This window comes from Humulus lupulus, chromosome X (assembly GCF_963169125.1).
Source record: "Humulus lupulus chromosome X, drHumLupu1.1, whole genome shotgun sequence".
Taxonomy (NCBI): Eukaryota; Viridiplantae; Streptophyta; class Magnoliopsida; order Rosales; family Cannabaceae; genus Humulus; species Humulus lupulus.
In genome coordinates, this window is record NC_084802.1 from 192,096,171 (window position 1) to 192,168,259 (window position 72,089).

At 39.6% G+C, this 72,089-nt stretch overlaps 2 protein-coding genes across 2 annotated transcripts in view; one reads left to right on the forward strand and one right to left on the reverse strand.

Annotated features, from left to right (window-relative positions):
• LOC133805010 (anthocyanidin 3-O-glucosyltransferase 5-like) overlaps window positions 1–378 on the forward strand; it is a 2,070-nt gene extending 1,692 nt beyond the window's left edge. Inside the window, exon 1 of the mRNA XM_062243108.1 lies at window positions 1–378. This exon is cut by the window's left edge and continues 1,692 nt beyond it. The gene's annotated coding sequence lies outside the window, so the exon portion shown is untranslated.
• Window positions 379–35,000: 34,622 nt separating this feature from the next.
• Window positions 35,001–37,187, reverse strand: LOC133806553 (uncharacterized). The gene is made up of 4 exons (XM_062244642.1): window positions 36,912–37,187; window positions 36,080–36,761; window positions 35,600–35,946; window positions 35,001–35,528 (listed from the first exon to the last, which is right to left on the reverse strand). Exons 1-4 carry the CDS (start codon window positions 37,185–37,187, stop codon window positions 35,001–35,003), a joined length of 1,833 nt encoding a protein of 610 aa, XP_062100626.1.
• Between the last annotated feature and the right edge of the window lie 34,902 nt (window positions 37,188–72,089).

Sequence of the window (72,089 nt, forward strand, 5' to 3'; positions counted from 1 at the left end):
TAATGACTTGATTAAGTGAAAATTATACTATATAGAGTTTTTTATTGTTATTTTTATATTGGTTTGGAAGTGAATGTTTCACTGTTACAAGAAGGGTATTTAGGGTTAAGATTACACACCCTCTACGGCATTGCCATAAAAAATTAACGTTTTAAGGGGGCATGTTGTATGCCCTTAAATAATGTTTTTAGGATCCACAATGCACATCTTTAAAGATCGCATTGAGTGCATTTCAATAAAAAATTTAGGACGCATGTCGTGAGTCCTAAAAGAATGTTTTTTAGGCGCGCAATGCGCTTTCTTAAAAAACCTGTTGAGTACCCTTAAAAATAATAAACAAGTAGGTGTTCAATATTATTAGGACACGCATCGAATGCCCTTAAGAGTTAATTTTTTTAAATATATATAGCTACATTTTTCATTTTGCTCTAAAAAATACATTTGAATGAGTGGCCAAAATGTTAGATATATGTTAGATTTATAAATTTTCAAAAGAAAATACTAAAAAAAAAAAATCAAAAGAAATTTAAATTTCTCATTAAAAGTAAGCTTATAACATTTTTCATTTTGTTCTAACCAATTGTAACAATGACATCGCTCATTCTTCTCGAACTTCGTAAATTTCTTAAATAGTATTTGGTTTGTCAGATGTGAATTGCAAAAAAAAAAAAAACTTTAATTAGAATTATATTAGCAATTATAATTCAAAACATATAAAAACATTATACTATATATATAAATTATGTAGTTGTATATTGTTGCCTGTTTGGACAAAAAATGTTCGTAATGAGGGGCATTTATAAGTATATTCTTCATCATCCTCATAACGTAATATCCATAGTCGATATTGTTTACGACATTACAAAGATTGATAATACATGTACAAATCTTAATATTAAATATCTTAAACATCTTTATATATACATAAACCCATATACAAATAGAAACATACTGTAGGTTGGAAATACAGTACTCCCGTTGGGTGTTTGTTGATCTTTTTACGTGCTTTAATTCTTTCCGTGAAATACATCTCATGTGCATCATGGATGGTCTCCTTGATGGTTGTCCTGCTATCTAATTTAACATTAATAGGATCAAGAAAACAAGAATAATGCCAATTGAGATATAATAAAAATAGCATCCAATGCTTCCTGTTAAAAGAACAAGTGTTACTAAGTTTTTAACTTTAGATTAATTTTTTTTTATCAATGAAAAGCATAATCATTAAACTTACTCATGGTTATAATGCATAACTATTCAATCATGCTTTTTAGACGTGCATGATAGAATCCTATCACATAAAGCTCGAGCCTGACTATTTGCGCTAGTCACGGAAGTAGAAACCTTGTTTAGATTCATAAACAACAACGCTCATCTCTTTTCCTCATCTACTAAAAGTTTCTGGTACAAAATCCTAACAACAAATATCATTAATTTAAAAAAAAAGGTTGAAAGAAAGCTAAATAGTTGAAGATACAAAATCCTTACAATAAATATTATTAACTTCATACAGAGCATACCTCATATAAAAGACAATGCATGATTGTCCAATTATCTCCTTTCTACAATATTCGAGTATGTCATCCCGAAGCAGAGGAGAGTATTCACAAGCATGACCGAACACATCAAAGTCACTGGACACATCAACGACACAATCATCTCTAGGCTAACCATTGACGATTTCATATACTTGTCTAAACTTAGGCGGCAATGGAGATGGTTGTTACACCTCTTGTGTTTTTGTGTTCGAGGTGCTAATGGTAGAAAAGCTTTTTTTCCAACTTGTTTTCTAGTTTTTTCACGACCTCCTAGTCACCCATAACATTTAATTAACAATGAAATAAGTATATAAAAAAATTAGTAGTCCTAAATAAAATAATTACCTATGTCGCTCCATTGAAGATGACTAGCAACTTGGGTCAACGTATTAAAGTCCCAATATCTTGTTTGACAATATAAATCTCACTGTTGGTAGGGATCAGGTTAACAATTAGAGCATCAGGTTGGTCAACAAACTCAATTGCACGGTGATAGTTTTCTCCTATGTCTTCTCCATGGATCTTTGTGCTCCCAATAACTAGAATGTATCCCCTACCAATCATCTTGGTGATAGACCCTAATGCAAAATTGCATTCAATCATTTTATCATGAACATATATGTAAATTTTTATGTATAAGTATGTTATACAAGTGCAAGAATTTTAGATTTTAAAAAGATAAAGTTATACCCGATTTAAGCCAGGAGTGGGGATAAACATAGGTGCATCCTCTGGCTGTGGGGGCGGTGGTGCTAGAGGTTAATGTTACGATTGGGGTGATGCCTGATGAGATGGTGTAGTTTGATCTAAGGGTGATCCATAGTCTGGCACCGACACATGAGAAGATCCTTCAAAGCCACTATATTGTCCTTTCATCTGTTCCACATATTGTCGCATCATTTGCTCTTTCTACTTGATCATTTCATGATGTTCCACAAATTTTGGAGCATCAAAATATAAGCATTGGTGATGCGTCGCCTCGAGGAGGCGACTCGTCGCTCGACCAAGAAATGGTAGATCAGGCGACGTGTCGCTTGGTGCCAGGCAACATGTGGCCTGGGCAGTCTGTACGGGTCTGTACGGATCCGTTAAGTGATGTGTTTTTGGCTCCAAAATTAAAATTAAAATGCTCTAATCTTATTAGTTGAGTCTAATGAGGTTCCTATCACTACAACAAACATGGGTTTTAGGGGCGACGCATGTCGCCCCTGATGTGTCGCCCCTGATAAAATGTGCCTAAAAGAGTACATTAGGGACGACTCAATGGGTCGCCCCAAAAATTTGAACGTTTTCCATCACTTTTGTCGATATGTCGCCCCTGATATGCCAATAGTTGCCCCTAATACTTAATTATTAGGGGCGACATGTCGCCCCTTATACCATGAGATGTCGCCTCAAATGTTTACACGTGGCATCTATATTAGTCGATGTATCGCCCCTGATATATCACTAGTCGCTCTTGATACTTGATTATTAGGGGCGACAGTGCTGCCCCTAATACTATTTTATTTATAAAAAATAATTAAATTAAATTTTAATTAATTATTAATTAAAATTTAAATAATTGAAAACAAATATATTAAAAATAAAAATATTATATTAAATATTCAAATTAGTTTATTAAAATAACAATTATCCATAGTCATAATACATTAAGATAACAAATATTCATATTGTTCATATAATTTAACAATAATTAATAATAAAATAAACCTAGTCTCCTAAATCAACTGCCTCGTCCTCCCTATTGTCTTCTTGTTGCAGTTGCAGTTGCTACGGTGGCTGCGGTTGTGGTTGCTACGGTGGCGGCATCGACCAAGGATATTGGGGAGGTAATGTGGACGATCCAGCTCCATACATGTAGGGATACGACGGCTAGGACGACAGTGGAATCGGCCACGGATAAGGTGTTGCTCTATACATATATGGAGGTACCATATTTTGAGACAGCGCTGCCCCGTACATGGAAGGATGGGTTGGACCTGGAGGTTGAGAAGACGAAGCTCCAGAAATATTGTCACTATCAGGCATAGGCGGCATCTGAACGTTTGGTGGACGAGATGATGGTAGAAAAAATTGAGATAAGAAATTAACTTGGTCAGTTAATTTCTGTAGATTATTCTCCAATTTTTCTATATATTCTCTTGAATGTTGAGGAGGAGCTTGAGACTCGTTGAAGTGAGAGTATTGGGTGGATGATGACCCTGACCCTGACCTCGACCCCGACCCCTTCAATTTGCGGCCCACTCCTCACTCATGTCCACACCTTTGGCCTAATACTTTTTGTAGTACCTCCACCTGATCAACTGTTGTTGAGCCATCATTATTGGAAGCATCAATGGATGTTTGCTGAGTTTGTAACTCAAAATCAGCCTTCAGTTTTTCCTGTTTTAAGAAAATGTTAGACACTGACATTAAATATTACTCCATTAATATTAAAAAATATAATTCAAACTTACATAATCTTGGCGAGCATCATCGTTCACGATATCATTTGTTGATTTATTCCAGTGATATGCCTTCCATGACTCAATAAGGTCTGGGTTCGCCTAAAAAATATAACCCCAATGTTAGAGAACATCTAATTTAAAAGAACATAATTTTGATAATATTTTATCTTTCACTTACTTTTTCGTAACGGATGGCTGCCAACGATTTCGTACCTTGCGTTCTAGAATACTTTTGTTTCTTCCGATTTTCCTTATTCTTTACGGAGCGCGCAATAAATTTTGGACTTGTAAATAACTGACAGATCTACTTCCACTCCTCCTTGTTAACATCCTTGGTTGGGTTGTTTAGAACCTTGTCCCAACCTTCGGTCCATTATAGTGTTTCTCAAAGTGTTTGTGTCTTATTGTTTTCCTATGACGATATCGGTCTTTCATCTCTCGATCGATACCATCTAAACACTTTAAGAAATCATCGCGGCTCGTTATTTGATAATAGTACTAAATTGAAAATTAAACATATTAATAATATATGTACTATATTAAAGACAATTTTTTTTTAAAATAAAAAATAAAAAAATTTACCTGGAATATGCCAAGGACCTGATCCTTGTATTGTTTAGGCACTGATTCCCATGAATTGAAATATCCGGGAACTTTTGTTTTAATTTGGGTGCCCACAAGGCGGACAAAAGCAGCGTGCTCGCCCCCAACAACCTTGTACGTTCGCGGGCAAAACGTTACTTCCAGTGGTTTTCCATTTTTACGCCGCCTCTCATCTAGATCTTTTCCAATAGCTGTGCCACGACCCTTTTTCTTAGTTGGGATTCATGTATTTTTTTTTATTAACAATACATAGAATATTAGTATATACATGTTAAACATATGTGAGTAAATAAAATAACAAAAAAATTACCTGACTCGCATGTAGTCGGGATCCTAGTAGGATCCGGTGGAGGATCACCGCCAACGTCTCCACCGTGGGCTCTAGCCACATCTGCTGACTTCTACTAACACGATAATAATTTAACCTACCTATTTTAATATTTAATTATTATTTATAATTAATTTGTTGAGTATTATTTTAATTGATTAGGTAATTTGAAACATGCTATTTGGAAACGAACTTTTTATTTCTCAATATGTATAATACATTTAACACTATATACAAAACTAAGTAGAATAGTCACTATCCTCACTAATTACATCAACATCTATCGGGCACACATCATCAGTATTATCATCACTAAGGTCGACATTTAATTCATCATCATCTTCTGCTTCTTCTACGCTGTCTGCCATATCATCTTCATTGTCATTAATAAATCCATCATCTTCTTGAACAACTAAAGAAGGTCGATGGTCCGTGTTGACTTGAGTCGCTGGTACATCAGATTGCTGAACAACCAACTCTCTGAGATCCATAGTCAAAACAAAATTTGATGAGTTGGTGTCATGTACAACATCAACATTAGCAATCATATCTGAAGCATCTGGAAAGTCCCAAACTTGCCGATGATTCACTTCTTGGACAACTTTCTAATCTCGTCCTCTAACGAGATCATCAATGTAGAATACTAGTTTTGCTTGACTAGCTAGTATGAACGGTTCATCTTTATACCATTTATCGCCGATGTTGATACTAGTAATATTATTTTTCAGTGATGGTTTTTTTTTTTTTTTTTCGGATCTGTATTGAACCATTTACATCGAAATAATTCCACCGAATAAGAACCACTAAAAAGCAGCTGGAGTATTTCTTCCAGTTGCCCGTAATAGTTAAAACCTTCTGTTCCAGCAACACACACTCCACTATTTTGTGTAGTTCGATTTTGATCTTGATTGTATGAAACAAATCGAACTCCGTTCACTATACATGCTTGGTAGGAGTAGGCCAATAGATCTGACCCATATGCTAAAGCTAGTAATTCATCAGCATGCTCTAATGACCCAAGTCATATATCTAATAATAAAGAAATATATTAGAATGAGAATGTAATTTGTAGTATTCAATTTTCTAAGTACGAGTTACCTTCTTATGAAACCATGAACGAAACTCTTTCTTATATATCAATTTATGATTAGCAACCAGATCTCTTTGTTGTACCTCGGTTAAGTGTTCCCTGTTAATTAATTAACAATGTCAATATTGTTAATTAAGGAGTAGATTGAACAAAGAATAAAATCAAAATTAATTTTGTACTTACTCTAAAAACACTCCAGTCTCTAGAGAATTATCCAAAATGAACCACTCATCTTTATTCCGAGTATTGTCGTTGAGGGGCACAGGAATTCCCTTACTAAGAGGACAACATTGAGATTCAAACACTGTGAGGTGTCGATTCATATACGGTGCATCTTCATTACGTTCGGACTGATTAAATTTTGTTTCCACACCTTTGAAATAAATTGAACAAAATGTCAAAACCTCATCTGCAACATATCCTTTTGCTATAGATCCTCCAGGACGAGCTTTATTCCTGACATAGTTTTTAAATTTTTTCATGTGTCTTTCAAAATGATACATCCACCTCATAAATATAGGTCCTCCCAATATTGCTTCATCAGGCAAGTGCAAAACCAGAGGGATCATTATGTTAAAGAATGCTGGAGGGAAAATCAACTCCATCTTGCATAAAATAATAATCAAATCATCCTTAGCTTTCTCCATATCAGAAACGTTGAGTGTTCTAGAGCACAATTGTTTGAAGAAATTACACAATTCAGTGATGGTAGTGGATATAGATTCTGGTAAAAACTTGCGAACACCTACTGCAAGTAATCGTTGCATTATCACATGACAATCATGGGACTTCAACCCAACAATGTTTGAGTCATTGTCAGTGACTTTTTTCTTTAGATTAGAACAAAAACCATCGGGCAACTTCACTCCTTTCAAAAATTGACAAAAATCTCACCTCTGTTCAAAAGTGAACACGTATGGAGCATGCGGTTTCATTAACCTTTTATTGGCATCCTCGTAAATCCACAACGATTTCCTAACCCCCATATTCTTTAAATCATGCCTTGCGTTAGTGGTGTCCTTAGATTTATCATTATCTAACAAAGTCCCAAGGAAACTGTCGCACACATTCTTCTCGACATGCATCACATCTAGGTTGTGTTTTAACTGGTTTGAACTCCAGTAATCAAGTTCATAGAAAATAATTTTTTTCCTCCAATTACTTTCCTCTGCACCTTGCTTGCGCTTCACCCCCCCCCCCCCCCCCCCCCAAATCTGTCATGTTTACTAGACACTTGAAGCGGTAAAGCATTGACTTGATCTAAAACTTGTTGACAAGTAAACTGTTGTGGAGGATTTCTTTTCTCAACTTCGCCATCAAATTCTTTGTCCCTTCTATACTTAAGATTACTCCTCAAGAATCTCCTATGACCGACATACGATGTCTTACCAATCACTCGGATGGAAGTTGTGTCTTCATTGCACGTTGGACATGCTTTGTACCCCTACCCGCTCCAACCAGACAAGCTACTATGAACAGGGAAATCGTTAATTGTCCACAGAAGGGTTGCACGCATCTTGAACAATTCATTCCTTGTGCCATCTCTTGTGTCGACCCCATTAATCCACAATTATTTTAACTCATCCACCAAGGGTCTTAGAAATACATCCATGTCTTTACCCGGTGATTTTGGCCCAGGAATAAGCAGAGTTAGCATAAAATACTCCTCATTCATGCATAGCCAGGGGGAGATTGTAGTTTGTCAAAAGCACAGGCCACATGCTGTATGATAAGCTCATGTTGCCAAAAGGATTAAACCCATCAGCAGCTAAGCCTAGACAAACATTTCTAGGATCTTTTGCAAAATCAGGATGTGTGGCGTCAAAGTCTTTCCATGCAAACCCGTCAACTGGATGACGCATCACCCCATCTTCTATTGATCTCCCAGTATGATGTCGTAACATGTCATTAGTTGTATGTCTTGAACTGTACATTCGCTTTAATCTGGGAGTCATCGGAAAGTAACGCATCACCTTGTGTGGAACCTTTTTCCCCTTCTTCTTTTCATTGATCCATCGACTACTCCCACACACATGACATGAATCTTTGCTTGCATGCTCATTATAAAATAAGGAACAGTCATATTTACACACATGGATTGATTAATATCCTAACCTTAACTTACTTAGCTTCTTTTTCGCCTCGTAGTGTGTTGGGGGAATTTTATTATCTTTCGGAAATGCAAATTTTAGTAACTTCAACAATTCATCGAAAGAGTTATTTGGCCACTTCCCCCTAACATTAAAATGCATCAACAACCCGGATACAACTCAGCTTCAATCTCATCGAACAACTCGTCATAATACTGTCCCATTCGACTGCCAGACACACCATTTGCTTCCTCTGCATTTGTCAGTAAGATGAAATCGTCAACGACGTCAACCATCTCATCTACATCTTCATTCTCCTCAACTACCTCATTGGCGACCCCAGCTTCCACCTCACCGTGGTAAACCCACTTTTGATAATTTGTTGAAAACCCTTGTCAAAGACATGAGCCTCCACCGTATCTATAGTTTGTAGTTTAACATTCACACGGGCATAAAACTCTCTCATCGCAGTCTACGTGTTCTTTTGCCATTCTCAAGAAGGCTTGGAGACCGTTTCAATAAGCATCACAGTTACGATTCCTTAATGTCGTCCAACTCTTATCGATTGGCATCTACGATACAAGAATAAATAACAATTAAATATTATTGACTATGTGTGTGTGTGCCCTAATCCACCTTTTCACTCCACTTCTATGAGGGTAAAGAACCTATCCCATTGAGATTTGTAGTATACATATAAGTTAATCTACACTCTTAAAATTGTTTCGTTTATGTAAAAATTTCAGCAGCACCTCCCTATGGTTCTCATAAGTGGGTAGACTAAAATTAAGTTTGCCCACTTATGAGAACAAATAAGGAGACACATATTGAAATCTCTATTAACGAAACAATAAAATGAATAATAGATCAAATTACAGGTACACAACAAATCCAAACTATCCATGCAGACACATATCGTCCTGGATAATTCGGAGAAGAATATTTAAGAGTTCTTACTGACTCAGCCTCTCCGAACAGGTCTAAGGCTTTTCGTGATTAAAAATAATTAAGAAAATATTATCACTAGGTGATAATATATAAAACTTGTATCCTATCTTTGGTGATCAAATTTTATCACCAAAGAAAAGCAACAAAAAATGAAATATTTTTAACACTAGCTTTTTTATGATGTCTTATAAAATCTTATGATATTAAATTATAATTTTGCAATTTATTTTGAAATTATTTATCTAACTTTTAATTTATTTTTAAATTACTAAATTTGTTAATATTAAATAAAATTATAATTTTTTAATTCATTTATCTAAAATTTTAATTTATTTTCAAATTACTAAATTTGTTAATATTAAATTAAATTATAATTTTTAATTTATTTTGAAATTATTTATCTAATTTTTTTATTTTTTTAAATTACAAAATTTCTTGAATTAAATTATAATTTTTTAATTTATTTTGAAATTATTTATCTAATTTTTTAATTTATTTTTAAATTACTAAATTTCTTATTATTAAATTAAATTATATTTTTTTAATTTATTTTGAAATTATTTATTTAACTTTTTAATTAAAAAATTTGCTAATATTAAATTAAATTATAATTTTTTAATTTATTATGAAATTATTTATCTAATTTTTTAATTTATTTTTAAATTACTACATTTCTTAAATTAATTTATAATTTTGTAAATTATTTATCTAACTTTTAATTTATTTTTAAATTACTAAATTTGATAATTAGTTAAATTAAATTATAATTTTTTAATTTATTTATAAATTATTTATCTAAATTTTGAATTATAATTTAAATTACTAAATTCGTTAATTTTAATTTATTTATTAAAAAACATAATTTATTCTGTAATTATTAAACTTGTTAATATTCAATTAAATTATTTATCTAATTTTTAAAATTATTAAATTTTTAATACTAAATTACATTATTTATATAATTTTTTAATTTATTTAAAAAATATTAAACTTGGTAATATTTGTTGACGCCGTTTTTCGTCAACTTAAACAGTTGAGAAATTAAGCAAATGGAAAATGGAGCGAATGAAATTAAAGAAGATAAAAAGGGTTTTACGTGGTTCAACAGTTAATTCTGCCTAGTCCACGAGTCTATATTATTAAGATTTGGAGTTTTCTGGAAATTCTTCAGAGATGAACTACCCAGAGCTTTCTCTCAAGAAGTCAGAAATCAGAGAATCAGTCCCTTACAAGTGGTGATTCCTTCTCTATTTATAGGGAAGGTTACAGAGTTCATTCTCACATATTTCAGGAAGATATTCTATATATCAATTGAAATAATGATATTAAATGCAATATCTCCTATATACATGGAAACGTCCCATGAAAATCGGGAACGGATAACAGGTTAAATTGTATCCCTTAAATATTGTGATTACACAACAATAAATATGTTCACACGTAATGGGCTATCCTAGGTGACTCATCAGATCTTCGAGATCAGCAATCGGCATTGTGATTGTCAAGACTTACGGAATTGTTACGAACTTGTCACTTAACTTCAGGCCATGCTTGGGATAGGTAGGTATTGTCGAGGCTGTCACACCCGAGCTTGCACTTCCCAAGTTCGGACTGTCTTATCTGAAGACAATCGGTAAAAGATATATCCCAGTGTCGTGCCATTTCGAACTCGGGAAATATCCCGAAGTTACACATCTTCGAGGTTGTTGTTTTACTTCAGAGATTTTATGTCTTGACCATATGATGTTTTCGTATATTTGGAGCTCACACTTGACGAGCCCAGTTTTCAGAGTCATAACCTCTTGTCTCGAAATCTGGGTGTAACATTTTGCCCCCTCAAAAGTATCAGTTCGAATCCTATGAGAAGGAAACTTTTGAATTGCTCCTCTTGGAAACTGTACCATCAAATACACTCGAGTGTGAACACGCGTCAGCCGGGCATTGACCAATCAAAGTACTTGAGTGCCTTGGAATCCTGCCCACGTTCGTTCGCCTGCCAACTTTATGGTACTATCATCTCATTGGTCCCTGACCGTCGGATCAGATACGAAATCTGGCCAATGGCCCAGATTAGTTCGACTTTTAACATTCCCAGGGGTCTATAAATACATTTCCATCATCTTCCCCATTTTACTTTCGCCTCCAAGCTTTCAGAGAGAGAAAAGGAGAAAAACCAGAAGTTTCTTTGCCCAGCTCTTGCATGTTCTCCAAGCCGAGAAGACAAAGCAACGTTGGCCTCTTCGACTACGTGAGATCGTCTTTGCAACCACTTATTTGGTCATCAATCTCTCTATTTTCTCCGACTACATTGTGTAAGTTTAAGTTCTTAGTTTTGTATGCCCGTGTACATGCATTGTTTTTATGCACGTTTATATTGTTGCACTGTTGGTTCACTTACTAGTTTTGCACACTAGAGTGTTTAGCCGATAAGTATTATTCTTAAGTTCTAATATCATGGGTTCCAAACCCAGATTCTGTGTAATAGATCAAAATACGGTTCTTTTACTAAGTTTTTGAATTTTGGATGACATATCGTGTGCACCAAGATACTGGGTACAAGATTAGGGTTTCCAAATTGCATGTTTCCCAAAAATATTACTTTTTGAGTAACTGCCAACCTTTTTCCCTGAAATATCGGGATCTTCAAAAATAAATCCACCTTCCTTCCTTTTCGTGGAATACACGCTCCGAGACTGGCCTTGTCCTTTGGATCGAGTTTTCCCCGTATCCTCGATCATTCGAGCTTAGGTCATCCTGATTTTCATTCTTGATTTCTTGTTCGCCTGGCCCTCACCCTTTTGATCTTTTGCTAGATGCCGCAGAACTTGGAGAAGTGGTGGGGGTCAAAGCTCGCAATTCCTTATTCACTGAAAACTCCGAGCCCGGAATCACCTTTCACCCGGAATCAGCGCTTGATTAAGGCGTGAGCAAGAAGATACCCGAGATCACTTTTGACGTCAAATTGACGAGGTCGAAGAGAGGAAAAGGAAGAGGCTCAGGGTCGCCATCTACCCAGATCCAGACCCCGAGCCCAGACAAATCCCCATCGAACCCACTCTTAGAGGAACAATCGCCTTCAAGCCGGGGGACCTTTAATTTTCACTGATAGGAGAACCATCAAAACCATTTTCTACCTTGTAGTCAACCTCCATTCCCACCTCGAAGGGAGAATTCTTTGAGGCCGAGCACTACTAGAGCTCGGTTTCTTCACTGGGGCAGATCTCTGAGATTTTGTCTCTCCACGAGATCAGACTGTCAGGCTCGCTGAGGTGTCGAGCCTCGACCTCCCACGAGCAAAGTTGTCGTGCTCTGGGAGATGGTCACCCTGACAACAAGTTGAAGTATGCGACCTGGAGCCAGGAGCACATGAAGGCAGGGGCTTTATTTCCCTTAAAGTCCTTTTTCAAGGATTTTTCAGACTTTGTCGGGCTCGCCCCTTTCCATCTCAACACCAATTCATACAGGGTTTTGTCGGCCCTGAGGTCACTCTTCCACGAGCTAAAGTGGGAAGGACCTTCACCAAAGGAGATTCTGTATCTCTTTTGCTTGAAAAGCAATCCCTCCCAAGCTCGGGGAGGAGACAGCTTCTACTACCTTTCGAGCTATCCCAAGGAGAATAAAATCTTTGAGGATTTACCCAACCATCTCCCCGATTTCAAGAAGGCGTTCTTTTGGACAGATGGGCTGGCTCTTTCCAGATACTATTCGTTCAGACGAATTCGTAAGTATAAACAATCTCTTCTTTTTGTGCTTGATTTTTTTGCTTAGGCTCGAATCACTCATGATATGTTTATTTCTTCAGCCAATTATGATCGGCCTTCTCCCTCCGATAAGATGAAAGAGCACAAGGAGGCCTTGCTCCAATTACCTTATGGTAGGCGCTCCCTTTCCTATCTTCTTCATGAAGATATGCTTCGAGCTTGCGGGCGTCTGGAAAAGGATCAGTCTACAAATGACTGGACCAACAAGAAATATACCAAGTGGGAGTTTGTGCCTCTCCCAACTAGCAGCCTCCCTCCGAGGCACAGTTCTAAGCCACAACCCCCAGCTCGACATCCTAGGAGTTCGCAATCAGGGAACGAGGCCAATGATGAGGCCTTGAGCTCGAGTGATAGAGGTACAGTCAACCTTAGCTCAGACTTATGGTCTCCCTCACTACTTAAGCATAAGCTAGACAGATTAGTCTTGTGTGAAGATGATAGGGACCATTTTTATGTATGGTCCTGGGTAGATGAGAGAGTACATAGGTTCGATAGTTGGCTAGGGAAATATGACACTATGTATATTCTGAACGAGGTATGGAATGGGATAGCCGTTCAATATGGGACAAATTATTATAGAGACCTTTCAAGGTTGACTTCCACATATAGGGAAGGTATCCCCCCGCCTCCTATGAAGATGGAGGAATTACGTGGTCTTCGTGACGAGCTTAGGGGAGAGTTCCAGTTAGGTTTATCTTTACTTGTCCTTTTATTCCTTGCCTGTCTGCATTGTAACGCCTTGGTTACCCCAGAACAGTTACGGTGAACTGGAAATTTGACCCACTACCCGAGTCCTTTGGTTAAAAACGTGCATCTAAGTGTTATTAAGAGGCTAAGGTGAAAAACCAATAAAAGGAAAGGATATATTTTATTAAATACATAAAAATGTTCATGGGCCCATCAAAACGTTTTACAAGTTATTTACAACTCAAAATGGTCATTACTGTTTCAAATTTACAAACCCGCCGACCTAAGCGACAAAAATAGGGTAAACCCCCTAGTTCCTCTGAGAACTCCTTGGCTGTGGTGGTCAAGCGGCCGCATATGTACACATCACCACCTAAGCTCTCCACTCAAGGTTGGGTGAGCTTTTCTTTCCCTTTACCTGCACCACATAGTACCCATGAGCCAAGGTCCAACAAGAAAACACAATATAACATGATATAATATCAACAATGATCATAATAATCATTCAGGACTTTCAGTCCAAAACAGATGGGTGACAGTCGCAAAAGTCACTAAGTTGGGTATAACTCCCTTTAGCCTTGTGACGATAGGGTCACCGGGGCTTAACAAATAAATGAACCTTTCACTAGCTTAAACAGAATAGGTGCATGATGACCAGTCACCAACATGACCTTCCTCATGACTCTAGAGGCATAACTATGGAACTCTGTTCCCTACCCATGTGACAAGCAGTTACCTAGGCCTTTGCCCTGGCTCTGAGTAACTAGTCTTAGACTAGCCAACCGCTTATAAGTTTCATCGATCTTAGGGTCGGTCCAGCATTAATGCCTTAGAGCCATTCAATGCTGATATCGATTCGATCTAATCTTCATTCGGCCCTGCGGTCAGGACGCTTATGCCGTTTCTGACTCTTAGGTCAGTGTCCCTGACTAGTCAGTGCCATATACAAGTAAATAATATTCGCTAGCATTTAATATGCAATCAATGTCCACATTTATCAACCAACATTCCTCAATAACTATCATGCATGTCACATACACAGGGTACATTTTTCTTACCTCTGATTCGAGCGATAATGAATAAAAGAATGACCCTTGAGAACGATCTGGCTTTTCGTCCTTTAGTGGTCACCTAGTCATAACCAAATATGGGACACCATCAATAAAATGATAAACAAAGGTTCCCAAACCAAGATCTAGCCTCCAGGACATCAATCCCCACTAATCCGGGTAGTAGGAACAATCCCAAGGCCTAAAACCAAGTTCCCGGGGCCAAAACACTCGAACGGGCTCAAACCTGTCCAAGGGCTGCGGCCCTAACACCTTGGGCCACAGCCCCCAGCCACTCCAGGAGCAAGGGCCGCGGCGCCCAACACCTAGGGCCGCGGTGCCCAGCAAAGGCAAAATCGCTCCATCTGCTTCTTTGACCTAGGGTCGCGGCGCCCAAGAACAGGGCCACAGCCCCCAACCCAGAGCCATCCCCAAACACATTCTCCTTCATCCCAAACCTCCCAAAAACATGCCTAAACACTTTCAAATCATCAAATCAAAGTTCCCAAGCTTCCCAATGATCCAAAACCATCAAATCTCAAGGCCCAAACGAACCAAAAACTCAACGATTCACAAAACCCAATTCTAAGCTTAGAAACTCTAAAAACTCAAAACTTAAAACTTAGATTACCTTTGATTGGTTTATTTCTCATCAAATCCTTTGTTCAAGAAGCTTCTAATCTTTCCTAGGATCGCTATGCCTCAATCCTCACTTGATTCCAACTCCTAGAACTCGAGATTTCTTCGAAAATGCTTCGAACGATAAAATGAACTAACTGGAAAGAACGAGAGGTTTTCTAACGTACGTTCTATCTGACAAGCTACTTCAAGCTTAAGTAACCTTAAATAAAACCTAGTGCTTGGGGTCCCAAAAATACCCCTGGGGACTTTATAGTCAAAATTCCCAGAATTTCTCCTGATCTCAATAACTCCCAATTTATCATCAAATAACATTCTCATAACTCAATATCCCAATAAAAGACCCCCGTTGTGACAAAACCGCTAATCCATAATATAAGACCGTCTCATGCCGAATAGCTCGAATATATCTCCATAATAATGGAATCTCATTCACAAATCACAATATGCACCCAAATATACAAATATGCCCTCAACAGGCCAAATTACCAAAATATCATAATAGTCAAATGTGGACCCACATGCATGCATATAACATCATATTATAATATAATTCACATAAACATACATATAATCATTTAATGTCATAATTAAACAGTTATGGCCCCCCCGGCCTACTAATCCAGCCATTAAACCGCATTAGGGATTTTGAGGCATTACATGCATCATGCTAACTTTTTGTCTTGTAATTTCTTATAATGCGGTGTAATTGTGCAACTGTTATGGACTCCGACCTCGATACTGTGCTCACCAGTGGAAAGGGGGCCCAGAGGAGTAAGCGTCCAAGAGGCTCGTGGAGGTCAAATCGTCCTGCCAAAGTCCTTAAGCGGACTGACAAAACTCCTCCTCCTCCAGCTCCCACTATTACAAGCTCGACTGTGGACCCTTCTTCCCAGGTTGAGGCTTCCACCACAGATGTCCCTCCTGTGCCTCCTACTATCCTGGTCCGCCCAACTCTCGACCCTCCTCCGAAGAAGCTAGTGTTGAAAGAGCGCATGTTGTCGATTTCTATTCATGTTGATGAGTATGACGTCGACAGCGCCACTGGGACTCATCGGGATACTCTCAGCTCAGACATCTTGTCTTGGGTAGACCAGAGCATCAGTAGCTTCAAGGCTCCCCATTGGCAGTTTTTGAATAATGCTTGGGACTGTAACACCCTTTATGACAAGAGTATCAAGCTCGTTGCTGCGGTAATTTCTCTCACTTTACCATTTATTGTACTTATGCTTAGCATGCGAAATAATTGGTTTTTTTTGTGTTTCAGTCTCTTGCTGTCGTTGCTCAACTTAACTATAGGTTGAGCAACGAGGTCCACTCGAGCATGTCCTATGCCCAAGAGGCTAAGAATCTTTAGCTTAAGCTTACTGACGAGTATAAGGCCGCAAAGGCGAAGATGGAAGCTGAAGCCGAGCAGATGAAGGCCAGGATAGCCGAGCTTGAAAAGATCAATGCCAAGCTTGAGGAGGAGAAAACGACCACTTTCAAGATAATGTAGAGCGAAAAGGCTCGTATCCTTGCAGAGTTTAAGGAGAAGAAGGATCGGGCGGTCGACCTGGCCATGTATAGGATCTGGGCTAGTAATGTCGATCTCGATACTAGCTTCATAGGCTCTTTTGAGGTAGAACTTGTGGCCAAATGGCAGGGTCAGCTCGACGCGAAGGATGCTGCTCGGGATGAAGCAGAGAGAGCCAAGGAGGATGCTGAGAAGGCTAAGGAGGATGCTCCTCCCTCCTAAATCTCGACTTGGGGCTGCGTCCCTTTGAGCCTTTTGTAATAGCTTTTATCTTCTGTTTTTTATGCCCCTGGGGCCAAGACAATTTATAGCTCGTGTAAGAACTATTTTTTCTTTTATTTATGACATTCGTGTTTTAATTTACTTTAATATTTTTGCTTTTCATTTCTTAAGTCGAAATATTTCAAGCAATTCATATTAAGTGTCCTTATGTCTGTTTATTCATACAAACACATGGTGGATTTAAGCTCAAGCTTCAATGCATTCATGCACAGTTTGCTCGATATATCCGTATCCGATCTCGTTATTTTTCAAGGTAGAAAATTACTTTTACCATGCACCCGAAGGTACTTATATGGCGTGTAACGTAGGTGGTTTAGTTATATCTTGCTTTTTTAGTTACTTTTCTTCATCCTCGGGTAGCTCCCCAAGGTTATGAGGTCGAAACTATCTTTTTGCAAGATATTCCAACCTCGATCTTGACTCAACTTAAAGTAGGTTTATTTATGTTCCAACTTACTATCGATTAGTTTTAGCTGGTTTGTTCCAAACCTATTCAAGTCGTGTTTTTGGTTTGTTCCAACTTACTCTCGATTAGTTTTAGCTTCTGGCAACTGCTTTCGCAGTTGACGATTTTCGAGCTCCACTATTGGGACATATCGTTCTGGATTATAATACATGTCCTCGTCGTCCCTGGGGGCCGGTGGTCCCCGAGAGTCGGATGACCCGCTCCTTTCATCAGGGTCTGAATTCACAATAGGTTGTTTTCCAGGGCGTCGGGGGTAGTCAGCTTCATCTAAAATTTCCTCCTCTAGAATGTTGGGATCATTCGCTGCCATTGTTGATTCAGGGAGGCTTTTTTACTAGAATCACACACGTATTGCTTAATGCTCTCAATGAAAGCACCAATCTGTTGATGCCATTTTTCGTCAACTTAAATAGTAGAGCAATTAAACAAATAGAAAATGGAGCGAATGAATTTAAAGAAGAAGATAAGAAGATTTTTACGTGGTTCAGCAGTTAATTCTGCCTAGTCCACGAGTCTATATTATTAAGATTTGGAGTTTTCTAGAAATTCTTCAGAGATGAACTACCCAGAGCTTTCTCTCAAGAAGTCAGAAATCAGAGAATCGGTCCCTTACAATTGGTGATTCCTTCTCTATTTATAGGGAAGGTTACAAAGTTCATTCCCACATATTTTGGGAAGATATTATGTATATCAATTGAAATAATGATATTAAATGCAATATCTCCTATATACATGGAAACATCCCATGAAAATCGGGAACGGATAACAGGTTAAATGGTATCCCTTACATATTGAGATTACACAACAATAAATATGTTCACACGTAATGGGCTATCCCAGGTGACTCATCAGGTCTTCGAGATCAGCAATCGGCATTGTGACTGTCAAGACTTACGAAACTGTTACGAACTTGTCACTCAAGTTCAGGTCATGCTCGGGATAGGTAGGTATTGTCGAGGCTGTCACACCTGAGCTTGCACATCCCAAGTTTGGACTGTCTTATCTGAAGACAATCGGTAAAAGATATATCCCAGTGTCGTGCCATTTCGAACTCAGAAAATATCCCGAAGTTACACATCTTCGAGGTCGTTGTTTTACTTCAGAGATTTTACGGCTGAACCATATGATGTTTTCGTACATTTCGAGCTCACACCTGACGAGCCCAGTTTTCGAGGTCATAATCCTTGTCTCGAAATCTGGGTGTAACAATATTAAATTAAATTATATTTTTTAGTTAATTCAAATTATTCAAAGTTTTTGGTACTATTGAATTCTCGTATCTCTATCAAAATTTCAGCAGCATAACAACTATATTCTAAGCTACCCCAAAAATAATAAAGCCTGCAATGGACATTCAAAAAATTGGTAGAACATTGACAATATATTATATATTTTTCTACACATATTGACAATAAATTTTTCTACAAATATATTAAAAACAGTCAACACATATTATTTTCTACACAAATTCACAATACATTTTTCGAATCACATACTAATAAACTTTCACAATTTATTTTTTCTAAATAATTATTAATAACATTGATATGAATATTTTTTTTAAAAATAGTTATTAAATTTGTCAATATTAAATGAAATTATAATTTTTCCATTATTTATCTAAAATTTAAAATTATTATTTTAAAAAAAAATTAAAAGAAATTATAATTTTTTAATTTTTTTTCAAATTATTTATCTATTTTTTTATTTTATTAAACTTGGTATTATTAAATTAAATTATTGGTATAATTTTTTAAATCGTTAAACTTGTTAATATTAAATTATATTATATATCAAAATTTTTAAATTTATTTTAAATTATTAAATTTGTTAATTATATATAGTTTTAATTTATTTTAAAATTATTTATGAAACTTTTTAAATTATTAAATTTGTTACTATTAAATTAAATTATATATTTTAATTTTTTAAAAACTATTTATCTAATTTTTTAATTTATTCTTTAATTAATTTTGTTGATTCAAATTATTCAAAGTTTTATCTATTATTTATTTAGTTCCTTAACTCTAAAAAAATTTCGGCAGCATAACGGCTATATTCTAAGCTATCCCAAAAATTTAAAAACATGCAAATGTCATTAAAATAATTCTCAAAGCATTGATACTATATTATTTTCTACGCATATTCACAATATTTTTTTTTTACAAATATATTAATTACCCTAAACACATATTATTTTCTAAATGCAATCACAAGAAAATTTTCTAAACACATAAACATTCACAATTTATTTTTCACATAAATAAATAATAACACTAATATTACCTAAACACATAATAATACTAATAATTATAATATTTCAAACATTTAAAAAATATATATTTTATTAAATAAAATACTTTAATTAAAAAACATAATAAAAAATACCTCTCCTCCTTTGTTGCTCTCTTTGTTTCTCCTTCAATCTATACACACAATATAATAATATTAGTAAAATATAAATATATATAAAATAAATAAATAAAAATTGATATATATATATAATAATATTAATAAAATATAAGTATGTTACACCCAGATTTCGAGATAAGGAGTCATGATCTCGAAAGCTGGGCTCGTCAGGTGTGAGCTCGAAGTACGCATGATCGTCATTTGATCGTTCAGTCAGACCGCTCTGCTGTAATTGCCGACCTCGAAAGCTCGAAGATGTGTAGCCTCGAATATGTTCTGAGCTCGCACGACATGACACTTAGATATATTTTTCACCAATTCCCTTCGGGCGAGATAGCTCGAACTCGGGAAGTACAAGCTCGGATGTAGCAGCTTCGTCAACATCTACATGTCCCGAGTATAGCACGAAGTTGGGTGGCAAGCTCGTGAATGACTCATGGTCTCGTCAGAACCAATGCTAAGGGCTGATCTCGAAGATTAGATAATTCATTTGAAATAACCCATTACGTGTGAACGTGTTTAAGGGATATCATTTAATTTGTTATCTATTCCCAATCTTCATGGGACATTTCCGTGTATATAGGAGATAATGCATTTAATATCATTATTTCAATTGATATACAGAATATCTTCCCGAAATATGTGGGAATGAATTCTGCAACCTTCGCTATAAATAGAGAAGGAATCACCACTTGTAGAGGATCGAATTCTGATTTCTGGGGAGAAAGCTCTGGGTAATTCATCTATGAGGAATTTTCAGAAAACTCCAAGTCTTAATAACATAGACTCATGGACTAGGCAGAATTAACTGCTGAGCCACGTAAAAACCTTCTTGTGTTCCTCTTTAAATTCATTTGCTCCATTTTCCATTTGCTTAATTGCTCTACTATTTAAGTTGACGAAAAACGGTGTCAACAGATTGGTGCTTTCATTGAGAGCATTAAGAAGTACGTGTGTGAGTCTAGTCAAAAAGCCTCCCTGAATCAATAATGGCAGCGAATGATCCCAACGTTTTAGAGGAGGAAATTTTAGATGAAGCTGACTACCCCCGACGCCCTAGAAAGCAGCCTATGGTGAATTCAGACCCTGATGAAAGGAGTGGGTCATCCGACTCTCGGGGACCACCGACCCCCAGGGACGACGAGGACATGTATAATAATCTAGAACGATATGTCCCAATAGTGGAGCTTGAAAATCGTCAACCGCGAAAGCAGTTGGCAGAAGCCATGAAACGTAATGAGGAGTTGGTCAGACTGGCTGCTGAGGCACAGGTGGCTCAGACCCCTCCTTCGCCAGAGGCCCAAGCTCCGCCTCCACGGGACGTTCATGTTCCACCACGCAGGCCTCGTGGGCGACCAAGCAAAAATGCTGCCACTCGGAGAACGGAGCAACCTTCGCCACCAGCAAAACAACCTACTCCCTCAAGGCCCTGGAGAAGTACCCGGGCTGGAGCTCCTGCCAACTCAACTGCGGAGGTACCAGCCGCGATAGGGAATAACCGAGCCCCCACAGAGGCTCGGACCCAAAATCCTGGTAATGCGCAAAACGTTCCTGAACTAGTTCGAGCAAACTCGGGACCTTCTAGGCCTCGTAATGGATGGCAGTCACCATCAGCCATAAAGCACCCACCATCGCCAATAAGGTATCCCTCACCAACTCGGAGAAACACGCAACCGACTCGGGGTGATAAGGAAAGGCGAGCTGTGCAAAAACATGGGAATGGGGAGACTGCTAGGGAGCATAGAGGTACCCAACCCACGAGAAGCCAAATGTCTCGGTCTCATACTATTGAGACGAGGCAACCAGCAAGGAACCCATCTCGAAACAACCGCGCAATGAGCCATGTCTTTGAAGGCTTGGGAGACACTAGATCGGTCAGTATGTATGACCAGGGACACAGAAATACTGGGAATCGAAGGGATCACCCAGATTTACGAGAACACCTAAACCATAATCGGGGTAATGATAACCCCTCAAATCCAGATCTGAGGGATCACCTCAATGGATGCAAGAATCCTATGCGGAGGCGCGAAGCTGGGGTTGTGATCAACGATAACTAGTTTCAAGTCAGACCCCCCGTGGATCAAGTCCAAGAAAGGATTGAACAACTGGAAAGAGCGTTCAGGCTCTTACAAAATGAACGAGGCCGGGATCGGGACGAAGAGTTCGACGAAGAACTCGAGCCCTTCACCCCCCATATTTCAAACACCCCCTTTCCTCAGGGATTATGAATTCCTCATGTCCCACCATTTGATGGGAATTCTGATCCATACAGTCATTTGAGTACATTCAATACAATCATGTGAGCAAGTAATGTCGGCTACGAGCTCAGATGCATGCTGTTTCCAGCCTCGCTCACAGGGCCAGCAAAAAACTGGTTTGAGAAGTATAAGAGACATTCGATCGCTTCTTGGGATCAATTGTCTAGAGATTTCAAAAATAAATTCAAAGCCATGGTCGGAATTAGGCCCGAGGCGTCTGCCTTGACCAATGTCCAACAATAGCCGAATGAAACATTGAAAAGTTACCTAACAAGGTTTAATTTGAAAGTCGCCTGAGCTCATGACGTAGACGACGGTGGCCATTTAATGGCTGTTAGAGCCGAAGTAATGCCTGGAAGTCCTCTCTGGGAGAACATGCAGAGGAAACTCGTAAGGTCCTTAACAGAGTTCAATCGACGAGCTTAGAGGTTTGTTAATGTAGAAGAGGCGAGGTTAGCATTGAATATGACCTCTCAGCCCATAACTACAACAACAAACGCAAACTCTGCTTTGACCTCAGCAGATCCTACAACCTCAAAACCCCCTGGGGACAACCCTTCTAAAAGAAAGAAGAATGAAGGGAATAATCCAGAGGCGGAAGGGGGAAAGAAGAAGAAAGGGGAAATATATTTCTCCGTATACAAAGTGTATACCAAGCTCAATGAGTCTTGGGAGAATATCTACCTGGCTAATGAAAACCAGGTCCCTTTCAGATGTCCAGACCCCATGAGAAACCAAAAAGCAAAAAGAGACTCCAACAAATACTGCAGATTCCATAGAGATATCAGACATACAATCGATGAATGCAGGCAATTAAAAGATGAGATTGAAGGCATGATATCGAGAGGATATTTTAGGCAATATATTAAAAATCAAAACCCTAGTCAGGCTTCTACCAGCCAAAGGGCAGCAGCAGCACCACCTGCCCATAACAGCAACTCTTGAGCAAGGAAGGATGAACGACCCCCTCCAATTGATGGAGAAGACGTCATAACCATCTTGGGGGGACCACATATCGCATGATCGTGCAGGAACGCCCAGAAATGATATGTTAATGAGTTGAAAACAGGTGACGGGTCTCCTTACGAACCTGAGCCTAAAGCTCCAAAACAGCAAAGGGTTGAATCTCAACCCATAACATTTACTGAGGATGATGCGTCTCATGTACAATTCCCTCACAACGACCCACTGGTCATCACCTTTCAGCTCACGAATAAGAGGGTACACATAGTCCTGATTGATAACGGGAGCTCAGTAAATATCCTTTATAAGGCTACCTTAGGAAAGATGGGACTCGCGCTTCGCGACCTAAAGGCCTGTGCAACGACGTTGTATGATTTTTCAGGTGAAGGGATTGCCTGTGTGGGATCCATTGAACTTCCAGTGACCTTGGGAGACTTCCCAGTGTCGGCAACCAAGATGATGGAGTTTGCAGTAGTGGATCTTCCATCAACTTACAACGTACTGCTTGGGAGACCCGCCCTGGTAGGGCTGGGGGCAGTATCGTCTGTTAGGCACCTGGCCATCAAGTTCCCGACTTCTAGTGGCATCAGGATGCTGAAAGGAGACCACCTCGCGAGAAGGGAATGTTACAACATTTCCGTTAGAGGAAAGAAATAGACAAGTGCACAAACACTTGTCCTAATTCAGATACGAAAAGCATAAAAGTGTTTGGAAATAACCAAATACGCGAGCTAAGATAATTTGGGCATAGCCAAAATATTAAAAAAATAAGTGTTTGGAAATAACCAAATACGAGAGCTAAGATAGTTTGGACATAACCAAATTATTAAAAAATAAGTGTTTGGAAATAACCAAATACGCGAGCTAAGATAGTTTGGACATAACCAAATTATGAAAAAATAAGTGTTTGGAAATAACCAAATACGCGAGCTAAGAAAATTTGGGCGTAACCAAATTATTAAAAAAATAAAAGTGTTTGGAAATAACCAAATGAGCGAGAAAAAATAATTTGGATAGAACCGAATGCACGATCTAGATATAACTAGATCAACAAATGTTTGTGTGTGGATTACGAACCAAAAGCACGACCTAAACAGGTTTGGAACCAAACCAACTAAAATTAATCGAGAGAAAGTTGGAATAAACCTACTTCGAGTTAAGTTGAGATTGAGGCTGGAGTATCTTGCAAAAAGATAGTTTCGACCTCATAGCTTTGGGGAGCTACCTCGAGGATGAGGAAAAGTTACTAGAAAAGCATGATATAACTAAACCACCTATATTACACGCCATATAAGTACTTTTGAGTGCATGGTAAAAGTAAGTTCCGACCTTGACAAGCAATGAGATCGGACACGGATATGTCGAGTAAAATATGCATGAATGCATCAAAGCTCGGGCTTAAAATCCACCACGTGTTTGTATGAATAAACAGGCATAAGGACTCTTTAATATAAACTGCTTGAAATGTTTCAACTTAAGAAATGTAAAGCAATATTAAAGTAAAGTAAGATACGGTATATAAATATCATAAATAAAAAAAAAAGCTCTTACACGAGCTATAAATTGTCTTGGCCCCAGGGGCATAAAAAACAGAAGATTACTATTACAAAAGGTTTAAAGGGACGCATCCCCGAGTCGGGATTTAGGAGGGAGGAGCATCCTCCTTAGCCTTCTCAGCATCCTCCTTAGCCTTCTCAACATCCTCCTTGGCCCTCTCTACCTCCTCCCAAGCAGCCTCCTCCGCGTCGAGCCGAGCCTGCCATTTGGCCACGAGTTCTACCTCGAAAGAGCCTAGGAAGCTAGTATCGAGATCAACATTACTAGTCCAGATCCTATACATGGCCAGGTCGACCGCCCGATCCAGATCCAGATCCTTCATTATAGAAAAAATTTACAAAATAAAAAATAAATATGTACATTATAAATATTGATAATTTTGTGATAGTTTAGTTATTAATATTAAAAGTTTGTAGGTAAGAATTTTTTTAATGAAAAATCAATTTAATTTATAAAACCATTAAATATTTTTTTCAAATGTCATGAAAATATATATTTTTTCAATGTCATGTTTGGTATTTTTATAAATTAAGTGGTTCAATTTCTTTAAGATTGATTCACCATTTTTTATATTTTATTTATGTATTTTGAAAGAAAAAAGAAATAAAAATAGCATTTAGGGACCTAAATGATGCGATTTGAAAAGATTAGGGACCTAACTAATATAAAATCAACTTTCGGGACCTAAGTGTTACAAAGTGTAAAGAATGAGGATTGCAACTGAAAAAAACCCTTAATTTTTAAATTATTTGTATTTAAAAGTTTAATTATCTTATTTTATTTTTATTAGAAAAATAAAATATCTTTTAGTTGGTTAAGATTTTATCTTAAGTTTAAATAATTATTTGAATTTGATTATTTAATTATTGAAATTCAACTAAATTAAAAAAGATGAAAAAAATAATTATTGAATTAAAAGTTAGTTTATTTAAATAAATTAATTGGAAAGTTAGTTTCTAATTAATTACTTGGCCTAACAAATTCCTAAAGATTAGAAAGAAAACCTAAAAGAGAGGAGAATCATTCTTGGAGTCTTGAAAACAAGTCAAAGGCTATTTTGAAATTTTATTTCTATTTTTTCAAAGGTTGTAAATTTAGAAATACCCAATAGTACTTGGTTCATCATTTATTGTATTTATTTAAATAAATGTTAATTAATGTTTGATTGATAACATGTTCATGCATTAGTCAATTACATGACATTCATGAAACACCACAAATTTTTTTTCATTAATCATGCATCTTTTAGAAACATGATTATTTAGGATTGTCCTAATTGTTTATGTGAATTGTTTTGGAGAAATCAATTGCATGTAAACTACTAAGTATTAAATTAGTTAAAACTTGGTAACTCACACAATAGTTTTTATAGGTGTTATCCCAAAAATTTGAAAAGAATGACGTGGCGGTGAAATGGACACGTGGCATGAGTTAGTAGGGTGATCTGGCTTAGTAATGGCCTAATACATTAGTTAAGGAATGGGACAGAGGGTCAAGCCAAATATGCCCAATCGAAGAGAGTATTTAGACTGGGGGTTGCTTGGCTCAGACCTCAGTTTAAAGACCCATATAATTAAATTGGTGCCAAGACCAAGAAAGTGAAAGGGAGGTATGAATTTTGGTTCAAGATATAAAAGCAGTAGGTCCGATCGGACCTAAGCTTAGGAGACCTCTTGTTAAGCTTGGTTCGAATAAGTTCAAAAAGAATAAGGCTCAAGTTTTACTCAAGGGGAAAGCCACATAGTGGCCGATCGGGTATGATATGGAAGAAGTGAACTTGGGCTTGAATGAAGTGAGGAGTAGAAATGGTGGTGTCCGAACGGACATGATGCGTGTGGATACTTTGGACCATTTTGGTCCAAAGGGATGACTATGACCGATCGAACATACACATAGGAGGTACCTTGGACCATTCAGGTCAAGGAGAAGTAGATGGTGGCTCGGACCACCTTGGTCCGAGGAGAAAAGCCTAATGCCCGATCGAGCATTTGGTTGAGCGAAGAGGTTCGAACCTTGTTGACCCAAGGAGAAGGATGTGTGCCCGATCGGACGTGGTACTTATGAGTACCTTGGACCATTTTGATCAAGGAGAGGTGGTGGCTCAGACCACCTAGGTCCGAAGAGAGAGGACCAAGGTCCGATCGGACCTTGGTTAAGCAAAGGAAGCTTGGACCATTTAGGTCCAAGGGGCATTATGCCCGATCGTGTAAGACCTCCCCCGATCGCACATGACCTCCCCCGATCGCGCAAGACACCTGCAGGAGCGCTTGGACCATGTTGGTCCGAGGATATGCTAGGAAGAAGATGGCTCGGACCATGTTGGTCCGAGGAGCAAAGTGTAAGGTCATATTGGACCTTGATTGAAGGAGTCAAATAAGGTGGTTTGAACCACCTTAAGCCAAAGAAGACAACCATTGTGTCCGATCGGACACAATGGAGGAGTATACCTCGAGTGTAGTTGGCCTTTGGTCCAAGGATAGCCATGCGTATGCCACCTTTGACCTACGTAAAGCTTGAAGAATAGCCAACATGCATGAGAAGCTACGTCAAACTGCCCAAAACTACTTCAGTGAGAATCGGTCCAAGCATCCGGGAATCACTCAATCCTCACTCGAAATTAGGGATCAGTTATATTTTGAATGTTTATTTTGTAATATAAATATTAGGTAAATAATAGAATATCCCTATGAAAAGGGGATATCAGTTGAGAACCCAGGTCTATAAATAGGGACTTGGGACGATCGTAAAAGGACTTTTTGGCAAAATCAAGAGTGAATCTGTATTCTAGAGAGAGAAAGTGTGTTGTTCTTGAGATAAACCCATTTTTGCGTTCTAGAATATCTCACACTGAAGAAACTCAGTTGACACGGTTCATCTGATCTTGAGTGCGAATACAGTAATAAAATCTCTAAGTGGATTAGGCTATTACCGATCATCGGGGCTGAACCACTATAAAAACCTCGTGTTATTTACTTTCGTTCATAAAAAACTGTCTGTTGTCGTTTATAATTCTCTTGAAGGTTGTCGTAGTTGACGTTCTCACGTCGTTGGCTAAATTCACAGTCAACATTTTGGTGCTTTCATTGAGAGCCTGAAGAGAAAACAGACAGTCCCTAAAGCGATATGGCGCCTAAGAACACCACCGCGGCCTCCAAGAGGGCAAGCACCTCCAGGGAGCATGCTAGATCGGAAAATCCTAACGTTCAAGATCGTGAGAATGAGCCTAGGGTCGTGCTTGAGGATGTAGCTCCTGAAGTTGAGGAGCTCCAGGAGACCATGAGCGCGTTCCAGGATGAGTTGGCTCAGTTCAATGCTAGGCAGGAGGCCTTTGCTGAGGAAATGGCCAAGCAGAGACAAGAGATGGACGCTAGGAGCGAGGAGATCCGTCGACAGCAGGAGGAGGCCGACAGGCGACACCGCGAAGCTGCACTTGCTCTGGAGGCAGCTGCGCAGTTGACCCGAGCCAATGCTCAAGCTATGCCTGGGGTGATACCCACTCAAGAAGCAAGGACCATAGAGGCTGGTCAAAAGAAAGCTGATAGACCAGCAAGAGGTGGTGGTAACCCGCCTGGTCATGAGGAGGAGGGAGTACGATCACGCACTGCCTCTACCCAAAGGGGGAATTCTAAGACCCCCTCAAGGAGCCATAGATCAGAGACTTCCAGGTCAGGAAGTCATAAGTCTGGCAGTAAGAAAACACCTTCTGAGCAGGGGCATAACAAAGCCCCTCGTGGCAAGGAAACTTCACACTTCAAAGATGGACATGGGCGTGATGAAGGTGACAGTTACCACACCAACCAGTCGAAAGAGAAGAATAATAACCGACGAGGGGGAGATAATCAACCAGCTCAAACGGGGAAGCCACCACGACATCCCAACCAGCGTAATGGCAAGGAGCACGCTCCACCTAATAGACCCTCCGAAAAGACTCGGAGTACGGTGTTCGACCGGTTGGGAAAGAACACTGCTCAGAAGGACCTAAGGGACATCATTGATGACAGAAGGAGGACCGCTCCGGTCGAAGGGCAGGAGCCAATCCGTCCTACTAGTCGAGTAGAAATACTTGACGTGGATACGCTGGATAGGAGTGCCCGACCTAGCGGTCTCGAAAGTGCATCCCCAGCAGTGGCCCCAGCCATCCAAGCCCAGCTTGATGCTTTGACGGCGGCAGTACAAGGTTTATCCAAACAACCAGTTATTGATCCAGTAGACCACAGAAATGGTAGCCCTTTTTGTGCTAGAATAAGAGCAGCCCAACCACCAAGGAAATACAAGGCGCCGGTATTGCCAGTTTATACAGAAAAGGCAGACCCGGTGAGACACGTTGGAAAGTTCGAAGATCAGATGGAGCTGCTTGGGGTGAGTGACGATTACCGCTGTAGAGTCTTCCCCACCACCTTGTCAGACACTGCCCAAGAGTGGTACTGGAAGTTCAAACCCGACTCCATCACCTCTTGGGAGAGCTTTAGGAAGGAGTTCTGCAGGCAGTTTAGCACTGCCCGAACCCCTCCAGTTTATGCCAACCACTTGGTGGATATTAGGCAAGGCAAAGATGAATCTCTCAAGAACTACATACAGAGGTTTATGAGAGAAGCCAATCGGGCTACCGCTGTTGGAGATGAAGGGAAGATGGTTGCGATCTCCTCGGGTATTATTTATCGAAGTCCTTTGTGGGACAGCATTCACCGCCATCCAATTTCAACTTTACAACAGTTCTTGGACCGTGCAGATAAGTACATGAAGTTGGACGATGCCATTGAGAAAGGAGAGAACGGGTTGAACAACCCAAGTGGATCGGGGGATACTCCAAAGGATAGCGGAAATGATCAAGGCGGTAGTAAGAAACGTGGGAATAACGGGTCTGACCACCGCAGTGAGAAGAAAGCTAAGTCTGGGTCGAATGACAAACCTACGAAGTATGAACCTCGATTCACCAACTACACTACTTTTTCGGCAACCCGAGCGGAGATCTATCTAGCCAGCCATCAGGAGGTCCCTTACCGAAGGCCCCCTCCAATCAAGAAGGAAATGAGTAAGAGGGATAAGAACAAGTTCTGTCGTTTCCATGGAGACTATGGTCATGACACGAACGAGTGTAACCACCTTAAGGATGAGATAGAGTTTCTCCTCCGTTCGGGGAAACTAAAAAAATATAAGGCAGAGAAAACCCAGGGAGAGGGAAGCAACAATAATCCTGGGTTCAAGCGACAACGGTCCCCACCTTTGCAACCTGAACCTGTGGACTTCACACTAGATACAATATGTGGAGGACCACATCTTGCGGGTGATAGCAGCAAGGCGAGGGAAAGATATGCTCGCACCCTTCGTCATGAGTTGGAGGCAGCGTCCACATCCGAGGTTATGACGATGGAGGAGAGACCATCAAAGAACCCAAGGTATGAAAGTGAGTCCCTCACCTTCACTGAGGAGGATGCCAAACACGTGAGGTATCCTCACAATGACCCTCTCGTAGTGACAGTTCAAATAGCTAACATGAAGGTGAAAAGATGTCTGGTTGATACGGGAAGTTCCGTAAACATTATTTATAAGTCCTCTTTTGAAAAAATGAAGCTATCCATCAATGACTTGAAACCATGCTCTCACGTCATTTACGGGTTTACTGGAGAGGGACTATCACCAGCTGGAACAATAAAGTTACCAGTCACCACGGGGGAAGCTCCCAAGCATGAAACCGTGATGACTGAATTTTTGATTGTTGACTGCCCGTCTACCTACAATGTGGTTATTGGTCGACCACTACTCACCAACTTGCATGCGGTAGTTTCAATTTGGCACCTTTCTATGAAGTTCCCGACCAGCGCTGGCGTAGGCTACGTCCAAGGAGACCAAAGGGAAGCTAGAGAGTGTTATAATGCCTCCATAGCTAAGGCAAAGAAAGGTGCCAAGGAAAACAACATGATTGTGTGTGTTGAAGGAGGGGAAGTGGATGAGATGGACGTAGACCAGAGTCTTGTCGTAGTAAACGATGAAGAGGTGTTGAAGGAGTGTGACCAGGAGAGCACTCCCAGTTTGAAAGAGCAGAAGACCCCATCAGGTGATGAAGTCACCAAATAGGGCGTTGCCCAAAGCGAGGAAAGAGATATTGATCCTCGCTTTGGGGATTATGAGAGTGATGTGGGACCGTCCGAGGAGTTAGAGGAGGTCCCTATAGATGAGAATGACCCGACAAGAGGGGTCAAGATTGGGAAGAAATTGAAAGCTGAGGTGAGAGCACAGCTGATAGAGTTCTTGCGAAGGAATCAGGATGTCTTCGCCTGGTCTCACAAGGATATGGTGGGTATCTCACCAACTGTGATCAGCCATGTGCTCAACGTAGATGAAAGGTATCCAGCGGTACAGCAGAAGAGGAGGTTACTTGACAAGGATCGAGCAAAGGCTCTTAAGGAGGAAGTAGAGCGGTTGAAGGAGAACGGGTTTATTAGAGAGGCATACTACCCAGCTTGGGTTTCAAACCCAGTCTTGGTGCCTAAACCCAATGGAAAGTGGAGGACTTGTGTAGATTTTACTGATCTAAACAAAGCATGCCCGAAGGATTGTTTCCCTTTACCGAGAATAGACCAGTTGGTGGATGCAACCTCTGGTCACGAGACCTTGTCCTTCATGGACGCATATTCGGGATACAACCAAATCAGCATGCATCCTCCTGATGAAGAACATACCAGCTTCCGAACGGATATAGGGCTCTATTGCTATAGAGTGATGCCCTTCGGGTTAAAGAATGCAGGAGCTACCTACCAGCGCCTGGTGAATGGCATGTTTCGTGACTTAATCGGCAAAAGCATGGAGGTATACGTAGATGATATGCTGGTGAAGTCGAAAGAAGCTGGGGGGCACGTGGGAGACTTAGAGGATTGCTTTGCAATCTTGAGGAAGTATAACATGAAATTAAACCCCCTCAAATGTTCGTTTGGAGTGGGTTCTGGGAAATTCCTTGGGTTTATTGTCAACTCCCGAGGAATAGAAGCAAACCCTGAAAAGATCAAGGCTCTCATAGAGATGAAGTCTCCCACAAGAATAAAGGAGGTGCAAAGCTTGACTGGGCGGATTGCGGCTCTAAGCAGGTTCGTCTCAAAATCAACGGACAAGTGCGTCCCGTTTTTTAACCTGCTTAAAGGAGGCAAGAAGTTCGAGTGGACCGCAGAGTGTGAACAAGCTTTCCAGGCAATAAAGGAACATTTGGCTCAACCTCCTGTTCTTTCTAAACCAGTTGATGGAGAGGACCTACTTGTATATCTAGCAGTCACGGAACACGCTGTTAGCGCTGCTTTAGTACGTGAGGAGGATAAGGTGCAGCACCCAGTGTATTACGTTAGCAAGCGTTTGATAGGAGCGGAGTCCCGATACCCCATGATTGAGAAGTTGGCTTACTGCTTGGTACTTGCATCACGAAAGTTGAGGCCGTATTTCCAAGCACACCCCATCAAGGTCCTCACTGACCAGCCTCTTCGCCAAGTTTTGCAAAAACTGGAGTCGTCTGGTCGGCTACTTAAATGGGCGGTCGAGCTAGGCCAATTTGAAATCAAGTACCAACCAAGGACTGCTATTAAGGGTCAAGCCTTGGCGGATTTCATCGCTGAGTGTACCGGAATCGTTGAGGTCCCTAATCAACAGGAGAGTGTTACTGGGTTAAAAGAAGAAGTTCCTGCTTGGCAACTTTTCGTTGATGGATCGTCAAACGAGCACCATTCAGGAGCTGGGATTATACTAGTCACACCAGAGAAGCACCGAATTCATTGTGCACTGAGGTTCGGATTCAATGCTTCTAATAACGAAGCAGAGTATGAGGCCCTCTTAGCAGGCTTGCGACTGGCTAGAGATGTACGTGCCCGGTCGGTGGAGATAAACAGTGATTCCCAATTGGTGGTTTATCAAGTATTAGGGGAGTACCAGGCGAGGGGCCTACGCATGGTGGCATACTTAAACAAAACTAAAGATTTACTAGCCCAGTTCGAGGAGTATACCATTAAGCTAGTACCAAGGGAGCAGAATTCCAATGCTGATGCTCTGGCAAAGCTTGCAAGTGCGAAAGATGCCGAAACACTGAATATAGTTCCAGTAGAGTACTTGGCAGAGCCAAGTATTGATAGAGAAGAGGCCATGCCGATTACGATAGTCGACACCTGGATGACTCCCATCATTGCTTACCTTGAACATGGGACGCTCCCAGATGGTCGTAATGAAGCAAGGAAAGTTATGAGGCAAGCTGCTAGGTACACCATGGTGGATGGAGTGTTATATAGGAGAGGATACTCCTTACCTCTCCTCAGGTGCATAACCCCCGACCAGTCAAAGAGCTTATTAGCTGAAGTGCATGAGGGGTTTTGTGGAGATCATGCTGGGGGGCAGAGTCTATCTAAAAAGATCTTGAGGCAAGGATTTTTCTGGCCTACTATGAACGAAGACTCTATGGAATATGTGAAAAGGTGTGACAAATGCCAAAGATTTTCTAAGGTACCCAGAGCACCACCAAATCTTTTGAGGCAAATGCAAAGTCCGTGGCCTTTTGCAGTATGGGGCATTGATTTGATCGGGAAGTTACCCAAAGGAAAGGGAGGAGTGCAATTCGCTGTGGTCGCAGTAGATTATTTTACTAAATGGACTGAGGCCGAACCATTAGCCACGATTACATCGAAGAAAGTGTTGGACTTTGTTGTTAAAAATATAATATGTCGCTATGGTCTACCTAAAAAGATAGTGTCTGACAATGGCACCCAGTTTGACAGCGACATATTTACCGATTTTTGCACTCGGCATGGCATCACCAAAAGTTTCTCCTCGGTGGCCCATCCTCAGGCCAATGGGCAGGTTGAAGCAGTGAACAAAACATTGAAGGACACTTTGAAGAAGCGCCTGGAACAAGCTAAGGGTGCTTGGGCAGATGAGTTACCAGAAGTCCTTTGGTCGTATAGGACTACCGCTCGGACGGCAACTGGCCATACCCCATTCTCTCTAGCATATGGGTATGAAGCCATGTTACCTATGGAGATAGATCCACCCTCTCATAGAAGGATCGTTTACAACCAAGAGGAGAACCATCAGTTGTTGGCAGAATCATTGGACTTCCTCGAAGAGAGAAGAGAGGAGGCAAGCCTCAGAGTAGCAGCTCATCAGCAAAAAGTGGCACGCTACTTCAATTCCAGAGTGCGAGATCGAAAGTTCCAGGTCGGAGATTTAGTCCTAAGGAAGGTGTTTGTTAGAGACCCAGCAGCTGGTGTGCTAGGACCGAACTGGGAAGGACCATATCAAATTGAACAGGTCTTACCGCCCGGCACTTACAAGCTTGCTCGATTGAATGGGGAGCTGATCAGAAACTACTGGAATGGCGAGCACTTGAGAAAATATTATCAATAAATACTACTTGCAGAGTAGTAGCTTTGTATCAAGTGCTTAACTTGTTATTTAAGTTTTTTGTTTGTGAACTGGTTATTTGCTACCCAGTCGCATTATTTTGAACAATGTTATTTTGTTTGGAACTCGTTGTTAGACACGTTTTGTCATTTATTATTACGAGTAATAAAAGAGACCACACGCATTGTGGTCGTACCTTGCTACAAACTTTGCATATGTGTTGATTATTTTTGTTGGGCAGTGTTCAACTGTCATAATAATTTAAACAAAACAGGTCTTTTAAAAACTAATGTACTGGACAGTGTTCAACTGGTCGGTATCATAATATGGAGGACCAACGTTTAGATAATATTTATGTAGTGGTCAACTACTGATATATTTTCGTATATTTCATGTGTTTCACGAGTAGTAACTACTCGAACAAATCCGATCAAGTAGTAAGTGATCAAGGATTTATCCACCCTCAATCACTTGGGGGGCACATAGGGTATACTGGTATGTATTTCAACACAGGCAATAAGAGCACGAGCAAATATGTTTGTTTTTGGGCTGACTTGTAAGTTTAGGAGTCTAAAATAGCCGTTAAGCTAACTTGTTTTACAAAGCTTAAGTAACTTAGAATTTTTCAAATTCTAAATAGCCGTTAAGCTAACTTGTTTTACAAAGCTTAAGTAACTTAGAATTTTTCAAATTCTAAGTTAAAAACTGATATTCGTGTAACAAGACATTTACGCTCATAAAAAGTTGGAGCAATAAGAGCATGAGGAAGTATATTTGGTGTGAACTTATGGAATGGTAAAAATTTCTAAGTTAAAAAACTAAATTCTCATGTGAAATTAAAGGCATCCAAAAACTTTGCTATGCACAATAAAAACTTAGAAGTTTGAAATTGTCAGCAAGGAAAGAGTAAAGTGCTAAATGTCAAAATAGCTCACTAGTTCGAGCAACAAAATACAAAGTAAAGTAGACTGTGATGAACTATGAGAGGGAGTCACAGGCGAGCTCCTCTAGAGGGTTGATCGACTCCCTCCTCTGCATCAGCTGCTCCTCTCGCTCGAAATGATATAGCAGAGCAGGTTGGGGCGAGTGCGGGAGGGTTGGCAGCTTCTTCAGCGGTTCTTGCTTCACATCTGGCAAGATCCTCTGCTTGGGCCTCCTTGGGGAAACAATCAAGATTAAGAGGCTTGTTCAGCTTCCAGACCTTATAGAAGCAGTCAAAACTGGCCTCCTCAAAGCGAATCAAGTCAAGCTCTTTTTCTTGCTTCAGCTCTTCGTTCTCGCTAATCAACCTCTCATTGTCTCGAACTAACTCTTTAATATCAAGGGATTGCTTCTCCAATTGAGTTGTCAAGGAAGCATTGTTTTGAGCCTGCTTTTTGAGAGACTCGTCCCGTTCAGCTATAGTTCTCTCTGCTTGCTCCAGCTTGGACCTGGCCTCCACCAGTTGATCGTCCTGCACCTTGATCAGCTCCTTGTAATCTACGGCTCGAAGCTGAGCATGACCAATGGTGACAAGTGACTGCATGGAAGACAAAAAGTTAATACAAGTAAAAATACTAATAACAAAGTATCTCGAGGAAAAATGCTTACCTTCATCAATTGAGCGAGTCCTCTCTTCAAGACAACTTCGACACTAAGTCGAGGGTAGGAGTCTAGGCTTTGAAGCGTCGATGCATCACGGCCAATATCCTCAAGAAGCCCCTTGCCCAGGTCGCTAACAGCACGAAAGAGCTCACTCGAACTACCCTGGTGAGTAGGAGTTAGGCTCGCAGAAGGAGGAAGGGAAGAGGGGGTCAATGGCGGAAGTGTAGTCGGTCCCCCAGGTTGCCTCCCTTGACTTGGCGGTACTACCTTCTGAATCTTCTGTGGAGGCATAGAGCCACTTCCATCACCAGTTTTCCTCTTTGAAGCAACGCAATCTCTGAACATGTCTGAATCTGCCAAGGATGAAAAAACAAGATTGTTAGAGAAATAAACATAATGAAACATATGCAAGTGTATACTACAATTGTGATACTCTCTAATTACCAATTATAAAAAATATGCCTATTTTCACTAAGCATGTGTTACCTGCGTTGAAGATCTGATCAAGGAACTCATCCTCGTCGTCCGAGGATGAGCTAAGTTCCCCTTCAACCTGGATAGCTTTTCCTTTCCCAGGTTGAGCGGGAATAGTAGATCTACGCTGAGGATCAGGCTCTCTAATGACTAAGTCGCCAGGTCTACGGGAAAGCGGAGAAGGCCCAGGAGAATGCCGATCAGTCATTTGCTCTGTGCCCTCGGTAGACTGACCAGGCGTGTCGTTCTCCCCGGTGGTACTTTCCACCACCAGATCCTGCTCACATGGCACCAGACTCACCATCTGAAGAAGGTCCAGCGTGACCAACTTTTTTACATCCTTCTCTTTAAGACTCATGTTAGCCAATTTCTTGGCCCGCCTAAACATCCCTTCAGTAGGCAATGGTCGCTCAAACGGACCCGAGCGCGTAAAAGCCAAGTTGTTGGCCTCAATATCCAATGTGAGGAAGTATTCCTTATGATATTTCCCGGCGTTTGACTTATGGGAGATGCCATTGAGATATGTAACCCCCCTATGCCTGTGATAGAAATGGAAGAAACCTGAGTTGTTGTGAGAAGGGTTGGTCCGAAGATCAAACAGGTAATGCACCTCATGAGGGGTGGGCTCGTCCCAACCATTCAGAAAATAAAGAATATACAGCGCAGAGAGTGCCTGTATCCCATTCGGCGTGATCTGAAATGGGGAGATGTTGAAGTAGTCTGCTACGGACCGGAAATAGATGTGCAGCGGGAGTGTTGCTCCAGATTGTACATGGTGCCTGGACCAGGCACAGTACCTTCCACCGGGCCTATTGGCTCTTTGATGCGAACCCGGACACGTCACGTTTGCCCCACTCAAGCCTAAAGCTTCAATGTGTTTCTGGAATAGAGCGGGATTAAGTTTTGAGGCTTCGGCAACGAACCAGGAGGGTTCTTCTTCTCCCTCATCACGTGGCTTGTGAACAGCCAAATCCTGGATCGCAGTAGCAAATTTCAGAGAAGGCTTTCTTGAAGCTGTGGTAGTGCAGGTTTGATTGCGCTTTGCCACCTTCTGTACTGCTCTGCGGGCAACCTGCGGATCGTGTTCCTGAGGGAGCCTGTTAGATTGCTTCACCCTCATCGTCGACTGAGAAGCCTGTCGAAGAAATTGTTCCTCGTGAAGAAGATATAAGGCTGAGCGAGTGAGGATCTGCTTGAAGCGGCGAAGACGATCCTCTGGAGTGTAACCAGTAGACGAGCCTGGTGAGGAATCGCTATTCAAGGGAGTCTCGATTGTTTGCGGGGCGGATGATTCGGAGTTCGTATGATTGTCACCTCCCCTATAGTCAGAGCGATTCATCTACAAAAATGAATAAAAAATGGGGAGGTGAGTAACCATACAGAAAAAATTCATCAAAAATAAGAATTATTTATATACTTGGAAAATTTTGTCCAAGTTATAAAAATATAACACATATGGAAAATATAATTTTAATGCTCAAAAGTGCCTAAAAGTACTTAAAGTATTGAACTTATTAAAGCTTATAGAAGGAGGCATTTTTGGGGTTTTCCTATAAGGCTAAGTTCCTTATGTGTGTAGTAACATACAGAGGTTGGTTATACATTTGGAAGGAAAAGAAGCCAAGGTCTAAGGAGTTAGGTGTGGTCCGATCGGACCACATTTTAGGCTCAAAGGAATGGTTTTATACCTCCGATCGGATGCCTAGAGGCACTAAGTGGACATGACCACAAAGGTGTATAAACCAAGGAAAATTGAAAATGGTCTGATCGGACCGTGTGCTTACTCTAGGGGATAACTTAGCATATTGCAGTCGATCGACTGCCAAAATGTGTTGGATACTCATTACCAAAGGGGTGTTCAGAGCAGATGGGAGGAACCATATATCCACACACGCCCAGAACAAAATAAAACTGGTCCGATCAGACACAGTCTGGCCAGGAGACGTCCTGCCTCGCCACCGCACGAGCCTCACGCGAAGTCCCTAGGACGTCCGATCGGGCGTAGCGTGCCCGAGGAGAAGATGTGCACCCAGGGTCTGAGAATCCGCCTGGTGTGCCTCGTGCCTCCAAAACTCCTAGCCACCAGCAGCAACAAGTCAGGTTCGATCGGGCATGGGTGTCTAGGGAGGTTCGGAATTGACTGTTAAAGACTTGGGCACTTAAAAGCAAAGGAAGGAGCGTGTGGTCCGATCGGACCACACACTTATCTGAAACTTTTCAAGGCCCGATCGGAAGTGGTTGTCTCATCTCGTTCAGAAGAGATACACGCCTCAAGCTTGAACCATGGTTCATCATCCCCGATCGAACATGGGTTCACCATGAGGACAAAGTGTGGTCCGATCGGACCACACGCTTATGCCCAGAATTTCTGGGCAAAAACCATGTACAAAATGGTCCCTAAATGGCATACTTTGCCTACCCCGAATCCAAACCAAATGGGCAAAGCCCTAAAAATCCCTAGTCTAAACACATTCCATCATTTACATAAACAAAAAACAAGATCAAAACATATAAATGAAAGGTTTTCTTCATGTTCTTAAAAACCCATTACACCATCAAAACCCTCAAAACCCATATTCATGTTTATGTCAAAATACCAAAAATGTCTTGAAATTCCTAAAAGCTTAAGGGAAAATTCGGGTTACCCATGCCACAAACCTCATCAAGGCAATAAGCAAACACATTGAACAAGACATATTCAAGAACTTCAAGAACATCCAAGGGACAAGCATATTCGGCCATGGCATTTTTTTTTAGAAAAGAAAATGTAGCAATCTAAGAGGCATGGAGAAGAAGACTTACCCAAGGTTGGAGAGCTTTGATTTTGCTTGGAGGATGCTTGAAGATGAGGAGCTCCCCTTGAAGATTGTAAAGTCGGCAAGAGGAGGGAGTCCTTGAGAGGGTTTCGGCCAAGGGAGAAGATGAAGGGTTTTTAGAATATATTTTTTTTTGTATGTGTGAAGAAGAGAATGTAAAGTGGGGATATTTGAAGGGAAAAAAGTGGGTTTTTCATTTACTTTTGGACCTTTGATATTCTGGGACAATTTTTCTCCCCACGATCTTGGGTGGATTTTCGCAGTGATCGTGAGTCTGCTGCATGAAGATGAACAGTTATTATTTTTCATAATGGCGTCAGCTGAAGAAAAAGTTTATTACGTGAATAAATCATATAATAAACTTGGGGGGCAAATGTTATCCCAAAAATTTGAAAAGAATGACGTGGCGGTGAAATGGACACGTGGCATGAGTTAGTAGGGTGATCTGGCTTAGTAATGGCCTAATACATTAGTTAAGGAATGGGACAGAGGGTCAAGCCAAATATGCCCAATCGAAGAGAGTATTTAGACTGGGGGTTGCTTGGCTCAGACCTCAGTTTAAAGACCCATATAATTAAATTGGTGCCAAGACCAAGAAAGTGAAAGGGAGGTATGAATTTTGGTTCAAGATATAAAAGCAGTAGGTCCGATCGGACCTAAGCTTAGGAGACCTCTTGTTAAGCTTGGTTCGAATAAGTTCAAAAAGAATAAGGCTCAAGTTTTACTCAAGGGGAAAGCCACATAGTGGCCGATCGGGTATGATATGGAAGAAGTGAACTTGGGCTTGAATGAAGTGAGGAGTAGAAATGGTGGTGTCCGAACGGACATGATGCGTGTGGATACTTTGGACCATTTTGGTCCAAAGGGATGACTATGACCGATCGAACATACACATAGGAGGTACCTTGGACCATTCAGGTCAAGGAGAAGTAGATGGTGGCTCGGACCACCTTGGTCCGAGGAGAAAAGCCTAATGCCCGATCGAGCATTTGGTTGAGCGAAGAGGTTCGAACCTTGTTGACCCAAGGAGAAGGATGTGTGCCCGATCGGACGTGGTACTTATGAGTACCTTGGACCATTTTGATCAAGGAGAGGTGGTGGCTCAGACCACCTAGGTCCGAAGAGAGAGGACCAAGGTCCGATCGGACCTTGGTTAAGCAAAGGAAGCTTGGACCATTTAGGTCCAAGGGGCATTATGCCCGATCGTGTAAGACCTCCCCCGATCGCACATGACCTCCCCCGATCGCGCAAGACACCTGCAGGAGCGCTTGGACCATGTTGGTCCGAGGATATGCTAGGAAGAAGATGGCTCGGACCATGTTGGTCCGAGGAGCAAAGTGTAAGGTCATATTGGACCTTGATTGAAGGAGTCAAATAAGGTGGTTTGAACCACCTTAAGCCAAAGAAGACAACCATTGTGTCCGATCGGACACAATGGAGGAGTATACCTCGAGTGTAGTTGGCCTTTGGTCCAAGGATAGCCATGCGTATGCCACCTTTGACCTACGTAAAGCTTGAAGAATAGCCAACATGCATGAGAAGCTACGTCAAACTGCCCAAAACTACTTCAGTGAGAATCGGTCCAAGCATCCGGGAATCACTCAATCCTCACTCGAAATTAGGGATCAGTTATATTTTGAATGTTTATTTTGTAATATAAATATTAGGTAAATAATAGAATATCCCTATGAAAAGGGGATATCAGTTGAGAACCCAGGTCTATAAATAGGGACTTGGGACGATCGTAAAAGGACTTTTTGGCAAAATCAAGAGTGAATCTGTATTCTAGAGAGAGAAAGTGTGTTGTTCTTGAGATAAACCCATTTTTGCGTTCTAGAATATCTCACACTGAAGAAACTCAGTTGACACGGTTCATCTGATCTTGAGTGCGAATACAGTAATAAAATCTCTAAGTGGATTAGGCTATTACCGATCATCGGGGCTGAACCACTATAAAAACCTCGTGTTATTTACTTTCGTTCATAAAAAACTGTCTGTTGTCGTTTATAATTCTCTTGAAGGTTGTCGTAGTTGACGTTCTCACGTCGTTGGCTAAATTCACAGTCAACAATAGGCCTTTAAGATAATCATCTTTATGTAAAAAGTGTTTTAATAAAGTTAGATGAATGTAATGAGTAATTATCTAGATCACATTAATTATAGAAACAGACTCTTTTATAATTAAATGTATTTTGTAATTAATTTGGAATTAATTGATTAGTTTAATAAAACACATTATTTCTAAAATAGTAAGTGGAAGAAGGTGAACATCTCAATGTGACCTATGGTTTCTATTATTAGTACAACACCGTCAGATATGAATAGGGCCTCGAGGCAGCTTTGTTTCCACCCCCCTAAGTAATGTTTCTAGACATATTAATACCAAGGTTGGCTTCTTACGAAGATAGGAAAGAGTGATGCATTTTAGGCTTGACCAACCCTAATGAGGCACTCTCTAAGTTAAGTCATGAATTCTGAAATAATGGGTTGCACTTACAAAGATGCAATTAAACTTTTGCAGTGGATAATTGCATATTGACCAAACCAGCAATACTTTATTTTTAAAAGAGAAAATAAATAGTTATTTTGAGTTTTAAATTATAAAGGTAAAATTATCTTCTAAGCTATCTGAATTTATCTTGAACGACCCAAAGGTGGCACTTTATTTGTTGGGTAGTGTTGACCCTCGAATTGGTCAACGACACGGAGTCAGATAAACGATATAAAATGAGATGAAAACAAGAAGAAATTCAAATGGAATAGTAAACGACACAAACAATTTAGAGTGGTCCCCCCCCCCCCCCCCCCAATAAGATGGTAACAACATACGTCCACTTAGTGTTCTTATTAATGTAGAATCACAACACTGTGATCAATGAACTAGGATTCACGAGTTTCACAAGCCTCAGGAGGATTACAATTTCAGTGAATAATAACCCTATAATTTTCTCTCAGAATTCCAGACCAAAAAAAGTCCCTTCCCTTGAGCCTTTTGATTCTTATTTATAGACTCAAGAAGAGTACATGGGCCTATGGGCCTTATTTACCATTAAGACTCGCGTATCTCGGTAATAAAAGAAATTACAATCAATGCATAGTTATAGAATTGCATAAATAAAGGAAATGAATGAATATATATGACCAGGCTGGTCGTCTGTAAATATGATGCTTGATAAACCAATAATTTTCTGGTCGATGGCCGAGCATGATACACTCACTTAAAGCCGTCACATGCCTCCCACGTGTAAACCAATCCTGCCACGTCATCAGAGGTTGTTTTGGGTAAACAGGTAGCTTTATCATGGAAAAGTAAATGTTTATTTATGTGTTTTAATTGTTGCATTCATGCATCATATTTACTTTTCCGAATAATTTATATTTTTTCAAATAGTAATATTATTGTATTTTATTTCTTTCAGTAATGTTGAACGGTGGCAATCCTATAATTGCATTACTTTCACATGAAATACTTAATGGTGATAATTTTATAAGATGTAAATCAAACCTGAATCTAATGTTAATCTGTGAGAACCATAAATTTGTCCTAACTGAGGAATGTCTTGAAGAGCCAGCTGCCACTTCCTCGAAGAATGTTCGGGACAAGTATGATGCTTGGATTCAATCAAACAATAAGACAAAATGTTACATGCTTATGAGCATGAAAGATGTTCTGAGAACAAAGCATGAACCCATGGAGACTGCATTTGAGATAATGGATTCTCTGTAGACCATGTTTGGACAACAATCTGATCAAAGTAGACATGAGCCTACTAGAACCTACATGACTCCTAATGTAACGCCCTGGATAGCCAGGACCGCTACACTGTGTACTTATAAAGGTGCAGGACTTGCTAATCAAGTCATTTAGTTAAAAACGTGTCACTAACCATAAATGTACTAGGGTTTAAAAGGGTTTTGGTCTCAAAAGATACATTTTATATAATTAAACAGTTTTACACATGGGATCCCAAAAAGAAAATGTGTTTAAAAGTCAGTTTACAGAATTTCCAAAATACAGACAACCATCAGCCATTCTAAGGCAAAACAGACATTTCTGGTTCCCCTGTTCCTGCTTTCCCCTCAACCGTGGCGGCTGAGCAGCTGGTCATGTACAATCAGCTCACAGAGCTCTCCAAGTCAGGGCTAATCAAGTTTTCTCTTGCCTTTACCTGCACCACGCAGCACTCGTGAGCCAAGACCCAGCAAGAAAACATAATATGCATCACAAACAACAATAACAGACAATTAATCCTTTAGGCATGATCAAACACTTAACACTCATATTAACCATATAACACTACAAGAAAAAACAGTATTCATAACACTTAAAAACTGCTAACCGAGACTATTAATAGCACTTCTGAAAATGCTAACATAGCCCCTATTATTAAAAGTCCAGTCTTTTCTATAACAGTTTTTGAATGTTATGTTCGGTGTTATCTTAAACTATTCAATAAAACATTTTTAGGTGCTATAATATTCAAATAATAACATTTAAATAGAGTTTTTGGTTATAAATTTGAATTTTAATCTTGTACTTTTTTCATAACACTTTTCAACTGTTACATTTGATTATTTTGATAACATTTTTAATTTGTTATATTATATAAACCATAACGATTTTTTACGCTTATAATATGTTTTTAAATCATAACATTAGTAATAAAATTTTAAATTTTATTTTGATAAGTATACTTACATGGTTTTATTTTTAATTAAAAGATTTTCATTATTGTATTTTGATAAAAAAAAAATTCAAAATTAATCATAAAATGTAATTCTCAATATATTGATAAACCATAAGTATTACATTAAACAATAACTAATTCAAACCATGAATATGTCTACTTCATGAGATCTTAGTTCTAACTTAAGTTTGAAAGCATAACATAATAAAGTTTCTTGAACATTTTTTACTTCAAAAATGAAAAACAAAAACATTACAAGATACACAAAAGTAAACCATGCATGAAACTTGCTCCATCCTTCAATTCATCATTCCTTGTGCACTTGTCCAGTAGACAAAATTCTCACATTCTATGATATCCCTTTGGGTCAGGTTGACAAGTCCTGGAAGTGATCTGAACCTAAAACAACACATATGGACATTAGACACATATTATTTCCCTTAAAACCAAATAGATTATTACATAGATATGCATGAACATCAGATGAGATGAACCTCATACCACTAGCTATTTTGCACAGCTTAATGATTATATGTGCTAAAGACAAAAAAAATGGATATGCTTAAAAATTAACAAAGACCTGTAAAAGATTTCATTAACCCACTTGGAATCCAAACTAACATGTATTTAGCCCAGGTAATGAATGAATGCTATACTATAATTTTTACAGACTTATAATGAAATATCACTGGAACATTGTGCCAAGAACTTAAACAACTCTGAATTGTAGTAAATGGCTGGATGTTATTTCGGGAATGAACAGGGTTAATTAAACAAAGAGAACAAGCACTTAATTAAACTTTAAAGCATGTTTTTTAAACAATTTCATGAACAAATTAGATATTTTTGACCTCTGAAAGTATTTGAATCATGGATTAATATTTTTGAGTTGAGAAAGAATGAGTCAAGTTTAACATAAAATGTAAAAATTGGAGTTTTGGTGAAGTGAAATACACAAGCATTTGAACTAAAAGTTATCTTATAATTTGTAGTTGTTTCAAAGTATCATATCACTATGTAGTACCTTTGATGTCATCCACAGTGACGTATGATTGATGTAAGAGGACAGCAGCCTTAATAGAGTTGCACTTTGCGAGTTGAATTGCAACCTTGGCTGAGAACAGAACAAATCTTGATCAGCTTAGCATAAGTAACAACTAGATATATGGTTTGAACTAACAAAGTCAGTCACTGCTCGTGATTGAAATTGTTCACAAGTTATTGTCGAATTTGCCAAAATGTCATCTAGATACCATAATGGAAAACAAAGAAGTATGTCAACAAACTTACCACCCCAACAAAAGCCTGCAGCACCTATTGCAGAATAGCCTCTATTTTTCAAATCTTGAATCACTACTTTGGCAAATTCAAATCCCTCGTCCTATTGGAACAAGCAAAAGGTTTCAGAACAAATCTAAGAGAGTTTTAATACTAGAGTACAACAAATGCTTCCAGAAGTTCAATTAACTTGACAGTTAGGAAAGATTAAGATGCTAGGGAACAATAATCTTTCTTACACAAAAAAATGACAGCATTTGAACAATAACATATAAGTTTGGTGTCATTTTTTTTAGCTCATATAAGGAACATATAAGTATTTGTCTAATTTAGCTCAGCTTCCTCAACATATAAGTTGGGTGTCATTTTTTTTAACAAAAGGGAATCTTCACTAGTTCCAAATATAATAACAGGTGGAAAAAAGGGGAAGAATTTTGGACTGGTTTCAAATATTAAGCTAGGGAACACTCTCATATAATAATAATAATAAGAAAAAAAAGTAGTAATAATGCTAAAAGACATACTGAATTCATTTATAATTAACTCTTATTATTTACTAGTTTTGATGTTAAGCACAATCATTGCTCTTATGTATATGTATAGGACAGTGGTGATGAATGAGAGAGAAAGTACAAGTGCTGGGGCATTGTAACTAACTAATGGGGAAGTTTTGGTTTTATTTTGAAGCGGTGGATTACCAATCACTGCTCTAAATCCCCTCTATTATGAGAATAACGTATGGGGCAGGGGAATAAAAACTACTGCTCAAACGAAAAGTTTCCACATATTGCAGTAAAAAGAATCATCTAGTTGTTTTTTATGCCCTGTTTTCTTAATTTGTTTTCTATTTCTATTGTTGCTCTTTGCAACTACTTAGAAAATAATTCCCTTATATTGCTCTCTAAACAACTTCAGAATAAAGGAAAAGCTAGAAGGAATCAAATAACTCAAGAAAATAAACACACAATATGCAAACAAAAAAAAATTATAAACACACAAAAGGCACCAGCAATTATGTTATTAAAATAATAAGTTACCATCAATTAGAAGCTGTATGAACAAGACAAACAAAATTCAAGAAACATATCATGTATAGCTAGATGCATATTACCATATAACATGCACCCAAATGCATATTACCATATATAATACTTGGCTTTTATTGATTTTGTTTTTCTCAGTAAAAGGAAAAGAAAACTATGACTACACTTTGTTCATGGAAATTGTTACGTACATGGAAATTGAATAGAGTACTACATAAAAATAATATATTACACTCAAAAAGCAACAAAACCAGAGATAAGAGAAAACTTCACTTCTTAATTAGCTAGCCTATATGGAGCTAACAATGTTCATAGAACAGGAAGTGGCCACAACACTCTAGATCATGCAGAAATATTCACACACTTATTTAAGTTACACTTGTATAGAATTTAAAAATAAAGGTTATATTTCTGTATTAATTATGCTCATGCTAAAAATTCCTACACAATCTAATGCATCAAATTTTAACAATAAGACCTACTTCTAACATTCGATATGAAAATACCAAGTTACCAACCTAATAGCTTCAGGATCATTTTTTAAAGCCTGCAAATGCTCAGAATTGGTTGACAGACCACCATTGGAAGACACTCTCTCTGTTTTACTTGAGTCACTGATGTCTTGTGATTGTGTGACTGAACACTGTGTTGATGAACGTTTAATGTCATAAGAAGCTGCACTCTCATCTTCATTTATCTCTTCAATTACTAAGCCTAAAAATCAATCAAAAATAAAATAAAACTTACAAAGTTTAACATAAAGCTTCATACGAACTTCATGCAAAGTAATGAACTAACATCAATTGAAAATAAAATAAGTACAAAATTAACAAACCTCTTGGTGCACGTGCACCTCCCTCCTTCAGTAATCTTTCCTCAGCATCCCTGTTAAAACAATATATGCTAGTTAAAAAAAGAAAAAGAAGGAACAATTGATGTTAATCTGCTATAACAAAGTCCAAGAAGATCTTTCACAAGAAATCACACTTCAAGACCTCTGCAATTGTTTCATCATCAGGAGAAACTTCATGAGCCTTGATAAGATCAGAGACAGCATCCTAACAACAAGAATGTCCCCCAATGGTTAGCAGGGCAATTGCATAAACATCCTTCAGAAGACATTTATTATAAGGATTATTTTCTGAAACAATTTTTTTATTATAAGATCAGAACTGATAGATTGAAAATGAGAAAATACAAAAGCAATATTAGATAACAAACAATCCTCTAGCTTTGGTGCTATTATTATAAATGTCTTGATTATTAATCACAGTTGACTGATATATAGTATAATAGAAAGCAAAAGGAAGACAACGCAATACCTCAGAACCTTCTTTTATGCATTCATCAAACGGTTTTGTTTTCAAGTAACAAAAAAAGGAAAACTGCCTGTCCTCTAAGTCACACTAATAATTATTTTAAGCTATAAACGAAACTACTATATAGGATTTGGGCCACAACTTTCCTATCAGTAAGAGGGTTAAACCTTATGGAAGGTAGTTGTTTCAGTTGAGGCATCTAGCCAACTTGCATAGGCCTCATCTCTACAGAAAGCAATGAAAAAAATTTCCCTATAAATTGCAGAAGGTTTTCCTTTCATCTCTAAAGGGAACCACAAGCGATTTTGGCAAATAGGTTCCTGATCTAAAGGTCTCAGGTATACATATCCTATAACTATAATAATGGGGTATTCTTTCCCTTTTAAGTACTTTCTGCTCCCTGTTTATCAAAACGAAAGTTAAGATTGCTAACATCCTGTGGTGCTAGTAATTATTAATAAAGTTGGTGTACCAAACAAATAAAATAGTTCATTTCGTTTTGGCAGCACTACAAATGACAAAATCCACGCTACCATCTAAGTCAATAAAACAAAAGTTAATGAATTTAACGTTCAAAATGTATTGAGAATAGAACTTAAGCTTAGGCATACTATCTTTCATCATGTAGGTGGCCAACTTAATGCAATGCTTACTGAGCCATAAAAATTAAAAATCTCAATGTTAACATTAAAATTGCTCAAAATGCAAAAGTAAAAGATCAGAAAAAACAAACCTGTTTCTTCAGCATCTGAGCTCCATTCAATTCATAAGTGATCTGGGCATCAAGACGTGTACGCATAGCTGCTATCTCTTCAGGCGTTGAGTTAGCCATCTTACAGTAGGATTTGAACCTTTCCTCCCACACAAACTCACACACCCAACCACTTGAGTTAGCCAAGTGACTATAATTAATTTTATTTAAAATATTATTTTTGCAATTTTGCTAAACTAAACTATTTTGAATTTATTAATCTAATTTATTGATCAAAACAAAAATAAATATAAAAATTGCCCACAACTTGACAACCCAGCTCAACCTAATAAAGCATGTGCAAAATCCACAAATTTCCAATGTGCCAAAATGACAGATTAGAATTCGATCTTTAAAGTTATCATTGTCATTTCATAATATTTTTTCCACATGATGAAATTGGGAAAAAGAAAAATGACAATTTAAAATTACATCTAAGAGACAGAATTAGAGGGAAGTACCACTTTAATTAATGATTTTTGGAAACAATAAAAATTTAGTAGCTATAACAATGCTATAACAATTGAGAAGAAGATCATAAATGCAGTTGCAAAGATGAGAGGCCTTGAGAAGGCAGCAGGCCTTTTAAAGACATGGGTCTGAAAATCAATGCATATTTCAGTACTTGGAATCATTGAAATCTTTTCAATTTAAAAAAAAAAATTATTGAAATCTGAAACGCATTACTATTATAATTTACATGATCATAGTAACAAATGGCTAAAATATGCAACTATTTGGTAAAACAGATACCCAAATAATCATTATTCCTTCCCCTTCTATTTATATGATACATGTTCCTTTTCATTTACATTCTTAATATCTATGTCATGCATGATTTAGTTATTTTTAGTTTATATCCATATAATAAATAGCATAATGAAAACTTATTTTTATTAAAAGACAATCAACTTTGGGCACAAGAAATAATTGCAGAAATATCACCTGCGCATCTGACAATACCTTAAAACCTGCTCCTTGGATCACTTCATACCTTAACTAGGGTTAAAAGAGGCCTAACAAATAGAAGAGGTTCTAGACTTCAACTATGAAACATTACATAGCAGCACTGACAAAGACAGAGAACTAGGGTAACCAAGTTAGCAAAAAGACCCAGTAATGTTTTGCTTAACAAAACTACTATAAACATTACTCCATTTAGATAATGGCCAAAAACAAAACCATTGTACTTTTGAGGTAATTTTATTCTCATTGAATGTACCTGGATATTTCTGCATCAAACACCCTAAAGAGAAGCCACTCCAAACAGTGAGAAAAATGAGGCTTCTCTGCTGATAACGGAGCCAGCCTCAAAGCTTCTTCGCGTTTGTCCCTCTAAATACAAAATCAGAATTAAGTACAATATCTTCAAGAAAGATCAGGAATAACACAAACAAAATTAAAAAGCTGCAAAGCCAACAGAATATAATTTTGGTAACCAGAGGCAATTCATAGACACTTATGCAATAACGCCCCAAACTAAACACATATGCTTGAACCTAATCTAACAAAGGGCTTCAAGTCATATTCCAACCTTGTGGGCTAGTAATTAAGCGCACGAGCTGACATCTTCTTTTCAAATTTCAATAGAAGGTAGACAATATTATATATAGTACAAGAGAATTCCATAATTGGACAGTAAAAGAAACACTGGACCTTCACTTTCATATAAAGGAAAGAGAAAATAGTACCTGAAGAAGATGCTTTAAAAGGCAATAAAAATAATTTCATAACTTACAAAACCTTATTATGTTTCTTTTTAAAAAGAAAATTGATTTTCCATTAAAAATAAAATAAAATAATACTTGAATGAATACAGAAGCCAGCAATTTAGTAGCTAGTGACCTCACCTTGAAAGGAACTAAAATTGCACACTAAGGGAAGGGGGAAATTGAAAAATAAGGAAAAAAATGCTAACAAAGAAGATAAGCTTTTATTATATGAAAAATATGTGGCTTCTAGCACCAAAGAATACGTACCTGTAAGAAATCCTCCTGCTTAAAAGGGTCAGCACCCAAAGAAGGATACCAAACCTGTAAAAATAAACTTCCAACCAGAATAAATATCAGACAAGTAAAAGAAACAGAATTAAAGCAGAAACTCATTAAGCAAAAAAGATCTTGAAAAATATCAGAGATAAGATATTGAACTTGATGACTCATTACCTGCATCCCTCTATGTCCATAATCAAACCAAGATACTTCCTCAATTAAATTAGTTTTGTCCTCTGATCGATTGCAAGTAACCCAAAATAATTCAACAGAATCAGTTAGTTCCCTTTCACGCCCATCATCCAAATCAAGAAGAGAAAGCTCCCCAAATCACAATGAATAAACAGTAAGTGGCATAAAATAAGACAATCACATGGTATTACCCACCCCCACCCCCATGCCACACGCACATCACACATGCTGCAAAATGTGGATACAACTAATCCTCACGTTCACCCAAAATAATTCAAGAAATTATTAATTAATTTGAAATTGATCCAGTTCTCTATCAATTTCATGTAAAGAGCTGTAGCTAGAATTTACAAGATAACAATTAAATGTGTGTGCAATGCAATTTACTAACCTCTATATGTTCCAATTATATTCCATGCAGAAAATGGACCCAAGTCACTTTCTTTTTTTCCTCTGAATAACCACTGCAAGAGGCAAATGAGGTGAATTCAGCAAATTCACTCAAATTTCCATCCATATTTTAAACGCATATTTCTAAAAAAAAAAAAAAAGAAAGAAAGAAAGAAAGGAATTTTCTCCCTCCTTTTCCTGCCAGAAACTATTTCAAAGGAAATTTTACATTTGCATACTTACAGAAAGGAAGGGGAAAGGGAAATGAGAGCAGCTAAATTTCTAAAAGGAAGTTCATTAAATTAAAACTGGCTTTCACATGACAGATACATTTCTTAAAAAAAATATTGCTTTTAGTTGTCTTCTTGCATAAAATGAAAGGTACAATTTATTAACTTCTATATTGTCTACTCCAATTTATGAACCAAGAACAAAACTCAATGTGAATAAATACGAGCTACTTTCAATAAGACTACATGGCAAAGTCAGAAAAACACATCAATGACAAAGCTAATGAACCTCCTCTTTCTTCTACGGTTTTGTGCAACAGAGATGAGTATGTTATTAACTAATTTTTCTAATAAAACTTATAGCTTTTTGTAAAATACTCTAGCACCTCAGAGTTCTTGCAATTTGTATTTCAATAATATCTCATTCTCCTCCTACTCTCCTCATTGCAGCAGAGTTATAACTTAATAAAATGCTAAAGCAACTTTGGAGTAAACACAAATACAGATTGCCCCCAGTCAAAACTTTCTAAAACGTAAAAATAATTTCACTGAAATATAATCTCTAATCTCTTAGTGTGTACACTGACTAAGAGAAACATTGAACAAAACTAATAACCACTACCCAATTCAAATTGTAATCTTTATAGCTGATCAAACTATTCATAAACTTTTTAATAAAATAAAAGTAAGGCAATAATCTCAATACCAACCTCATCGCCCCAAGAACGAGCTCTCTCTCGCAAGGGTCTGACACTAGCCACCGGCTGCAAAAGCAGTAACGCAAGCCAAAATCCAAAGACGACCCAATTCAATAAACCTAATCTCCTCTTAGAAAAGCACCCAAAACCCAAATTTCTCTTGGCCACCATATCAGAATCCGGGTATCCCATCCCCCCCCCCCCCCCCCCCCCCTAAAAAAAAATCAAACCCAGGACAGTTTAACCTTGGAGCTTAGTCGCTGCAATCGAAAACGAATAATCAAAGACAATAGGAAGAAACCCATTAGAGTAGAAAGCTAAGGTTTAAGATACATGGAAAGGAAAGGAAGATTGAAGCCAAATAGGTTAAGCCAAACAATAACCAAATACACCCATAGAAGCCATCACCCATAAAAAGGAAACGAAAAGGAAGTATGTATAAACCCATCAGTTATTTTAGCTTTATTTAATAAATTAAAAATTCCCAACACCCATCAGTTGGAAACGAAAAGGAAGTATGTACAAACATATACATATAAATATATATATATATAAAGAAATAAAGAAACTTACAGTGAAAAAGATGCTTAGCGAGAGTTTCATGGGGCATAAACTCAGCCACGAGTAACCTCTCATCTCCTTTGTAGCAACACCCAATCAGAGAAAGAGCTCCACTCTGGAGCGTGACTTCGTGAGGCAGAGAAGCTCCACTCTGGAGCGTGACTTCGTGAGGTGGAGAAAGAGCTCCACTCTGGAGCGTGTCTTCGTGAGGCAGAGATGAGTTGAGAAGACTTCGTGAGGGAGAGATGGAGACTTCGTGAGGCGGAGAGACGAGACAGAGTGAGAGATGGAGGTTGAGAGAAATTTTTTTGGGTAACTTAGGGATTAAATTTTGGTAGATAAGATCAAAAGAGAAATTTTCATTTGGCGCCTAAGGTTTTTTCATATGGCGCCAAAATAATACATTCCGTATGTTTTTATCACTCACCATTAATAGCACTTCTCAATATATGTTATTTTTTAATGTAATATATACTAAAAATTGTTGTAGTGTAACATGTACTCAGAGTCAAAGATGCAATTAAACATTAATAACAATCAAGCTACAAGATTATCAGGGCCAACAACTTAGGCCGCACCCTCTGTTTACCCCCACTGACTCCGGACCGCTTAAACCGAGCTCAGTGCATAATAAGCTGTCCTCGGCTACCAGTGGCCGAGCCGCGCCCTGTGCGCTAGTGTAACCTTGGCGCTCTTAGGCTGTTGATTTACTGTTTACATGGCATAATACCATCCTTTCAAAGCATACATATTAGGGAACCCTTAGTCCCTTTACAATTACACAACCGGGTGCAGTTTTCTTACCTTTTATTTTCCACGCTCACTGACTACGAGCGACGTCCCTCGAGCACGATCTATTTCCCGAGCCTTAGCTTAACACCTAGTCACAACCAAGGTAATAAATTCCATTAATAATAAAGGTTTCCGGGTACAATGCTAGCTTCTGGGACATCGAATTCCACCAAACACTGTGATGAAATCGATCCCGAGCACCCTAGGCTAGGTTCCCGCGCTTTAAAATCCCCAAAAGATCAAAAATGCACCCAAGGGTTGCGGCCCCTGAAACCTAGCCGCGGCCCACCCCTGAAACAGAACCCAAGCCCCTCAGTAGGCAGACACGCACCGCCGCCCTGCCCTGTGGCGCCGCGACGCTCCCCTCTGGCCGAGCCTCCCTGGCTCTTTTGCTTCGTAGGGCCGCAACGCTTTAGAACAGAGCTGTGGCCCAACCCTTCATGCCCAGAAAACTCACCATTTCTAGCATTCTAACCTCCTTCAAAACCACCCCCAAAGCACCCTAATTCAAAACCCATTAATCACAAAACTTTTAACATGATTCTAACAACATATTCCAACAGAAATCTAGCTTAAAAACCTACTAAGATTCCATTTTGATTTTTGTAACCCAGCAGCTCAAAACACCCAAAAACCAGTCATGCAAACTCAGATTTTAACCTCTAAATTATGAATTGAAGCTTACCTTCTTTGCTGAACCACTTCCATAACAGATTCCTGAGATAAAACCCAAGCTCTCATCTTCAATTCAGCCCTTAACATCAAAACCATAAACACCTTAATATTCAGCAAAAAACTCAGAGTTCTAACACCCGAAAACAAAAATCAATTCTTACCTTGATCCTGGTTTAGTGTCCCTTAGCTGAGCACTAGATTAAACCTTCAAAATTCCAGCCCAAACCATTGAATTTCCCAGCTGATTTCCCTTAAATTCCAGTGTTTTTCTTGAAAGAGAGAAGAGAAGGAAGAGAAGAGCTGAATAGGTCGGTTTGTGTTTTATTCTACCGGTTTCTATTATGTTTAGACTAATCCTTGGTTAATTAAGTCATTCCCGAGGCTCGGGGTGCTGGAAACGTGCCCGAGGGCAAAACGGTTAATTTCCCCAATATTCCCACCTATGCTTCCTAACCTCAAATATATCTCCATATATTTATTTCCATAACTTGATATCCTAAATAATCATCTAATACCCGAATTACCCCTTGACTTGCCCAAGTCAAGTATTAAGCCCCGTTGTGACTTCTCGCTAACTGGCTCCCTAGGATCGCCTCAAGTCGCACGTTGCAGATCTATCCATATAATAATTTGGTTCTCACAAATATAACATTTAACCACAATTACATTCATATAATCATTCAAGCATGCTTGTCATATAATCATGCATTAATTCAATAATTTAGCACATAAACCAATTATGCCCTCTTGGCACACTAATCAAGGCCCTTAAGCCATAAGTGATTTTGGGTCATTACAGCTAAGATGAAGAAATATGTTTATGTATGTGAACATGTTTTGAGCATGATTAATGTGATGCATGAAGCAGAAATACATGGGGTCATCATTGATGAGCGTACACAAGTAAGCATCATACTTGAATCACTCACTCCTGCCTTTTCTGCGTTCACCACTAAGTATATTATGAATAAGTTGGAATTCAACATGACCCAGTTGTTGAATGATCTGCAGACATTTGAGTCTCTTAACAAATCCATTAAAAAATAGGCTGAGGCAAATGTGGTAGAGGAGAAATCTTCAAACTCTGAGGATAAATCCAAGAAGAGGAAGAAGAGCCAGGATAAGGACAAAGGAAAGGACAAGAAGTCCAAGAAAAATAAGAAGGCACCAAAAGCCAATGAGAACAAGAATGACCATAACTCAAGATGAAAGAACCAAAAGGAAAATGTTTCCACTGTGGAGTTGAAGCTCACTGGAAGAGAAACTGTAAAACGTATCTCTCGGAGCTGAAAAAGAAAGGTAAATCTGATTTACTTGTATTTGAAGCTTGTGTAGTGGAAGACGATATGTCATCCTGGGTTTTATATTCAGGAGCCACTAACCATGTTTGTTCTTCTATGCAGATACTTGAGTCATCAAGGGATCTGGTTAGTGGCGAGGTGACCATGCGAGTTGGAAATGGAGCGCTCATTTCAGCTAGAGCAAAAGGAGCAACACATTTACACATTGGGAACAATTATGTTGTTTTGAACAATGTTTATTTATTCCAGGATTTTCTAGAAATTTAGTTTCTTTATATATGTTGCATGAACAATATTTTGATATTTATCTTAATAATAATTCGATTATTATTTCGAAGAATGGTTTCAAAAAAATTCAAACATAACATACAAACATACTGTATATGCTAAAACCTAATGAACGAACGCGTAATAACTTAGAATTATTCAAAGTAGTAAAACCGCAAGGAAACAAAAGACAAAAAGTTTCAAATGAGGATGACACATATCTCTGGCATCTTAGACTTGGTCATGTAGGTCTAGACAGGATAAAGTGGTTAACAAAAGGTGGACCTTTGAGAGAACTAAGAGTTGGAACTCTTCCAGTTTGTGAATCTTGTCTGGAAGGAAAAATGACCAAACATCCTTTCTTAGCAAAAGACAATAGGGCTAAAGAACCTTTGAAGCTTGTACACAACGATGTCTATGGCCCAATCAATGTACAAGCAAGAGGTGGGTATGAGTACTTCGTCACTTTTATTGACGATTACTCAAGATATGATCATACTTACTTAATGCTTAGGAAATCTGAAACCTTTGGTAAGTTTCAAGAATTCAAAATTGAGGCTGAGAAACAATTGGGTAAAACACTTCGATCTGATTGAGGTGGAGAATATTTGAATTTAGAATCAAAGATTTCTTGCTGCAGCATGGTATTCTATCCCAACTCACATCACCAGGAACACCACTGCAAAATGGTGTTTCTGAAAGAAGAAAGAAGACCTTGTTAGACATGGTTAGGTCTATGTTAAGCTACTCTTCACTTCCTCTCTCATTCTGGAGATATGCACTTCAGATGATGACATACATTTTCAATGTAGTCCAATCTAAGACCATAAGCAAAACGCCATTGGAATTGTGGAATGGAAACAAACATATTTTGCACCATTTACGCATTTGGGGCTGTCATGCTCATGTTCTTAGACCTAAATCAGGGAAACTTGATTCAAGGTCTGAAGTGTGCATTTTTGTGGGCCACACTCCAGAAATAAGAGGCGGTTACTTCTATAGTCCCAAGGACTAAAATGTATTGTTTCAACAAATGCGACCTTCCTTGAACACGACTATATGAATAATTATAAAAGTCGGAGCAAAGTATTTTTGAAGGAACTCATAGCTTATAAGATTCCATCACTTTCATCTTCATCATTAAATGATAAATAACAAACTGAGGAAACCACTATTCCTGGAAAAGAAACCCCGGTGCAACGTCGTAGTGGGAGGATTGTGAGACAACTTGTTCGCTACGAACATAAGGCACATGTCCTTGTTTCTGATACAAACAAGGATGATCCATTAACCTTCAAAGAGTCAATGGATGATCCTAAAAAGGAGAAATGGAAAGAAGCCATGAACCAAGAAATGGAATCTATGTATTCCAATTTTGTCTTGGAACTTGTAGATCAACCTAAAAAATGTTAGGCCCATTGGGTGCAAATGGATATACAAGAATAAAAGAGGTGTAGATGGGAAAGTGGAGACTTTCTAATAAGGCTAGTAGCCAAATGCTACACTCAGAGAGAATGTGTTGATTGTGAAGAAACATTTTGTCCTGTGGCCATGCTTAAATCCATTTGCATCCTCTTATCTATAGCTGCCACATATGACTTTGAGATATGGCAAATGGATGTCAAGAAAACCTTTCTTAATTGCTATCTTGATGAATGTATCTATATGGTACAACAAGAAGGGTTCATCAAGAATGGGGAAGATCAAAAGGTATGTAAGTTGCTGAAATCCATTTATGGATTAAAGCAAGCATCTAGATCTTGGAATATCACATTTGATGAAAAAATTAAAACATATGGCTTCGAACAGAATGTCGACGAAACATGTGTGTATAAATACATCAAAGGAAAAGTAGGGCTTTTCCTAGTTCTTTACGTGGATGACATTCTCCTCATTAGCAACAATGTAGAGACATTGTCAAATGTGAAGAAGTTGTTAGCCGAAAAGTTCCAAATGAAAGATTTGGGTGAGGCGAGCTATGTTCTGGGAATCCAAATCCTAAGGGATAGGAAGAACAAGCTCTTGGCACTTTCTCAGGCAAATTATATCGATAAGGTGCTTGAATGATTCTCTATGGAGAATTCCAAGAAAGATCAGTTACCGACCAGACATGGAATTACTCTCTCAATGGAACAATGTCCTAAGACAACTCGGGAGGAAGAGGATATGAGAAAGTATCCCTATGCTTCAGCAGTTGGGAGTCTAATGTATGTCATGTTGTGTACTAGACCCAACATATGCTATGCAGTAGGGATTGTGAGTCGTTATCAATCAAATTCTGGTTTGGAACACTGGAATGCAGTAAAACACATTCTCAAGTATCTTAGGAGAACGAGAGATTATATCTCTGTATCTATCTCATATGTTGAGAATTGCCCACTCTAGTTTAGATGATTCTAAGGATACTTTGGAAGGCTGTGAAGAAAATTGAAGATCGGTTCAGTTTCTCGGTAATACTCTATGATAGAAAGGATGCAAGGGTTAAAGAAACTGAAGGAATGACTATTTCATTCTGCTGCATATTGTGTAAGTATTCTTATCATTATTTCTCTTTGAATTCAATTTTAGAAACATGTTCTAGGTTATCTCATATTAATTTTTTTAATATTAGATCTACATTAAAATAAATAAAGATCTTGTATGAGTGTTCCCGACAATACTATCATTCATGGATGTGTATTCTTGGTATAATCAAATTAGTATGCACCCTCCCAACGAGGAACATATCAGCTTCCGGACAGACAAGGGATTGTATAGTTATAAGGTTATACCATTCAGCTTGAAGAATGCAGGAGCCACCTACTAGTGTTTAGTGAATGGCATGTTCTGAGACTTGATCGACAAAAATATGGAGCTATACGTCGATGACATGTTGGTCAAGTCCAAAGAAGCTGGAGGGCATATTCGAGACTTGGAAGAATGCTTTGTAATACTTAGAAAGTATAGCATGAAGTTAAACCCTCTTAAGTGCTCGCTTGGAGTTGGTTCTGGTAAGTTTCTCGGATACATAGTTAATTCACGTGGAATCAAGGCTAACCCCGAGAAGATCAAAGCATTGATCGACATGAAGTCACCTACCACAATCAAAGAAGTGTAAAGCTTAACTGGGAGAGTAGCTGCCCTCAGTAGGTTAATATCAAAGTCTACAGACAAGTGTGTCCCCTTTGTTAACCTACTGAGGGGTAGCAAGAAGATCCAATGGACCAAGGAGTGCGAGAAAGCTTTCCAAGCCTTGAAGGCGCATCTCTCTCAACTTCCCATCCTAGCGAAGCCAATATATGGTGAAGCACTATTCATCTATTTGGCAATCACCGAGCATGCAATCAGCGTTGCTTTGGTAAAAGAAGAGAACATGGTACAACAACTTGTGTACTATATCAGTAAAAGGCTAGTAGGTGTGGAGTCTAGGTATCCCCCTCTTCAAAAGCTAGCCTATTGTTTAGTAATTGCCTCTCAAAAGCTGCATCCATATTTCCAAGCTCACTCGATCTAAGTCCTGACCGATCAACCGTTGAGACAAGTTTTTCAAAAACCAGAGGCCTTGGGATGATTACTTAAGTGGGTAGTGGAACTAGGACAGTTTAATATCACTTATCATTCGAGGACGGCGATAAAAGGAAAAGCACTGGTAGACTTCATAGTCGAAGGCACCAACCTTGAAGACCTTCCTACCAAGCGGAGAATGGAGATACCGAGAAGGAAGAAGATACTTGTAACGCCTTGGTTACCCGAGAACAGTTACGGCGATCGGTGAACCAGAAATTTGACCCGCTACCCGAGTACTTTGGTTAAAAACGTGTTCTAAGTGTTATTAACAGGTCAAGGTGAAAAACAATAAAAAGGAAAGGATATGTTTTATTAAGTGTATAAACTGCTCATGAGTTATTCAAAACATTTACAAGTTATTTACAACTCAAAATGGCCACTATTGTTTCAAAATATACAACCCCGCCGGCCTAAGCGGCAAAAATAGGGTAAACCCCCTAGTCCCTTGAGAACTCCTTGGCCGTGGTGGTCAAGCGGCCGCATATGTACACATCACCACCTAAACTCTCCACTCAAGGCTGGGTGAGCTTTTCTTTCCCTTTACCTGCACCACATAGCACCCATGAGCCAAGGCTCTGCAAGAATACACAATATAGCATGATATAATATCAACAATGATCATAATAATCATTTAGGACTATCAGTCCAAAACAGATAGGTGACAGTCGCAAAAGTCACTAAATAGGGAATAGCTCCCTTCAGCCTTGTGACGATAAGGTCACCGGGGCTTAACAGGTAAGTGAACCTTTCATTATCTTAACCAGGATAGGTGCATGGTGACTGGTCACCAACATAACCTTCCTCATGACCATAGAGTCATAACCCTGGAACATCGTTCCCTAGCCATGTGACAAGCAGTCACCTGGGCCTTATGCCCTGGCTCTCAGTAACTAGTCTTAGACTAGCCAAGCGCTTATAAGTTCATTGACCTTAGGGTCGATCCAGTGTTAATGCCTTAAAGCCATTCAACACTGACATCGATTAGATCTAATCTTCATTAGGCCCTGCGTTCAGGACGCTTATGCCGTTTCTGACACTTAGGTCAGTGTCCCTGACTAGTCAGTGCCATATACAAGTAATCAACATTCACTAGCATTTAATATGCAATCCATGTCCACATTCATCAACCAACATGCCTCAATAATAATCACGCATGTCATATATACACAGGGTGCAGTTTTCTAACCTCAGGTTCGAGCGAGAGATATTATAAGAACGACTCCTGAGGACGATCGATCTTTTGGTTCCTTAGCGGTTACCTAATCACAACCAATTATAACCTCCATTAATGAGAATCAACATGGATAAGGTCTTAACCTAAGCACCACTCTTGGGACCCCGAAACATGCCCACACGGTGAGTAGATTCGATCCCAGGCCTTAAAGATTGAAACCCCAAGTCAAAAACCCTTAAAAACACTCAAAACGAGACTTTGAAGGAATAGGGTAGCGCTACAGCGCTGACCCCCTAGCGCCCCAGCGCTATAATCAGAACCTCCAACACGCCCAAATGCCCTCTGAGTAGCGTTGTAGCGCCCTAGGGTGGGCGCTATAGCGCTACCTCCAGACCAGGAACCCCCTGAAACGACCTTCTTCATCTCCTTCGATTCCAACCTGATTCCAAAGCTTCCAAAACATATTTTTGATGCCAAATGAACCCAAAATCCATCTCAACATACCACAAGCATCCCAACCATAGGAACCCTAGCCAAAACTCCCAACAAAACCAAGACCTCACCCTAGAAATCTCAACTGCAAAACAGAACCAAAACAGGGTAAACCAAAGAATTCTATGGTTAGAAACTTACCCAAAGTTCAGCTTATGATGCTCTTCAAGGGTGGAACACTCTCCCAAGGCTTGCTTCCCAAGCTTGAATCCTCAAGAATGATTCAAAAATCTAAAAGAAAGATGAAGAAAAGAAGGTACGGGAGAAGCTTAGAAACTTGCTCTGTTTTCTACCTCTTTCTCAGCCAACAATGGTTATATCTATCCTAGGGGTGAAATGACCATAATACCCCTAGGTCAATTTAAGGTTTCTAAAGGTTCCCAAGGGAAAAATTGGTATTTTCCTCCTATCTCGTTAATCATAATTAACGCTCTCCAATTCCTGCTATTCTCGATAATCTCAAACACCAATAATTCATATCCTGTTACCCATTAATTCCTGGTAATGCTCTAATCATTAAAATCACCCCGAGACTCAACCCGAGCCCCGCACTTAAACCTGTTGTGACTAGACCGCTAATCAATATTCCAAGATCGTCTCATGCCGAATAGTTTGAACAAACCCACATTATAATGTGGTCTCAACATATCACCGACATGCATACAAATATACAATTATACCCTCAACGGGCCAAATTACCATCACACCCCTGTAATTAAAATGTGGACTCACATGCATGCATTTAACATCATATTATAATATAATTCACATATACATGCATAATATAATTTAATGGCATAATTAAGCAAGTATGGCCCTCCCGGCTTACTAATCCCGCCATTAAACCACACCGGAGAATTCGAGGCATTACAATACTCTTGTATGGAAGCTATATGTTGATGGAGCATCCAATGAACACAACTCAGGCGCAGGAATCATACTGATCACTCCAGAGAATCACCGAATCCATTGTGCTCTCAGATTTGGATTCAACGCTTCAAACAACGAGGCTGAGTATGAGTCATTATTACCAGGATTACGCTTGTCTCGGGATGTGCATGCACAGTCCCTGGAGATATTCAGCGATTCCCAGCTAGTGGTGTACCAGGTACTAGGGGAGTATCAAGCCAAGGGACTTAGGATGGTGTAGTACCTAAACAAGGTGAAGGACTTGTTGACACAATTCAAGAGATACTCGATTACACAAGTCCCGATGGGGAGGAATGCCAATGCTGATGCCTTAGCCAAGCTTGTCAATGCCAGAGATGCGGACACCCTGAATGTCGTTCCCATCGAATCCTTGGCAGAAAGAAACATAGCTGAGCAGGAGGAAAATGTATTATTTTTTAATTATCTATGTAACATCTGTTGTGCTTCAATGAATGAATGAATTTAATTTCTTAAGTTTCACTTAATTCTTTAAATTTCATTCAACGAGGGACTTTTCACTTTAGACCTGTCAACCCCATCGGATCATGTTCGATTATGGTCCTTGAGGGACCTATCGACCCATACGATCCAAAAGAGAGACAGGTCCTACGACCTCATCGCCAAATTAATGGATCATGTTCGATCTTGGTTCTTGAGGAGCCTATCAACCCATACGATCCAAAAGAGAGACAGGTCCTAGGACCTCATCGCCAAATTAATGGATCATGTTTGATCTTGGCTCTTAAGGAACCTATCGACCCATACGATCCAAAAGAGAGACAGGTCCTAGGACCTCATCGCCAAATTAATGGATCATGTTCAATTTTGGTTCTTGAGGAGCCTATCGACCCATACGATTCGAAAGAGAGACAGGTCCTAGGACCTTGTCACCAATTTAATGGATCATGTTTGATCTTGGTTCTTGAAGAGCCTATCGACCCATAGAATCCAAAAGAGAGACAGGTCCTAGGACCTTGTTGTAACGCCCTGGTTACCCCAGAATAGTTACGGTGAACCAGAAATTTGACCCGCTACCCGAGTCCTTTGGTTAAAAACGTGTATCTAAGTGTTATTAACAGGTTACAGTGGAAAATCAATAAAAAGGAAAGGATATATTTTATTGAATACATAAAATTGTTCATGGGCACATAAAAACATTTACAAGTTATTTATAACTCAAAGAGGTCATTACTGTTTCAAAAGTACAAACCCACCGACCTAAGCAGCAAAAATAGGGTAAACCCCCTAGTTCCTCTGAGAACTCCTTGGTCGTGGTGGTCAAGCGGATGCATATGTATACATCACCACCTAAGCTCTCCACTCAAGGTTGGGTGAGCTTTTCTTTCCCTTTACCTACACCACATAGCACCCATGAGCCAAGGCCCAGCAAAAAAACACAATAAAGCATGATATAATATCAACAATGATCATAATAATCATTTAGGACTATCAATCCAAACAAATAGGTGACAGTCGCAAAAGTCACTAAGTTGGGTCTAGCTCCCTTTAGCCTTGTGATGATAGGGTCACCGGGGCTTAATAGATAGGTGAACCTTCTATTAGTTCAAACAGGATAGATGCATGGTGCCTAGTCACCAACATAACCTTCCTCATGACCATAGAGTCATAACCTTGGAACATCATTCCCTAGCCATGTGACAAACGGTCACCTGGGCCTTAGGCCCTGGCTCTAGTAACTAGTCTTAGACTAGCCAAGCGCTTATAAGTTCATCGACCTTAGGGTCGGTCCAACATTAATTCCTTAGAGCCATTCAACGCTGATATCGATTAAATCTAATTTTCATTTGGCCCTGCGTTCATGACGCTATGCCATTTCTGACTCTTAGGTCAGTGTCCCTGACTAGTCAGTACATATACAAGTAAACAACATTCGCTAGCATTTAATAGGCAATCCATGTCCACATTTATCAATCAACATGCCTCAATAACAATCCTGCATGTCATATATACACAAGGTGCAGTTTTCTTACCTCAGCTTCGAGCGAGAATAAATATAAGAACGACTCCTGAGAACGATCAACCTTTTGGTTCCTTAGCAATTACCTGGTCATAACCAATTATGGGATTCCATCATTAAAATGAATAACAAAGGGTTCCCAAACCAAAACCTAGCCTCCGAGACATCGAATACTACTAAACCGAGTAGTAGGATCGATCCCGAGGCCTAAGGCTAGAATCCCCAAGCCAAAAACCCATTTCTGGCCAAAATGCCACTAAGGCCCACGACCCGCCCCTCAAACAGAGGCGGCCTCCTTCAGCACCCCTCAAGAGTCGCGGCCCTCCTTGGCCATGCCGCGGCCCAACCTTCAGTTCAGCCTATTCTCTAGTTTTTCCTCCCTTGCGATTTTCCTTGCAACCAACCTTTCAAACCAAGCTCAAACACCACTCAAACATCCAATACAACCCCTAAACTTTATCTATAACTCTCCCTCATCAAAACCCAAGTTAAACACCAACCAAAAGTTCCATTAACTCCAACTATCCACAACAACATCACAAGGTGAAACTAAACACCAAAATAGAGCATACCAGAAAACTAGTGGCTAGAAACTTACCTCAAACTCAGGTTGTGATGCTCTTCAATGGTAGAACACTCTCCCAAACTCCCAAGGTCTACTTCCCAAGCTTGAATCCCCAACAAGGGCTCAAAAATCACAAAGAAGATGAAGGAGAAGGAAGGTACGGGTATGCTCAAGAACTTGCTCTGTTTTCCCTCTGTTTCACAGCCAAAGGTAGTTTATATCTATCCTAGGGGTAAAAAGACCATTATACTCCTAGGTCAATCAAGGGTTTCCAAAGGCTCCTAAGGGAAAATTTGTCCTTTCCAACCTATCTCGTTAATCATAATTAACGCTCTCCAATTCCCGCTATTCTCGATAATCCCAAACACCAATAATTCATATCACGTTACCCTTTAATTCCTGATAACGCTCTAATCATTAAAATCACCCTGAGACTCATCCCGAGCCCCGAACTTAAACCTGTTATGACTAGACCGCTAACTAATAATCCAAGATCGTCTCATGCCGAATAGCTCAAACAAACCCACATTATAATGTGGTCTCAACAACATATCACCGACATGCATACAAATATACAATTATGCCCTCAACGGGCCAAATTATCATCACACCCCTGTAATTAAAAATGTGGACCCACATGCATACATTTAACATCATATTATAATATAGTTCACATATACATGCATATATTTATTTAATGGCATAATTAAAAAAGTATGGCCCTCCCGGCCTACTATTCCTGCCATTAAAACACATTGGAGAATTTGGGGTATTACTACTATCCCATCCTTACAGAAATTTCGTCCTCGAAATTTACCTGAACAGCTCAGGATACTGATTCTGCATATCTGACTCCAGCTCCCAGGTCGCTTCCTCGACCTTATTGTTCCTCCACAATACCTTAACCAAAGGTATCGTCTTATTCCTGAGGACCTTATCCTTTCTGTCAAGTATCTGAACTGGCTTCTCCTCAAAGGAGAGATCTGGTTCAAGCTCCAGATCTTCATAGCTCAAAATATTGCTCACATCAGATACATACCTCCGAAGAGCTGAAACATGAAATGCATTATGCACGACTGACAACACCGGAGGCAAAGCCAATCTGTAAGCCACCTGACCAACCCTCTCCAGGATCTCAAATGGGCGTACAAATCTAGGACTCAGCTTGCCTATCTTCCCAAACCTTCTCACCCATTTCCATGGCGACACTCTAAGGAGAACATAGTCTCCCACTTGGAACTCCACGTTCCTGCACTTAGGATCTGCATAGCTCTTCTGTCTACTCTGAGAAGTAAGCATCCGAGCTCTAATCTTTTCAATGGCCTCACTGGTCCTCTGAACTGCCTCAAGACCTAAGTATCTCCTTTCACCTGTCTCATCCCAATGAATGGGAGATCTGCACTTCCTACCATACAGCATCTCATAAGGTGCAACTCCAATGGTAGACTGATAACTGTTATTGTAGGAGAACTCTATCAAAGGCAGATACTTACTCCAAGATCCACCAAAGTCCAGCACACATGCTCTCAGCATGTCCTCCAAAATCTGGATCGTCCTCTCATATTGCCCATCTATCTGAGGATGATAAGCAGTACTGAACTTCAGCTGTGTCCCCATGGCCTTCTGCAAACTCCCCCAAAACTTGGAAGTAAAAGTAGGGTCCCGATCTGACACGATCGACCTAGGTGCTCCATGGAGACACACAATCTCTCTCACATAGAGATCTGCATACTGGTCAACTGTATAAGTAGTCCTCACTGGCAAGAAGTGAGCTGACTTGGTGTAGCGATCCACTATCACCCAAATAGAATCATGATGACCAACAATCCTGGGTAAGCCCACCACAAAATCCATTGTGATGTCTTCCCATTCCCACTCTGGGATATCCAGAGGCTGCAATAACCCTACTGGCCTTTGATGCTCAGCCTTGACCTGTTGACAAGTCAAGCCCTTAGCCACATCTTCCACTACATCTCTCTTCATCCTTGGCCACCAATACAGTGATCTCACATCCTGATACATCTTCGTGGTGCCTGGATGCAAAGAGTAAGGTGTAGTATGAGATTCATCAAGAATCTCTCGCCTCAAAGAAGTGTCTAGCGGAACACATATCCGCCCCTTGTATCTCAGCAAGCCTATCTCAGCCATTGTATAATCTCTGGATGCTCCAGCCAGAACATTCTCTCTGATCTTGATCAGCTATGGATCACTCAGTTGACCTTCCTTGATTCTCTCCAACAGCGTAGACTGTAGCGTAATGTTAGCCAACTGGCCCACCAGCAACTCTATACCATCTCTAGTCATATCATCTGCTAACTCTCTGGCTATCAGCCTCATACCATGAATTTGTCCCAGACCCTTCCGGCTTAAAGCATCAGCTACCATGTTGGCTTTTCCTGGATGATACAGAATCTCACAATCATAATCTATTACTAACTCCAGCCAATGCATTTGCCTCATATTAAGATCTTTCTGGGTGAAGAAGTATTTCAGGCTCTTGTGGTCTGTATAGATCTCGCACTTCTCTCCATAGAGATAATGCCTCCATATCTTTAAAGCAAAAACCACAGCCGCCAACTCTAAATCATGAGTAGGATATCTCTTTTCATACTCCTTCAATTGAGGAGAAGCATAGGCAATTACCTTCTCTGACTGCATCAGACACACCCCAAACCCTGATGAGAAGCATCACAGTAAATCACAAACTTCTCCTGATCTGTCAGAAGACTCAGAATCGGAGCTGAAATCAACCCCTGCTTCAGTTCCTGGAAGCTGTTCTCACACTTATCTGACCATACAAATTTCTGGCTCTTGTGTGTCAGCTTAGTCAAAGCACTAGCAATCTTTGAGAACCCTTCCAAGAAATGCCTATAATAACCTGCCAATTCAAGGAAACTTCTAACCTCAGAAGCATTCTTTGGCCTCTGCCAATCTCTGACCGCTTCAATCTTTGCTGGATCTACCTTAATCCCCTCCTTACTGACAATATGCCCAAGAAAGGATACCTGAGACAACCAGAACTCACACTTCTTGAATTTTGCAAACAATATGTGTTCCCTCAGTCTCTGCAGAACCAACCTCAGATGCTGCTCATGCTCTAACTCAGTCTAAGAATATACCAGAATATCATCGATGAAGACGATCACAAACTGATCTAGATAATCCTTGAATACTCGGTTCATCAGATCCATAAAAGCAGCAGGGGCATTAGTCAATCTAAATGACATGACTAAAAACTCAAAATGCCCATACCTAGTACGAAAAGTATTCTTTGGTATATCTCCCTCCTTGACCCTCAACTGATGATAACCAGAACGAAGGTCGATCTTAGAGAATACCTTCTTACCTTGCAACTAATCAAACAGATCATCTATCCTTGGCAAAGGATACTTGTTCTTAATTGTCAGCTTATTCAGTTCTCTGTAATCAATACACATTCTCAGAGAACCATCATTCTTCTTCACAAACAGAACTGGCGCACCCCAAGGTGAGAAACTAGGTCTGATAAAACCTAAATCTAATAGTTCTTGCAACTGTACTTTTAATTCTTTTAACTCAGCTGGGGCCATTCTGTAAGGCACTCTAGACACTGGCTCCGTCCCTGGTGCCAGTTCTAGCACGAACTCAATTTCTCTGTGTGGTGGCAACCCTGGCAAATCTTCTGGAAACACATCCAGGAACTCACATACAAGTTTAGTATCCTCTGGTCTCACTGGCATGACCTGAGTGGTATCAACCACACTGGCTAAGAACCCAATGCAACCTCTTTGCAATAAATGCCTAGCCCTCAATACAGAAATCATAGGAATACGAGGTCCATGCACAACACCAACAAACACAAAAGGATCCTCACCTTCAGGCTCAAAGGTGACCATCTTCCTTCTGCAATCAATGGTTTCCCCATACTTTGCCAACCAATCCATACCCAATATCATATCGAAGTCAGTCATAACCAACTATATCAAATCCACTGACAATTCCCTACCCTCCACTGTCACTGGCAAAGATCTGACCCATCTCCTGGATACCACTAACTCTTCAGTGGGTAACAGAGTACCAAACCCCACAGCATAAAAATCACAGGGTCTACACAGTCTATTAATAACACTACTAGCAACAAAAGAATGTGTAGCACCAGAATCAATCAATACATTATAAGGGGTTCCAGCACTAAGAAGCTGACCTGTAACAACTAAGAGAGAAGCCTCAGCTTTTGCTTGTGTCAATGCGAACACTCGAGCTGGGGCCGAGCTGTCCGCCTTTCTGGGTTCTTCTTTTCTTGCCTTAGGGAAATCCATTTTAAGATGACTCACTGCTCCACATGAGAAGCAGGCCTTTGCCCTACACTCTCCCAAGTGATGCCTCTTGCATCTTGGGCACTCAGGATAAGACTTCCAGGCTTCACTACCACCTGGACGACCCATAGAAATACCACGGAGCCGCCTATCAGGACCTGGAACTGGGAAGGTGTCAGGAACCTTCCTCTTCTGATCACTGGGGCCAACACCCCTACCTGAACCCACAAATGGAAGACATGTCCTCCTAAAATCCTTTCTGGCTGCACTGTCATGCCAGATCCTGTTCTATGCACTCTCATCTGTGAGTGCCTTCTCAACCACCTGTGCATAGGTAGTAACCCCAGCCACAGTGGTGATACGTACATCATAGGCTAACCTTGGCTGTAGCCGTTGCAAGAATCTCTCTCTCCTAGTCCCATCAGTGGGCACCAACTCCATGGAAAACTTTGCCAAACAATCAAACTTTAAGGCATACTCAGTGACTGATAAATTCCCCTGAAGTAGCCTAATGAACTCCTCAGCTTTAGCTGCCCTGATAGCATCATTATAATATTTCTCATTAAACAGAGTTTGAAACTCTTCCCAACTCACGGCATTAACATTCTTGGTCTGGGTAATCACTTCCCACCAAATCTGGGCATCCTCCCAAAACATATAGGTGGCACAGGCCACCCTCTCATTACCAGATACCCTCATGAAATCAAGGATAATGGTAATCATACTCATCCATTATTCAGCCTTGGCAAGATCTGCACTGCCCTCAAAAACTGGAGGTTGCTGCTTCCTGAACCTTTCATAGAGAGGTTCCCATTTATTTCCAACCTCAAGCAGCTGCCGAGCTGCTGGCACCGACACAGGAGGTGCCTCTGATACACTGTCCATTGCAGGCGCTTGCTGCTGTTTCAAGAGACGAAGCTCTTCTCCCTGTCTTAATATTGTAGCCTGCAGATCACTCATTATCTGCTCCCATGTACAGGAACTGGCTGTGGAATCTAAGACTGGTCATTTTTCTGACCCTAACTGTTATTATTATTCTGGCCCTGATCACTCTGGCCAGCTGAAGTATCTGTCTGCCCTGGATTCATTCTTATCTGACACCTTGCTGAAATAATGATCAATATGGCCAGTCAGGTAGTAATAACTAAACCTCTTGCCGCCTTACGGTCCAAGAACAAGCAGACAATTACCATATTCCATAGTCATTCAATTACACAAGCAGATACATGTTTATAGCATTTAACACTTAGCATGTATCGCATAATAGTTCACAACCAATCATATTTATAAGTATGTTCCAGCAATCTCAGTACTAATTAGCACACCTTTGCGGAGGATATAATATTTCAGGGCACAGGTAAAGCATATATACTATATTTAAGCAGTTATACATATAACTACATAAATAGTTACCAAACCATGAGTCGAGCTTGACTCCAGTGATGTGTGTACATACCTAGCCAATCTGCAGGAACCCTAACCTTGGCATGCTCTAATACCAAGTTGTAACGCCCTAGTTACCCCAGAACAGTTACGGTGAATCGGAAATTTGACCCGCTACCCGAGTCCTTTGGTTAAAAACGTGTATCTAAAAGTTATTAACAAGTTAAGGTGGAAAATCAATAAAAAGGAAAGGATATATTTTATTGAATACATAAAATTGTTCATGGGCCCATAAAAACATTTACAAGTTATTTACAACTCAAAGAGGTTATTACTGTTTCAAAAGTACAAACCCACCGACCTAAGCAACAAAAATAGGGTAAACCCCCTAGTTCCTCTGAGAACTCCTTGGTCGTGGTGGTCAAGCGGATGCATATGTATACATCACCACCTAAGCTCTCCACTCAAGGTTGGGTGAGCTTTTCTTTCCCTTTACCTACACCACATAGCACCCATGAGCCAAGGCCCAGCAAGAAAACACAATAAAGCATGATATAATATCAACAATGATCATAATAATCATTTAGGACTATCAATCCAAACAAATAGGTGACAGTCGCAAAAGTCACTAAGTTGGGTCTAGCTCCCTTTAGCCTTGTGATGATAGGGTCACCGGGGCTTAATAGATAGGTGAACCTTCTATTAGTTCAAACAGGATAGATGCATGGTGCCTAGTCACCAACATAACCTTCCTCATGACCATAGAGTCATAACCTTGGAACATCATTCCCTAGCCATGTGACAAACGGTCACCTGGGCCTTAGGCCCTGGCTCTAGTAACTAGTCTTAGACTAGCCAAGCGCTTATAAGTTCATCGACCTTAGGGTCGGTCCAACATTAATTCCTTAGAGCCATTCAACGCTGATATCGATTAAATCTAATTTTCATTTGGCCCTGCGTTCATGACGCTATGCCATTTCTGACTCTTAGGTCAGTGTCCCTGACTAGTCAGTACATATACAAGTAAACAACATTCGCTAGCATTTAATAGGCAATCCATGTCCACATTTATCAATCAACATGCCTCAATAACAATCCTGCATGTCATATATACACAAGGTGCAGTTTTCTTACCTCAGCTTCGAGCGAGAATAAATATAAGAACGACTCCTGAGAACGATCAACCTTTTGGTTCCTTAGCAATTACCTGGTCATAACCAATTATGGGATTCCATCATTAAAATGAATAAAAAAGGGTTCCCAAACCAAAACCTAGCCTTCGAGACATCGAATACTACCAAACCGAGTAGTAGGATCGATCCCGAGGCCTAAGGCTAGAATCCCCAACCCAAAAACCCATTTCTGGCCAAAATGCCACTAAGGGCCGCGGCCCTCCTTGGCCATGCCGCGGCCCACCCCTCAAACAGAGGCGGCCTCCTTCAGCACCCCTCAAGAGCCGCGGCTCTCCTTGGCCATGCCGCGGCCCAACCTTCAGTTCAACCTATTCTTTAGTTTTTCCTCCCTTGCGATTTTCCTTGCAACCAACCTTTCAAACCAAGCTCAAACACCACTCAAACATCCAATACAACCCCTAAACTTGATCTATAACACTCCCTCATCAAAACCCAAGTTAAACACCAACCAAAACTTCCATTAACTCCAACTATCCACAATAAAATCACAAGTTGAAACTAAACACCAAAACAGAGCATACCATAAAACTAATGGCTAGAAACTTACCTCAAACTAAGGTTGTGATGCTCTTCAATGGTAGAACACTCTCCCAAACTCCCAAGGTCTACTTCCCAAGCTTGAATCCCCAACAAGGGCTCAAAAATCACAAAGAAGATGAAGGAGAAGGAAGGTACGGGTATGCTCAAGAACTTGCTCTGTTTTCCCTCTGTTTCACAGCCAAAGGTATTTTATATCTATCCTAGGGGTAAAAAGACCATTATACCCCTAGGTCAATTAAGGGCTTCCATAGGCTCCCAAGGGCAAATTTGTCCTTTCCAACCTATCTCGTTAATCATAATTAACGCTCTCCAATTCCCTCTATTCTCGATAATCCCAAACACCAATAATTCATATCCTGTTACCCTTTAATTCCCGATAACGCTCTAATCATTAAAATCACCCCGAGACTCATCCCGAGCCCCGAACTTAAACATGTTATGACTAGACCGCTAACTAATAATCCAAGATCGTCTCATGCCGAATAGCTCGAACAAACCCACATTATAATGTGGTCTCAACAACATATCACCGACATGCATACAAATATACAATTATGCCCTCAACGGGCCAAATTAGCATCACACCCCTGTAATTAAAAATGTGGACCCACATGCATGCATTTAACATCATATTATAATATAATTCACATATACATGCATATATTCATTTAATGGCATAATTAAACAAGTATGGCCCTCCCGGCCTATTATTCCCGCCATTAAAACACATCGGAGAATTTGGCGCATTACACTTGTCGTCAAATTAATGGATCATGTTCAATCTTGGTTCTTGAGGAGCCTATCGACCTATACGATCCAAAAGAGAGACATGTCCTAGGACCTCGTCGCCAAATTAATGGATCATGTTGACTCTTGGTTCTTGAGGAACCTATCGACCCATACGATCCAAAAGAGAGACATGTCCTAAGACCTC

What these genes read in the sequence shown, in the direction of transcription:
- LOC133806553 (XM_062244642.1), bottom strand. Translation starts at nt 37,187, where the DNA reads ATGAGGGTGAAGCAATCTAACAGGCTCCCTCAGGAACACGATCCGCAG. An exon ending in TAGGCTTGAGTGGGGCAAAC is followed by an intron (nt 36,762 to 36,911) that starts GTGACGTGTCCG and finishes TCCCCATTTCAG; the next exon opens with ATCACGCCGAATGGGATACA. An exon ending in TGATCAGATCTTCAACGCAG is followed by an intron (nt 35,947 to 36,079) that starts GTAACACATGCT and finishes CATCCTTGGCAG; the next exon opens with ATTCAGACATGTTCAGAGAT.